The following is a 72,089-nucleotide window of genomic DNA, read 5'->3' as shown; positions in this document are numbered from 1 at the left end:
ATGGTAACTTTCTTAACAATGAAACTTTAATATGCTCTTTGGTGTCACATGTGCTTACGTCAGTCTCATTAAGACTGCAGAACTGGCAGTGTACAAGCTTAACCATTCATCACAGAAGATTTCTGCATAACACATATGCAGAAATTGCTCTGCTGTTCCCTGGTTGCTAAAATTCTAATAGTTAGCTTAATTTCAGTTTATGTGACGAAACAAGCAGTGCAGAGAATCATTGTACCATCTAAACTGCTGTGAAATATCTTTACAATAACCCCAAACATTGTTTGAAGTTGGTGTACAAAACCGAAAGTAAAATAAGCTAAAATTGAACATAAGAACAAGTGGGCATAGAAATAGAACACATAGGCCAGATCTACTGCTGCTTAGACACGCTTTCAATGAGAATGACAGATCTATAACAAACATTTTCTGTGTGAATTTGGACAGGTCGCCTAAAAAGTTACATGTTGCAACTTTAACTGGCATTACAATCCGTCTTGTGGAGGCCAAAAAGCATTAAAACAAAGCCATGCCCCCCAAAGCCACTGAACATCATAAAAATAATGTTTGAATGACACTGAGGGGCATTGTTTTTACAACTAATGCCGGTTTGCCTGAGGCTGGTGCCGTGCAGGTGTTTGTACACATGCATATACACACACACACAACCATTTCGCTACACTCGCATTAACATCTGCTAACCATGTGTATGTGACAAATAAAATTTGATTTGACTCTCATTCAAATAAACACATACAAGAACACACACATACATGTAATAGTGCCAGACATGCACACAAACAATATACAGTTGGCGTTGCTGTTATAATTTTAGTTGTAATTTTTTTGTAATTTTAGTTGTAATTTTTTATTTTATTTAAAAACTAGTTTTATGATTATTATTTTTTTGCATTGTTGTTTGATATTTTCTTCTGTCTTTTTATTTTTTCTCTTTAGTTCAATCTTTTGGTAGTTGGTGCATTGGGGGGGTTTTGGAGGTGGGGAATGGAATTAATTGTATTTTTTATTTGTATTTTTTTCTTGGGGGAACTGTGGGAGGGGTCTCGAATTGTTGAGGGACAGCTATTGGGGAACTGTGGGGGGGGATCTTGGACGGTTCAGGTTCATGGTTTTTGACCTGGTGGGAGGTCTGTCAACGTGCCCTTGAGCAGGGCATTGACCCTGTATGTTTCTGTGTGTGTCGCTCTGAATGGGAGTCTGTTAGATGACTGGTGGGGTGTAGTTGCTGAGCGGCTTCACTGCAAGTAAGTATATTATATTCAGATATTCAATAAAAATAAATAAAAAGCCACGCCCCCAACAAGCCACGCATCCAGTCTACAATATATTTGTATTGTACCTGACACATACCAAAATCACTAACATGCATGTAAATGCATTTAAATGACAACAAATAGATTATCAGTCACGTAATGGCTCTATGTCTATCATGTGCATATCACAAATGAGAAAACAGACTTGACAATAGCATTGCATCCAACATTCAACGGGCAGAACTTAATGTGTACTTGGGTCGTTGCACGAAATGAGTGCCTTTTGAGTCCCGTTGATATGTTTAGTAGAAGTGATGCACCAATATTGCATTTTAAAAGCCTGTTATATGAAATGAAGTGCCCTTTAATATAAACCACATGGGGAATTTAATAAATCAGATTTTCAATATGAATAAAGACTTACTAAATTGCCAAAGTTCAGCATTTCCCTCCGTGCACCCTCTGTGGCTTCTAGTAAAATTTCAAACCACTAAAGAAATAAGTTTTCACCATCATTGTAAATTGATGTTGTTGCTTAACCTGTTGCGATGAGCAATCCCGTATCCGGGATCCTATTTATAGCCTCAAGCTCATTACCATAACGCAACGTTAACTATTCATGAAAATCGCAAATGAAATGAAATAAATATATTAGCTCTCAAGCTTAGCCTTTTGTTAACAACACTGTCATCTCAGATTGTCAAAATATGCTTTTGAGCCATAGCTATACAAGCATTTGTGTAAGAGTATTGATAGCCTAGCATAGCATTAAGCCGAGCATTCAGCATGCAACATTCACAAAAACAAGAAAAGCATTCAAATAAAATCATTTACCTTTGAAGAACTTCAGATGTTTTCAATGAGGAGACTATCAGTTAGATAGCAAATGTTCAGTTTTTCCAAAAAGATTATTTGTGTAGGACAAATCGCTCCGTTTTGTTCATCACCTTTGGCTACGAAAAAAACCTATATCCAGGAGTGTAATTATCGCCGCAAGCTCATTAGCATAACGCAACATTAACTATTCATGAAAATCGCAAATGAAATGAAATAAATATATTAGCTCTCAAGCTTAGCCTTTTGTTAACAACACTGTCATCTCAGATTTTCAAAATATGCTTTTGAACCATAGCTAAACAAGCATTTGTGTAAGAGTATTGATAGCCTAGCATAGCATTTAACCTTAGTATTCAGCATGCAACATTTTCACAAAAACAAGAACAAGAAAAAACCCGAAAATTAAGTCATTACAACGCAAACTTTTTTCCAAATTAACTCCATAATATTGACAGAAACATGGCAAACGTTGTTTAGAATCAATCCTCAAGGTGTTTTTCACATATCTATCGATGATAAATCATTCGTGGCAGTTTGGTTTCTCCTCTGAAGAAATGGAACGCGCATGGACCTGGAGATTACACAATAATTTCGACGGAGGACACCGGGCGGACACCTGGTAAATGTAGTCTCTTATGGTCAATCTTCCAATGATATGTCTACAAATACGTCACAATGCTGCAGACACCTTGGGGAAACGACAGAAAGTGCAGGCTCATTCCTGGCGCATTCACAGCCATATAAGGAGACATTGGAACACAGGGCATTCAAAATCTGGACCATTTCCTGTATGAAATTTCATCTTGGTTTCGCCTGTAGCATTAGTTCTGGGGCACTCACAGATAATATCTTTGCCGTTTTGGAAACTTCAGAGTTTTTTTCTTTCCAAAGCTGTCAATTACATGCATAGTCGAGCATCTTTTCGTGACAAAATATCTTGTTTAAAACGGGAACGGTTTTTATCCAAAAATTAAAAGAGCGCCCCCTATCTCGAAGAAGTTAAATAACGTTATTTCAGAAGATTATTATTTATTTAATGTGGTTAGTGATTAAATTATGTCTGGTCAAGGTCAACCCTGTTACGTAAACTGAAATTTCATTTTCTTATGGTAAAACTACTCCTTTTAAAATATTTATTTCAGAAGAAACATTGACCATCTAATAGTCAAATCATAGTGTAAAAGCAGGTGAGTTGGATCTAAGCACTAGACCTAGACTTGAGCTTTGTACGATGTATAGTTTTTGTTTAAATCAATAAAAATAACATTTAAATAACCCACTAAAAACAGCCTAGTGCCCGATTCTTTTAATTATTTAATTATGTTGAAGAGAGGCACTTACTATAGTAAAAAAATAAAACGTTTTTTAGTAAGTAAAACTGAAGATCTCGTAAGTTAAACTGCAGATCTCATACAGCACTGTGTACACCCTTCACAGAACAGAGCAAACTTGCTCTAACCAGAATAGAAAGAGGAGTGGGAGGCCCCGGTGCACAACTGTGCAAGAGGACAAGTGCATTAGTGTCTAGTTTGAGAAACAGATGCCTCACAAGTCCTCAACTGGCAGTTTCATTAAATAGTACCCACAAAACACCAGTCAGAGTTAACGTCAACAGTGAAGAGGTGACTCCGGGATGCTGGCCTTCTAGGCAGAGTTGCAAAAAGAAAGCCATATCTCAGACTGGCCAATAAAAATAAAAGATTAAGATGTGCAAATAACAAAGACACTGGACAGAGGAACTCTGCCTAGAATGCCAGCATGCGGCTGATTAGAAATGTATAAAAAGGGACAGGATTCAGGGCTATATGCTAACTACGAGCACTACGGGAAAACTAACAGTTCATTTACTCACAGAGTGGTGGCCAATGTTCGTTCGGCTCTTTCCGAGCAGGGTTCGCTCGACCCGAGCAGGGTTCGGCTCTTCTTCCCCCAGTGGTCGTTAGGCAAAGGCTGGTCCGGTATTCAATTGCAAATCGCCGGCTGTCCCTCACCGACCCGGCTACGAGGTAGTGTTGGGTGTAGTCTCTCGCAGTTGCGTTGGGCGTGTCCCGTGTCTGTAGTCGCGAGGGACACAAAACATTAAATTAAAACATTTACTGGCAAACAATTGGAGTCACACTCACGTTCGAAACAAGCACTTTCCTTTAGTAGTGCTATGGAGAGCATTGTGATTTGTGTCTTGTTCCCACAGCAGGCAGACAGGAGCAACAAGGTGTCTGTCGATCAGAGGTCCCCGGTCCAAATGGCATGCTGAAGGTGAGTTCCAGCTCCTTTTATCGATTGTTCTGGGCCGTGTTTAGCAATTTGTTTGTGGAGGGAGAAGGTGATAAGAAATTGGCAAAGCTGTCTCAAATCAATGTCGTACACCCCAATCTGAGGGATCCACAGCACACTGTAACGGCCCTGAATTATTCTGAACCGTCTCAGTGCAGCTCCTTCCAATAGGGCCCTTTCCCTTTAATTCCCAATTAAATAGCCAGCATCAGCTGCGCAAAAGTGGGGTTTTGTGATGGAGACGTGAATGAGGACGTGTTCAACCCTCAGTTCCGTAGCTTCTCTATTCCGTTTGTTTTGTTGCCGTTAAACGTGTGTTTTGTAGCCTAATAGAGTTTACCCAGGATCGGATCCACTCTTTGCGTCCGTGGACTACACCTCTCCGTTCTTCGTGGCCTTTCTCCGCTGGAGATCTATTGGCGGATTGGATTGTCTGACTGACCGACTGACTACCACCTTTTTGTATACGGTATTTCATTTGTTTTGATGTGATGTATACTGTGATTTATGTAGTTAGTTGTAGTTGAGGACTTAGTAAGAGTTGATACGCTTTAAAGTTCTGTGGTAAAATAATTGTTATATTGATTGTATGTTTAATACTGGGTTTACGCTACACGGAATGAACGGACAAACATTGCGTGACAAAAGTCACTTGAGTTCACTGAACTCCTTTACCGGGCTGGACTCTTTTTAGGCCCGAGGTACAGGACATTTCTGGAGGAACCAGAACTCATTGTGATATTATTATATGTGTGTAATCATTGTTGTTGCTAATACAACCCACGCAAAAGAATATAGTTGTTTTTGAAGTTCTTTCCAATGTTTTAAGGGTTTATGAAAAGTTTATTTCCATCCTGACTTTTACATAAGTCCTTTGTAATTGGTGTAGACTTGACGGACCAGATGGGACTCATTCCCACCCAAACTAAAAGGAGAAACCAATGTTTTCTCTGGTAGGCACAACCTACCTGGCACCCCTATAAATAATAACCTCAAGTCAAAACCGTTACATAAAAAATGGCACCCCAGATGGGACAGCTCAACATTGAGAACTAACCAAAGCATTTCTTCCAATCAGAAGCTATGAAGTTACATGATTGGGGTTCAAATGTGTCACTCTTCTCTGCCGTTGCTCCGGTACCACTAACCCTTGATAATCCTTCTGACGATCTCCTTTTACAGGCTGTGAGAAGAGCTCAGCTGGAACAGCCAGAGGAGTTAAGGCTGTTGGAACAGCTGCAGAATAATGCTGATGTATGTACTTCAAAGCTAGGACGCACCGGGCTCCTGAAGCACAAAATATTCCTTACACAGGAAATGCCGATCAAGCAAAAGCCATATCGTTTGTCCCCAGCGAAGCTAATCATCCAAAAGGGACTCATTAATGATATGTTAACACAAGATATAATAGAACGTTCCTCCTCTCCCTGGGCTGCTCCTGTTGTCCTCATCCCAAAAAAGACTGGTGGTCTTAGATTTTGTGTGGACTATAGGAAGACCAACAATGTTTCCCAGACTGATGCCTATCCTCTTCCTACCATCCACGAGATCCTGGAGTCATTGTCTGGCGCTGTTGTGTTCACTACCCTTGACCTCAATAGTGGTTATTGGCAGGTTGAGATTGACCAGGAAAGCAAGGACAAGACTGCTTTTGTCTGTGCTGAGGGCTTGTTTTCCTTTAAGGTGATGCCCTTTGGATTAAAGAATGCCCCTGCCACTTTCCAAAGACTCATGGAGATTGCGTTAGGTGAGCTCAAAGGGAAGATCTGTTTCGTCTACCTGGACGATATAATTATCTACTCTCAGAACAGAGAAAGACACTTTCAAGATCTTCAAGCAGTGTTGGACAAGCTAAGAGAAGCTGGTCTGACCTTGAATATGAAGAAGAGCAACTTCTGCCAAACCTCCCTGAAGGTCCTTGGCCATATTGTGTCTTTTGACGGCATTCATGTGGATCCTGAAAAGACGAAGACTTCCCTGTGCCAACCACACTCAAGGCCCTTCAACGGTTCCTTGGTATGGCTGGATGGTACCATCGGTTTGTGTCGAAATTCTCCCAGGTGGCAGAACCCCTCAACGCGTTGAAGCGAAAAGGAGTGAAATTCCAATGGACGGCAGAGTGCCAGACCTCCTTTGAAACCCTGAAACGACACCTCGTCACACCTCCCATTTTAGGTCATCCCAACTTTGATTGCCCTTTTGTTGTTTACACTGATGCAAGTGATGTTGGACTTGGTAATGTCCTAGTCCAACAGACTGGACTTGGCACTGAAGAAGTGCTAGCGTTCGCCAGTCGGACATTGAATGGAGCAGAACGGAACTACTCCACAACCGAGCAAGAGTGCCTTGCAGTTGTCTGGGCTTTGGAAAAGTGGAGGTACTACCTGGAGGGAAGACACTTCACTGTGGTCACTGACCATTCCTCCCTTGTGTGGGTGTTCAAGACCAACAAACCAAGTATCAGACTCATAAGATGGGCTCTACGGTTGCAAGAGTTCACCTTTGCAGTAGAATACAGGAAAGGAAAATACAACACTGTTCCAGATGCCTTGTCCAGAGTTCCTGCTTGTGATAACGGTGGCCCTCCTCTTACATGTGCTACTATCCTGTCAAGCAGTCGAGACTCGCCCAAAATGGACTTTCCCATCTCTGATGAGGCCATATGGAAAGCCCAACAGGATGATCCAGAAGTACAGGCTTTGTACCAGACTATCCTGGAAGATGGAGAAAAGATGGTCTATCCTACCACAAAGCTGACCATCATGGAAGACAAAGTCTACCGAGTTGTACAACTACCTCACAGAACACTCTACCAAATGTACATACCTGAAACTCTATGCCTTCAACTGCTTCAACATTTCCATGAAGACCCATTAGCTGGTCATTTGGGCAGGTTCAAAACCTACAAGCGGTTGCAAGCGTTACTGTACTGGCCAAATCTGGGCATGGATGTGAAGTCGCACATCCGAAACTGTCAGGTTTGTCAAATGTACAAACCAGAAGGTAGAAAGCCTGCTGGCAAGTTGCAGCAAATGGTGGTTACCCGACCTTGGGAAATGTTAGGAGTGGATTTGATGGGTCCATTTCCTAGAAGCTCCAATCAGAATGTGTACATGCTTGTTTTTGTTGATTATTATTCAAAGTGGGTGGAGCTATTTTCCCTGCGTCAGGCCACAGCAAGGACCGTCTCTAACATCCTTACGAAAGAGATCCTGACTCGCTGGGGAGTGCCTGATTACATCCTGTCTGATCGAGGTTCCCAATTTGTCTCTGATCTCTTTGAGGAGACCTGCCAAAGATGGAACCTGAGACAGAAGTTGACCACGGCCTATCACCCACAGACCAATCTCACTGAGAGAGTAAATCGAACCTTGAAGATGATGATTGCTTCCTATGTAGAGACCCAGCACAAACACTGGGACAAGCACCTTCACGAGTTTCGATTTGCCCTGAATTCTGCTGTGCAAGAGTCCACTGGAGTCACACCTGCAGAGCTGAACCTAAGTCGTCCTCTCCGAGGACCCTTGGATATGGTGCTACAGCCCCAGCAGCTTACTCCAGACGCTGCTTGCTATGACCAGGTAGTCCATCTCCACGACTTGAGAGCTCTTGTCTCAAAGAACACGATCCAGGCTCGACTCAAGCAGAAGAGAAATTATGATAAGAACAGACGAGACATGCAGTTCCAGCTTCGTGATCGGGTGTGGCTTCGCTCTCATCCTTACTCGAAAGCTGAACAATTCTTCTCTGCCAAGCTCGCTCCTAAATGGCAAGGACCATATAGGATTGTGGAGCAGATGGGCCCTTTGAACTACCGAGTGGTGAAAGAGGACACAGGTGAAGATATGCGCGTTGTCCATGTCTCACGCCTTAAGGCCTGTTACCCCTCGGCTGAGGAATTGGAGGCGATTGAGCGCCGCAAGGTCCTGGATATCTTTGAAGAGGAAAGTGAGGAGACTTTTCTTGGATTCCCAGACCCAGAAGTCTCACACCTTAAGGCCTGTGACCCCTCAGCTGAGGAGCGTGAGCTCCAAATAGTCATGAATATTTTTGTAGAGGAAAGCAATGAGGAGACCTTTCTCGGTTTCCCCGACCAAGATGTGCCTTCCAGGGCAATGGTCGGCTTTTTCCAGGGGAGGGGGTGTGTAACGGCCCTGAATTATTCTGAACCGTCTCAGTGCAGCTCCTTCCAATAGGGCGCTTTCCCTTTAATTCCCAATTAAATAGCCAGCATCAGCTGCGCAAAAGTGGGGTTTTGTGATGGAGACGTGAATGAGGACGTGTTCAACCCTCAGTTCCGTAGCTTCTCTATTCCGTTTGTTTTGTTGCCGTTAAACGTGTGTTTTGTAGCCTAATAGAGTTTACCCAGGATCGGATCCACTCTTTGCGTCCGTGGACTACACCTCTCCGTTCTTCGTGGCCTTTCTCCGCTGGAGATCTATTGGCGGATTGGATTGTCTGACTGACCGACTGACTACCACCTTTTTGTATACGGTATTTCATTTGTTTTGATGTGATGTATACTGTGATTTATGTAGTTAGTTGTAGTTGAGGACTTAGTAAGAGTTGATACGCTTTAAAGTTCTGTGGTAAAATAATTGTTATATTGATTGTATGTTTAATACTGGGTTTACGCTACACGGAATGAACGGACAAACATTGCGTGACAAAAGTCACTTGAGTTCACTGAACTCCTTTACTGGGCTGGACTCTTTTTAGGCCCGAGGTACAGGACATTTCTGGAGGAACCAGAACTCATTGTATTATTATATGTGTGTAATCATTGTTGTTGCTAATACAACCCACGCAAAAGAATATAGTTGTTTTTGAAGTTCTTTCCAATGTTTTAAGGGTTTATGAAAAGTTTATTTCCATCCTGACTTTTACATAAGTCCTTTGTATTGGTGTAGACTTGACGGACCAGATGGGACTCATTCCCACCCAAACTAAAAGGAGAAACCAATGTTTTCTCTGGTAGGCACAACCTACCTGGCACCCCTATAAATAATAACCTCAAGTCAAAACCGTTACAACACCATACAAGCAAGCAAATAGTCCATGGAATTCAATTTCACACTTGAGAATGTCAGAAATTCAGTAAAAGGAACTTGTTTTAAACATACAGCACATGTGATTAATAAAAGACACTCATAAAGAGGCATGATATAAAACAATAAGACCTGCTGATATGTAATATAAAATGACAGGCGGTGTCTAGTGTAGTAAGAGTCAGTGTCACTTGTGACATACAGTATGTGTTTACAGAAACAGGTATGGAGTCAGCACATGGAGACTTGCAAGATGCTGTGATGAAGTCCATACTGACAGACGGGCTTGATACGGGGTCTCTAAATGGCACTCAGCATAAACATTTTACGAGACAACTTTTACTTGTAATTTCTTTTTCTATTATTGAAATGAATGTCATCAGTCAATGTGGGGAGAGAGAAGCCTTGTGTATTGTGCACCAGGATCAGTAAACTCCTGTTGTATAAGGGACACCACATAGGTAGGACCACTTTGACATGCTTGCCAAGGTAGCGCCATTAGCACCAAACAAAATGCCCGTAGGCACAGTATCTGCATCGGCTGGGAATGACAATGAAAGGTGAAAGGTCCACATTGTTATATTAGCAGAACACTGCTTCTATGGTGTTATGTTAAGGGTTGTTTATTCTCCATGAACCTGTCACATTTCAAAACACTTAGTTTAGAATATCTACATAATGTAAATTCAGCAATTTCATTCTTCTCACATCACGCTGAAGGCTACTGACCTTTTCAAAGCTTCCTCCGGCATCTGCCTGTAATTATTGAACTCAACCTGCAAGTTCGTTTGTTGTGATTGAGTCGAGGGAAACAGCTGTGGGTAAGTTTCTGACAGATGGTTGTGTAATTGCCACCAGCATTTCTTGAGGAGCAAGCCAAAACACGAGGCCAAATCAGCAGTTCCCCTTTAAATTAAGCCAAGGTTTTGGCTTTGTGGCCCAAAAAAATTATCTCTATTGATCAATACGTAAAGAGTAATTTCAGAAGCCGAATAAAGAACCACTTTGGCCACACTGTAGATTCGATGCCATTGCCATGCAATATATTGTCAGGCATTACATGCATTTTAGTAGATCTGTGATAAAGTGCGTCTCGGTGAGAGGTGTAGGAGTCAGGCGCAGGAGAGCAGGGATTTTTTTGAGAAGCGTGTTTAATGTAGAGATCTGTTGGCCCAGATGAATGTCCAAACAACACGCTGGAAGGAATGCAAACTCGTGTCAGTACACGGAGGAACAACCACAGTTCCGACACTACCTACACATACGTCAATGCGAAAACAATAAACAGTATAGAATACTGAACGCTAATACTATCCGATTAGAAAGGTTAAAAATTTATGGAAAACATCACAGCACAATTGAAAAATATATGGCCCATGAAAACCAAATGATGGTAGTCTATGGTGAGGTGGTCTATGGTGAGGTGGTCTATAGTGAGGTGGTCTATAGTGAGGTGGGATGGCTGAGGGGTGGGATTAAAGTCCTTATGTTTGGAAATGTATTATTGTTATGTGACTGCTTCATGTAAAAGTACCATGTATGTATAATGTGTATGTAAAATGTGTACGTAATATGTATATGTAAAATGTATGTATATGTAGCAGGAAAGCTGTAAAAAAACACAAAATATATTTGTCCTCTGAAGAGGGTGGTGGTGGATGGGTTAATAAAGAAATTAACAAAATGTAAGAAAATAAAAAGGAGGGCGTGCTCATTCTTCTGGTCACTGTGTGTTAAAGTATGGTACCTAGTTTCGTGAAATACCCTATCAATTTGTTACTTATTCTTCTTCCTACTTCTAGGTAAGATGACTAGCACGAACAAGTCGGTGGAGGCTGTTAAGCCGGGTTTGAGTTCATGACCTTGCCCACAGTCATGCGGTTTCACCATGTCTTTGAATGATACTCACGCGTGTTCTCTTGTACAGTGCATTAGGAAAGTATTCAGACTCCTTGCCTTTTCCCACATTTTGTTACATTACAGCCTTATTAAAAAATGGATTTAAAAAGAATCCTTAGCAATTTACACACAATACCCCATAATGATGAGTCAAAAGTTTGGACACACCTACTCATTTGAGGGTTTTCCTTTATTTTTACTATTTTCTAGATGTAGTAACCAAAAAAGTGTTAAACAAATCAAAACATTTTATATTTGAGATTCTTCAAAGTAGCCACCCTTTGCCTTGATGACAGCTTTGTACACTCTTGGCATTTTGACTGGTACTGTACATGTTTTTGAACTACATTTTATGTGACGTATTTTTTTTCCGTATGGGGTAACATGCTCCTACTGTGCCAATCTACAGGGGCTTCCATGTTATTTTTTATATTTTTTTTGGTACACATTCTTGCAGTGGGCTGAAACCAATGGTAACCCATACCCCGGTACCTCACCCGAGGGCTATTTAAACCCCTAATAAAGACCAGCTTGCCCGTCCAATGGGGCCTCTCCTTCACACCTTGGGACAGACTGCATTTTGATTGCACCTCACTCAGTCCTTTAGAAAAATACACAGAGACATCAGATTACGCTCGCGGCTCTCTGGCCTAATAAAGCAAACCAAACAAGAGGCCAAAATGTCAAAAGAAAAGCAAAGACGTCAGGAGCCCGATATGGCCAACTCCTGAAAAAGGACAGGGTTGGAAAATTCTTATGTCTCACGCCATTTACCGGGAAACATGTTGAACACGGTGTCTGTATTTCAAAGCCATAGGATCAAGTACAATGCTTCAATGCAGGGGGTGCTAAGGGGATGGCAAGAGACATTAGTGAAACTCAGACCTGGATTTCATTGCATTTTTCCCCGTCGGCGGTGCACTCTGTGTGGATGAAATCGTAATTAAATGCTAGTATAAGCAATTAGCAGCTTCTTCTTGACTGTAAGCTTCAACGCGTTCTTACCAGAGCTTCTCAATGTAAATGTTCACATAAGATTGAATGTCAGTGCAACAGTAAGGGTCAAGGCAACTAGTTGTACAGCAGTTATATTGTATGTCTTCTGTGTGTCATTTCCCTCCTCTTTGACCTGTCCATTCTTTAATTGAAATAATCCACCCTCACACTCTGGTGCTCTGAATCAACCTGCACAACAGCATTAGACTTGTTCAGCAGTGTAAGACTTGTTCAGCATTTTACTCAAAATCTATTAGGATCTTAATGAAGGGTTTTAGGATGAGCTCTCATGAGTGTAATAACACTGTCATAAACATGGTATAATAATGCAACTGCTGCAAGGTCATGGCAAACAACAACACAGAGGTATGTCGTGTCATGTCAAGTTAAGCTGTGTTATAGCTGTCCACAGTAAGCTTTTCACACGCAGCGTACAGTCACATGTGAAAGGACAGCCAGATTCAGGGTTTTGTCATCAGTTTTCACAACTGCTTATAACATCTCCGAAGGTCAGTCCTAAAAGGTGTAACTTAGGGGAGCTCCAGTGAAGTTTTACCGTAGCCTATTTAGCTTGTCATAGATGTTGTTTCAGTGCTAAACGTCCTCCATGTTACACTCAGGAAATTGCCATCTCTGACAGCGTATCCGCCTCCACTCTCCTCACTTAGTCTCACCTACTTCGCAGAGAGGATTTATTTTTTCTAGGCCTAAGCGGCAAAGACATTGACACTAATTGGCCTTCGGTTTATTGTTTCATCAACTGTAAGTCAGTTGGATAGAATATACAGTGAAATGTGCCATCATTTCGACCTCTCATTAAATTCTTGCCACTACAACATACAGACAGAAGCAAAGTGCTTGACTTACCGCCTTAGTGGAACATGCCACCAATTCGTGATAGCAGAGTTTTTGTTTACGATGTACGAAAATAAACGTAGATGTTGTATAATCATTCTACGTCTTTATTGCTGTGAAAAGGATATGGGATTTTGTCATACATATGAAAATGCGAAAAATGTTAGTACTCGTCTGACGTTAGTACTAGTAGCTAGTAGCCTCGTCAAGGATGCGTCAATGCAATATTGGCACACAAGATTTTGTTAAAGACCAACCTTGAATTTGTAGGTTTAAAATATCCATCTGTTGGCCAGGGTTGACCTATTTTAAGAAATGCCATTTGTTGGTGGATATAAAATCTAAGATTTTTGACAGACTGATGCGGAATTTAGCTCCAGGAAATAATCACTGTTATCTGGTGAGGTTAGTATAGAGCTAACGTGTGACAGGTTATCTGATGGGGCGACCTACAATGTAGAGTTCGATCACGTGCAAGTAAATTTACTATTTTCATTTAAACTGTTTTTAATGCTCACAAGTATGCCCCCCATGGGTTTATACTGTGTTTTTGAGGAGTGACAGAGTCACCACTCATTTGTGTGTGTATATTGGTATACATGTGAGACCCATGTTTTCTTTGCCGGGCATCCAATGGGATGCGGTAAGGGCACGGTGAACAGGATAAATGAACCTACGCCCACTCCGAAGAATTCCTAACCAGGATCGGCGCCTCACAGTGACACCCTTTATTTATGGCTGCTTTCTTTCCCGAGGTTTCTCACAGGAACAGAAGCAGACCAGGAATCCAATGTTTCCTCTCTTGTCTTCATTAATCACTCTTTATTAAGCCACACACCCAACAAAAAAATAAAATTCTAGGGGAAAGGGCTGTCTATTTTCTGAGAGAAAGTGTTTCGCTTTGTCATCAACCAACGTTTTGAACTAGCCATAGTTGATTAATGGATTGATGTAAAATGTTAAGAGACTTGTAATGACAAAGCATATATGATTAATGAACACATTTTCTTCCTAACAAACCGCCAGGCTTGAAGGATGTAGATTTTTCAGTACACACTTTAAGGGTTGCACAGTGTTGATTTCAGAGATGTTTTTACAGGGGAGCTACAAGGGCGTTGAAGGAGTAGTTCCCTTTCAGTCGGTCAACTCAGTACAAAACAGCTATGGGGAGTTTGCTCGATAGCCCTCGAATGAAGAACATTATAATCACGCCTTACAAGGTCAATGAACACCGTGCCACACCGGAAGCCCCACTTTCCACGGATTCATTCCTTCAATACTTCGGATTCATTCCTTCAATACTTCGCTCTTCATCCCGAGTTGAGTAGAACAATTCACACATTTCTTAAGAAACAAACATCGGAACAAACATTGGAATGTGAAATTTACCAGGCTGTACTCCAACTTATGGAGGGCATACAACAATCTTAGCTCTGTAGATTTTGCTGCGAAGAGACATAGTCAGTAGATCATTTAGTCTGGATTTGCCCCTATGTAGCCTGTTTCTGGTCACAGGTTCAGGAATGGTTAAAAAATCACAACATTCACTTTAAATTAACATTACAAATAGTGGTTTTGGGCGATTTGGAAAGCCATAGTCAGTCAATAAATAATATGATAATAATAATACTCGTAGGAAAGGTTTTCATCTTTATCTCACAATCGGTGGATACTATACGATTAGAAAGGTTCAAAATGTATGTAAAACATCACAGCACAACTGAAAAATATATGGCCCATGGAAACCAAATGATGGTGGTCTATGGTGATACTGAGGGGTGGGATTAAAGTCCTTATGTTTGGAAATGTATTATTGTTATGTGACTGCTTCATGTAAAAGTACCATGTGTGTCACGTTCGTCGTAAGAATTATCAGACCAAGGTGCAGCGTGATATGGTTTCCACGTGTTTATTAACTGAAACGCACAAAACAATAAAGAATGAACGAAACGTGAAGTCAATGAAGTGCTAACAGGCAACTAAACATAAACAAGATCCCACCAAAACACAGTTGGGAAATGGCTGCCTAAATATGATCCCCAATAAGAGACAACGATGAACAGCTGCCTCTGATTGGGAACCATACCAGGCCAACATAGAAATAAACAACCTAGATCACCCACCCTAGTCACACCCCAACCTAACCAAAATAGAGAATAAAGGCTCTCTATGGTCAGGGCGTGACAGTACCCCCCCCCAAAGGTGCGGAATCTGGCCGCAAAACCTGACTCTATAGGGAAGGGCATCTAGTGTCGGTTGCGGCTCCGGTGCAGGGCGAAGTACCCACTCAGCTCGCAGATCCACCAGCATCGGGGGCGGCTCTAGTGCGGGACGAAGAACTCGCTCAGCTCGCGGATTCACCAGCATCGGTGGCGGCTCCGGTGCGGGCCGAAGAACCCACTCATCCCGCGGATCCAGCCATGGACCCGGGCTGAACACTGTGCCTGGACTGGACCTCGGTGCCGAGGAAGGCTCCTGCCATGGAGCGGGACTGGACGCCGTGTCTGGACTGGACGCCTTGCCTGGAAGCTCCGGACCGTTGACCCTCGCTGGAGGTTCTGGACCATTGTCCGTCGCTGGAGGTTCCGGGCTGTGGACCGTCATCGGAGGTTCCGGGCTGGACGCCTTGCCTGGCAGCTCCGGACCGTTGACCATCGTAGGAGGTTCCGGACTGTGGACCGTCATAGGAGGTTCCAGACTGTGGACCGTCACACGGTGGCTAGGAAAAACTCCCTAGAAAGGCCAAAACCTAGGAAGAAACCTAGAGAGGAACCGGGCTATGTGGGGTGGCCAGTCCTCTTCTGGCTGTGCCGGGTGGAGATTATAACAGAACATGGCCAAGATGTTCAAATGTTCATAAATGACCAGCATGGTCAAATAATAATAATCACAGGCAGAACAAGTTGAAACTGGAGCAGCAGCACGGCCAGGTGGACTGGGGACAGCAAGGAGTCATCATGCCAGGTAGTCCTGAGGCATGGTCCTAGGGATCAGGTCCTCCGAGAGAGAGAGAGAAAGAGAGAATTAGAGAGAGCATACTTCAATTCACACAGGACACCAGATAGGACAGGAGAAGTACTCCATATATAGCAAACTGACCCTAGCCCCCCAACACATAAACTACTGCAGCATAAATACTGGAGGCTGAGACAGGAAGGGTCAGGAGACACTGTGGCCCCATCCGATGATACCCCCAGACAGGGCCAAACAGGAAGGATATAACCCCACTGACTTTGCCAAAGCACAGCCCCCACACCACTAGAGGGATATCTTCAACCACCAACTTACCATCCTGAGACAAGGCCGAGTATACCCCACAAAGATCTCCGCCACGGCACAACCCAAGGGGGGGCGCCAACCCAGACAGGAAGATCACATCAGTGACTCAACCCACTCATGTGACGCACCCCTCCTAGGGATGGCATGAAAGAGCACCAGTAAGCCACTGTAGTAGGGTTAGAGGCAGAGAATCCCAGTGGAAAGAGGGGAACCGGCCAGGCAAAGACAGCAAGGGCGATTCGTTGCTCAAGAGCCTTTCCGTTCACCTATGGGGCTTTGGTGACAAAACGGATGGCACTGTGATAGACTGCATCCAATTTGTTGAGTAGGGTGTTGGAGGCTATTTTGTAAATGACATCGCCGAGGTCAAGGATCGGTAAAATGGTCAGTTTTACGAGGGTATGTTTGGCAGCATGAATGAAGGATACCTTGTTGCGAAAAAGGAAGCCAATTCTAGATTTAACTTTTGATTGGAGATGTTTTATGGAAGGAGAGTTTACAGTCTAACCAGACACCTAGGTATTTGTAGTTGTCCACATATTCTAAGTCAGAACCATCCAGAGTAGTGATGCTGGACGGGCGGGCAGGTGCAGGCAGCGATCGGTTGAAGAGCATGCATTTAGTTTTACTTGTATTTAAGAGCAGTTGGAGGACACGGAAGGAAAGTTGTATTGCATTGAAGCTAGTCTGGAGGGTTGTTAACACAGTGTCCAAAGAAGGGCCAGAGGTGTACAGAATGGTGTCGTCTGCGCAGATTAGAGGTGGATCAGAGAATCACCGGCAGCAAGAGCTACATCATTGATGTATACAGAGAAAAGAGTCGGCCCGAGAATTGAACCCTGTGGCACCTCCATAGAGAATGCCAGAGGTCCAGACAACAGGCCCTCCGATTTGACACACTGAACTCTGTCGGAGAAGTAGTTGGTGAACCAGGCGAGGCAGTCATTTGCGAAACCAAGGCTGTTGAGTCTGCCGATGTGGTCTGGTGATTGACAGAGTCGAAAACCTTGGCCAGGTCGATGAATACGGCTGCACAGTATTGTCTTTTATCGATGGCGGTTATGATATCGTTTAGGACCCTGAGTGTAGCTGCGGTGCACTCGGAAATCAGATTACATTTCGGAGAAGGTATGGTGGGATTCGAAATGGTCGGTGATCTGTTTGTTAACTTGGCTTTCGAAGACCTTAGAAAGGCAGGGTAGGATAGATATAGGTCTGTGGCAGTTTGGGTCAAGAGTGTCCCCCCTTTGAAGAGGGGGATGACCGCAGTTGTTTTCCAATCTTTGGGGATCTCAGACGACACGAAAGAGAGGTTGAACAGGCTAGTAATAGGGGTGGCAACAATTTCGGCAGATCATTTTAGAAAGAAAGGGTCCAGATTGTCTAGCCTGGCTGATTTGTGGGGGTCCAGATTTTGCAGCTCTTTCAGAACATCAGCTGACTGGATTTGGGAGAAGGAGAAATGAGGAAGACTTGGGCGAGTTGTTGTGGGGGGTGCAATGCTGTTGACCGGGGTAGGGATAGCCAGGTGGAAAGCATGGCCAGAAAAATACTTATTCTAATTCTCAATTATAGTGGATTTATCGGTGTTGACAGAGTTTCCTATCCTCAGTGCAGTGGGCAGCTGGGGGGAGGTGCTCTTATTCTCCATGGATTTTACAATGTCCCAGAACTTTTTTGAGTTTGTGTTGCAGGAAGCTTATTTCTGCTTGAAAAAGCTAGCCTTGGCTTTTCTAACTGCCTGTGTATATTGGTTTCTAACTTCCCTGAAAAATTGCATTTCACGGGGGCTGTTCGATGCTAATGCAGAGCGCCACAGGATGTTTTTGGGTTGGTTAAGTGCAGTCAGGTCTGGAGAGAACCAAGGGCTATCTATATCTGTTCCTGGTTCTACATTTCTTGAATGGGGCATGCTTATTTAAAACTTCTTGCGACTCTCAAACCCGGATCCGGGAGCGTAATCATCGCCTGAAACTAATTAGCATAACGCAGCGGACATAAATATCCCTAGAAAATCTTCCTATTCATGAAAATCACAAATGAAATATATTGAGACACAGCAGCCTTTTGTTAATCACACTGCCATCTCAGATTTTCGAAATATGCTTTACAGCCAACGCTAGACAAGCATTTGTGTAAGTTTATCATAGTTAGCATAGCATTATGCCCTTAGCATTATACATTTTCACGAAAATAAGAAAAGCAATCAAATTAAATCATTTACCTTTGAAGAACTTCGGATGTTTTCACTCAGGAGACTCCCAGTTAGATAGCAAATGTTTATTTTTTCCAAAAAGATTATTTTTGTAGGCGCTCCGTTTGTTCTTCACGTTTGGCTGAGAAATCGACCGGAAATGCAACGCTGTCACGTTCTGACCTTTATTTCCTTTGTTTTGTATTTATTTAGTTGGTCAGGGCGTGAGTTGGGTGGGCAGTCTATGTTTGTTTTTCTATGTTTTGGGGCATTGCTATGTTTCGGCCTAATATGGTTCTCAATCAGAGGCAGGTGTCATTAGTTGTCTCTGATTGAGAATCATACTTAGGTAGCCTGGGTTGCACTGTTTGTTTGTGGGTGATTGTCTATGTTGTAGCTTCATGGTCGTCATTTGTTTATTGTTTTGTATGCAGTGTCAGTACTTTCTTTATTAAAGAGTTACCATGGACACTTACCACGCCGCATATTGGTCCTCTGATCCGTTTCGCCTCTCCTCTTCAGATGAAGAGGAGGAAATCCGTGACAAACGCCAAACTTTTTTCCAAATTAGCTCCATAATATCGACAGAAACATGACAAACGTTTAGAATCAATCCTCAAGGTGTTTTTCACATATCTATTCGATAATATATCCACCGGGACAACTGGTTTCTCATTAGAAGCGATTGGAATAATGGCTACTTCTGTACTTTCTGTGACCACTTGCTCAATGTGGTCCCTTATGGCTATTCTTCAACATAAATGCGTAAAAAGACGTCACAATGCTGTAGACACCTTGGGGAATACGTAGAAAGCGTAAGCTCATTCGTAGCCCATTCACAGCCATATAAGGAGTCATTGGCATGCAGCACTTTCAAAATATGGGGCACTTCCTGATTGGATTTGTATCTGGGTTTCGCCTGTAACATCAGTTCTGTTGCACTCACAGACAATATCTTTGCAGTTTTGGAAACGTTAGAGTGTTTTCTATCCAAAGCTGTCAATTATATGCATAGTCGAGCATCTTGTCGTGACAAAATATCCAGTTTAAAACGGGAACGTTTTTTATCCAAAAATGAAATACCGCCCCCAGAGTTCCAAGAGGTTTTAAGATGGTGAGGAAGGCATTTTTAAAGAATAACCAGGCATCCTCTTCTGATGGGATGAGGTCAATATCCTTCCAGGATACCCAGGTCAGGTCGATTAGAAAGGCATGCTCGCTGAAGTGTTTCAGGGAGCGTTTGATAGTGATGAGTGGAGGTCGTTTGATCACTGACCCATTACGGATGCAGGCAATGAAGCAGTGATTGCTGAGATCTTGGCTGAAAACAGCAGAGGTGTATTTAGAGGGCAAGTTGGTTAGGATGATATCTATGAGGGTGCCCGTATTTACGGCTTTGGGGTTGTACCTGGTAGGTTTATTGATAATTTGTGTGATATTGAGGGCATCAAGCTTAGATTGTAGGATGTTAAGCATGTCACAGTTTAGGTCACCTAACAGCACGAGCTCTGAAGATAGATGGGGGGCAATCAGTTCACATATGGTATCCAGAACACAGCAGGTGGCAACAGTGAGAGACTTGTTTTTGGAGAGGTGGATTTTTAAAAGTAGAAGTTCAAATTGTTTGGGTACAGACCTGGATAGTAGGACAGAACTCTGAAGGCTATCTCTGCAGTAGAATGCAACACCACCCCCTTTGGCCGTTCTATCTTGTCTGAAAATGTTGTAGTTAGGGATGGAGATTTCAGAGTTATTGGTGGTCTTCCTAAGCCAGGATTCAGACATGGCTAAGACATCCGGGTTGGCAGAGTGTGCTAAAGCAGTGAATAAAACAAACTTAGGGAGGAGGCTTCTAATGTTAACATGCATGAAACCAAGGCTTTTACGGTTACAGAAGTCAACAAATGAGAGCACCTGGGGAATAGGAGTGGAGCTAAGCACTGCAGGGCCTGGATTCACCTCTACATCGCCAGAGGAACAGAGGAGGAGTAGGATAAGGGTACGGCTAAAAGCTATGAGAATTGGATGTCTAGGACGTCCGGAACAGAGAGTAAAAGGAGCAGGTTTCTTGGGGCGATAAAATAGATTCAAGGTATAGTGTACAGACAAAGGTATGGTAGGATGTAAATACAGTGGAGGTAAACCTAGGCATTGAGTGATGATGAAAGAGATATTGTCTCTAGAAACATAATTGAAAACAGGTGATGTGTCACGAATACCACCTGAAGGTGGTTCCCCTTCCTGCTCGGGTGGCGCTCCGCGGTCGTCGTCGCCGGTCTATTAGCTGCCACCGATCCCTTTTTCCTTTTCATTTGTTTTTGTCTAATTGTTTTCACCTGTTCCTTGTTGGGGTTTTGAGATGGGTGTTATTTAGTTCGTTTTGCCCGCAAGTGTTTGTGCGGGATTGTTGGTTTGTTACGGGTTTGTTTTGGGTTTTCGCTGTCCAGTGTTTGTAACTAGGTTTTGGGTTTGTTTAGCGCCAGTGGTTTAGGGCATTCACCCATGTTTTGGACCTGTTACGTTTTGAAGGACATTAAAGCTTTTTCCGTCCACTTCTCTCTCTGCATTTGACTCCTCACTCATCACTCACCCGACGTTACATGATGTCATCGCATGTGTGGGTGGTGGAACTGAAGGGCTGGATAAGGTATAATGAGCAGAGCTAGACGCTCTACAGTGAAATAAGGCAATAAACACTAACCAGAACAGCAATGGACAAGGCATATTGACATTAAGGAGAGGCATGCTTAGTCAAGTGATCATAAGGGTCCAGTGAGTAGTGAGGTTGGTTGGGGTCACGTCGATTCAGACAGCTAGCCGAGCCATGGGTAGCATCCTAGCAGAAGATGGAGGTTTGTTTTTAGCCACCTCGTGCGTTTCTATCGGTAGATCAGTGGGGTTCCGTGTGGTAGAGGGGACCAATCCAATTGTCAAAATAGTTATAGTTAGAGTGGCCCAAGAAGATTGTTCGATAGATCTGTTCAGATAGCAGCTGATATGCTCAAGACAGATAACGATTAGTGGGCGGCAGATGGGCGTTCAGGTTACGTCGCGATGGAGGGGCCAGTTGAATAACTCCCTCGGGCAGATAACGTTGGTATTCCAGTCGTGAAGGCCCGAAGGGGCTCCGCATCGGCAGTAAAACGGGAACCGATAGGTGATTGTAGCCCAGGAGTGGCTGATGGAACTGTTTGCTTCGGAATCGACGTTAGCCAATAGTCAATAGAATGCCAAGAGTGTAAAAAGCTGTCATCAAGGCAAAGAATCATTGAAGAATCTAAAATCTAAAATATATTTTGATTTGTTTAACACTTTCTTGTTTACTACATGATTCCATATGTGTTATTTCATAGTGTCAATGTCTTCACTATTTTCTACAATGTAGTAAAGAGTAAAAAATTAAAAATAAACCTTGAATGAGTAGGTGTGTGCAAACATTTGACATGTACTGTATATATGTTTTAAATTGACCATATTCAATTATAATTATAATTACACATATGTTGATGTCAGACGTCCACCTACCCCAATGATATGTTGCTGATGACTGGGATGAATGCAGGAGCACGTTTCAGGAGCAGGACAAGACACCCTCTTTTTGACTGGTGTATGTGATAGGCCTTTCTGGCTGATATAAGAGCATGTATGTGACAGGCCTTTTTGGCTTATATGATTATGATGGTCATAATGCTTCTTGGCAGTTTCATAAAGTGTATTTTCATTGTCCAAGTAAAGTGACACAAGATGGTCATAATTCTTCATGACAGTGTCATAAAGCGTATTTTCTACACGTTATTTAAAATATGATGAAAAATTATGACTGTAAAGAATTCATTACAACAACAACAAAGGATTTAAGAAAAAAACTGTCAAGCGAAAGGAAACTTCTTGGCACATCATTTTTGGGTGGAATAAATGTGGGTTTTGACACTCTTATGTAGGTGTCATGACCAGCCATAAAATAACACAATATACAGTACATCAGAACAGGCGTAAATATATGGTCATTGCAGTATTATGACCAGATGACAGATTATGACAAGTTAATGTCAGCTGTTATGACATACAGTGTTATGACATTGGGTGTCAAGTAAAGTGTTACCATATCTTTCAACTGTGTTAGTGTCATGCATATTTCAAGGATATAAGACAATGAACTTGAATGTTTTCTTATGATGATTATGCAGTTTGATTTCAATTATAACATACTGTGAGTATTTCGACAGTGACAAATGTTTGGTTGTTTTGGTTCTGTACTCCACTTTTGATTTGAAATGATACAATGACTATATGGTTAAAGTGTAGATTGTAATTTTAAATGTGAGGGTATTTATCCATATCAGGTGAACTGTTTCTGAATCGTAAATAATGATTATTATTTCAGGATTATCTGTAATCATGGTACCATTCACATGAAGGTAGAAGTGTTTAGAAACATATTATATTCTTATTTACAATAAAAGTGACTCAAATGACACAATACATTATTTACCATTAATTTCTATTGGGCACAAACTGATCTTAAACAAAAACCAAAACAAACAGAAAATGCATTCAACAAATTTGGAGTCAGATTTACATGAGTCAGGATAAGACCCAGATGCAGACACAGGAGGCAGACAGATCGAATCTCAGATCTTTATTGCAAAACAGGGGGCAGGCAAACGGCAGGTCAAGGGCAGGCAGAGGTCAGTAATCCAAGGCAGCATCAATCAGGGACAGATTGGCAGGCAGGCTCAGGGTCAGGCTCAGGGTCAGGGCAGGCAGAATGGTCAGAACTGGGAGGACTAGAAAACAGAAACTAGAGAAACTGGAAAACGGGAAAACACACTTGTAAGACTTGACACGACAAACTGGCAACAGACCAATAGAAAACGCAGGTATAAGTACACAGGGGATAATGGGGGGAAATGGGAGACACCTTGTGGGGGGTGGAGACAAGCACAAGACAGGAGAAACAGATCAGGGTGTGACACACAAGCTTGATGTAGTCATTGCGTGTTGTGAATATGGGACCAAATACTTGGATGACCAAACCGATATGGATGAAAATACTTTGAAATTAAAGCTGTCAGTCGGCACTTTAACCTCATAGTCACTGTTTCATTACAAATCAAACGTGCTGGAGTACAGAGCCTAAACAACAAAAAGGCAGCTGTCTAAACGTAGCCAGGGACAAGTTAATATAAGTTAGTACTTGTTTTCGTAGCAGTTTGTATGAATTTGAATGGTTACGTACAGTACATGTTAAATTGCTAAGTTTGCTAAGTCTGAGTAAGTTTGAGGGGTGAATGTAGCACATGGGGATGTGTGAAATGTACTCCACAGCCTGAAGTGTCCCCATTTGCACCAGCGAATAGCTAGATTTCCTTGTGGCGCCGACTGGTAAGACACTACAGGAGGGTGGACACGTGTGCTAGCAAGGCAGAGGTCCCGAGTTTGCACCAGGTATAGGCCGAATCGGGAGGAATTGGTACTACCTGTGGTGGTCTGGCAGAATGTCGCTTTCTAGTGATCGTACTCCCTCTCCATATGAAAGTAACTTGCTAACTAAGCTAATTAAACACACAAATGTGCACATCAGCCAAATTATACACAACCAATACGGCCTAGTAGTCTATTTGCAGTGAAATCGTGAGGGGCATTTTCTTTGCCAACTTTTTCAGTCACCAATGAATCAATAAACATGCAGCGGAATGAAGTTGTCTGACAAGTGTACAAAGTCTGTAATAAGTATTTAAAATATAGCTAGCAAATGTAGTTTGCTAGCTATTCTTTAGCTAAATAGCCCAGTACTGTAGACTCCCGACCATCACATTATACAGCGCCATATTTTCTGTTCCATCCTAACGGAAATCCAGAGGGTTTTTCCATTTTTCTTGGAATAGAAACACCATAATATTAATCAAATTAATTAAGCAATATAGTCCCATATACTTTGTTCTTACAAAAAAAGGTTTTAAATTCTCTAGTTCAGCCACTATTGAAGGCTATCAAATGCTTCTCAAAGATGCCCTCTGGTGGTCAAACTAGTACTAACTAGCATTAATGGGAGCAGTGGCTGACAATTAAATAACGTGCCATACAGTTCTGCGGCATCATGCAAGCTGTGCTGCAGTACATTGCAACTTTTAAAGGACAAACCACTGTAATATAATTTAAAAGTATGCAAAGGTATCTATAATAGAATAAATGTGTCATAAACAAATGTAGACACCTCCCAAAAGTGGTGCTGCATCGCAGTGCTAGAGGCATCACTACAGAACCTGGTTTGACCCCAGGCTGTGTTGCAGCCGGCTATGAGAGACCCATGAGGCGGCGCGCAATTGGCCCAGCGTTGTCCTGGTTAGGGGAGGGTTTGGCCGGCCAGGATGTCGTTGTCCAATCGCGCTCTTGCAAGTCATTGTGGCGGGCCGGGCGCATGGACACAGACTTCGGTCACCAGCTGTCAATCAAATCAAATTTTACTTGTCACATGCACCGAATACAACAGGTATTACCGTAAAATTCTTACTTACAGGTCCTTAACCAACAATGCAGTTCAAGAAATGTAGTTAAGAAAATATTTACTCAATAAACTAAAGTAAAAATATATATTTTTTAAAAAGTAACACAAGAAAATTACATAACAATAGCGAGGCTGTATAGAGGGGGTACCGGTACCGAGCTGTATGGTGTTTCCTCCGACACATTGGTGTGGCTGGCTTCCGGGTTAAGCGAGCAGTGTGTCAAGAAACAGTGCTGCTTGGCAGGGACGTGTTTCGAAGGACGCATGGCTCTAGACCTTTGCCTCTCCCGAGTCTGTACGGGAGTTGCAGCGATGGAACAAGACTGTAACTACCAATTTGGGAGATAAAGGGGTAAAAAATAAATACAAATGTAGACATTAATAAATGCATTTCTATAGCTTCCAAAATCTTTTTTTACAATTGAGGAGGAGAACCAAGATAGCTGCGAGGGGGCGTCAATGCAGTGCCCCGTCAGTCTTCCAGGGTTTTTATACATCATTGGATCCTACAGATTTGCCGTGGTTCCGGTGTTTTCTTTGATTTCAAGCTGCTTTCAAACACCAACTTCTATTGTACACTATACTTACAAATATAGTTAGGACTTTGAACATATACTGTAGTTTCACTACCTCATAGCTTATTAGGTAGAGTAGGGAACTATAGAACAATCAGGGACTTGAGGGTGTGAGGTCAAATCCTGTTGAAGGCACAATATTGAGAATTGTTTAAATGTTGTAAACCATACTTTCTGCACTGTTGTTCAAATAATTCATTTTTATTTAGTATAGTATAAGCTTGTCTTATTAAGCATCCTTAAATGCCATAGTCTTTTTTAGAAAAATAGTCAACTTAAAGGCAAAAAAGGGAAGCATGATGTAAGATGCAAACCTGGTATTAAAACAGACTATAGGCTATAGCTGCACCACTGAGTTTTTATTGCTGACCAACAGATGTCACTAACGAAGCTCCGAGTAATTAACTGTTTTTGGCACAATTTGGTGGAAGCTCCAAAGCCTTCAGAAAGCCTTGGTTTCCCATAACTACTGCCTGATAAAGCTAGACAGCTCATAGTAAAGCTAGGATGAATATCAGAGGACAGATAGCTAATGCAATAGTGGCTGTCAGTGCAATGGCTGGTCTGGAGTTAATCTGAAATGTACCATTATATTTCACCAGTGGTGTAAAGTACTTAAATAAAAAATACTTTAAAGTACTACTTAAGTAGTTTTTAGGGGGATCTGTACTTTACTATTTATATGTTTTTCTACTTTTACTTTTCTACATTCCGAAATAAAATAATGTACTTTTTACTCCATACATTTTTCCCTTACACCCAAAACTACTTGTTACACTTTGAATGCTTAGCAGGACAGGAAAATGGTCAAAGTCACACACTTATCAAGAGAACATCCCTGATTATCCCTACTGCCTCTGATCTGGTGGACTCACTAAACACAAATGCTTCATCTATAAATGATGTCTGAGTGTTGGCACACTGGCTATCTGTTAAAAAAATAAAAAATAATAATCAAATAATTGTGCCATCTGGTTTGCTTAATATAAGGAAATTGAAATTATTTGTGCTTTTACTTTTCATACTTAAGTATATTTGAGCAATTACATGTACTTTTGATAGTTAAGTATATTTAAAACTAAATACCTTTTGACTTTTACTCAAGTAACATTAGTATTTTACTGGGTGACTTTCACTTTTACTTGAGTCATTTTCTATTATGGTATCTTTACTTTTACTCAAGAATGTGGGTACCTGTATTTCACATGATAAGCAAACTACTGTCATGCATTTTCACACAAAAAAATCGATGTACACAGATAAAAGAGACAATTACCTTCAAGTAGATCGTTTTGATTTTATTTACCTCATCTTCTCTTGCTTGTGTGGGTAACTACTTCCTGAGAATTGATTGATGGAACAATCCAGCCAATGGTGAGGCGGCCATGGTTTTGGCAGAGGGAACTGAATGGTCAGGAGCTTACGAATTTTGGGGTAAAGTGACAATGACAGAACTCAGAGAATGCACAGATTCAAAATCTGCAAGTGTATTTTTTGATTCACTGCAGATTATTCATACTCGTAAATGGATTTGTAATAATTCAAAAACCAAATTGTAACTTGACATTTGAATACATTCAATAAGACTTGCAAGCATACGTTTGCGACCATTGTTAAATCTTTCACACATGATACAAGCTTGTGAAAATAAATTACACATTTGCGAATTGTACTTGCAACCACGAATCTCAATGTGTGTGACCACAAAATTCTAAATACAAAACTCATGTAGTTCTGTCATCCTTATAATCTCATATGAATAGATGCATTAGTTATTTGCATTAATGAACACAAACATCAGTGTTGAAGTAATGCGTAAAAGTAATGTGTAAACGTTGAGAAACTACTGTGGCAACACAATTCTTCCATCCTTGCACAAAGAGGAAAATAGCAGCAGTTATCCCAATACAAAAAGCATTAATATATGGAGGACCAGACCGGCTATAATTAGATTTGTATTTATTTATTTATTTATTTATTTAACTAAGCAAGTCAGTTAAGAACAAATTCTTATTTACATGACGGCCTACCAAAAGGAAAAAGGCCTCCTTCAGGAAATATATATTAATATAGGACAAAACACACATCACAACAAGAACTTAAAGTAATAAATAAATAAATGCACATATAAATAGATAAATACATGAATAAAGAAATGGACATATAATTAGATAAATAAATAAAAGCACAAGTAAATAAAGAAATGGGTGAATGAATGCACACAAATATATAAATCATTATTTAAATAATGAATCCCACTTTCTTTTATTTGATTAATTAAAATTATTTGTTGATGTATTTATTTATGTATTTCTTCCTCCAATATCATAATGAGGGGGTGTCAAGAAAGCATATGTCGGTGGTATCTAAACACCATTGATTGATCAATGCCACGGCGCGATGCTCGATTGCATTTGTCTGGGCTGCGTTCAGTATGTTGGTGGTATCTAACATGTTCAAAGTTTAAAGGCCATGTTTCACATTAGCATCCCCTAAACAATAATGTGTAGCGCATATAGCTATGTATCAATATGATATGTCACCTTTGGGGTGGAAATTGGTGATAAAAATCTGTTATATGCTGCTGTGCCGCACGCACACCATGAAAACACACAAAAAGAACAAATGGAACATTGTCCTTGCTTGAGGAAAAAACAGTTTTGGAAGCCACCCATTGACTGTCTGCCTGCACCAGGTGGCTGTGTTAGGGGTGGGTTGCTTTTGAAATAAGGCAGCCATCATTTTTAACCTAGAAAAGACCAAGAGACGGGTGTAGGCAAGAAGGAGTTCACACAATTTCCTGTCCTACATCCCATACTCCCCACCTCCCCTTACTAAAAGCATCCCAACTCCCTTTACCAAAGATCGAGCCCTTTTGCCCAGATCAAGGACTTGACATCCCAGCTGCCCAGTGGGACATGATCTCCAATCTCTCCTCACAGCACTTTTAGCCACGACATCGGCCTTCTCATTACCCTCCAGACCCACATGGGTGGGAACCCAGCAAAAGCCACTCCCATCCTCTCCATTCCCATTAACAGCACCATCATCTCCACAAATAAGTCTCCCCTATCTGACCAGCCCGTCTTCACACTACTCAACACTGAAGCCGAATCAGAGCAAATCACCACTCTGAGTGGTTTCACCTCCTCCACCCATCTCAAACCTATAATCATGGCCATCAACTCGGCCACATACACCGACACAATCAGTTAACCCGCTTACATACTCTTACATTGAAATATGGGATATACACCCTTGCCCCCACCCTACCATATCACTGACTGCATCCTTTGAACCATCTGTATATATCCTTAAAAACAAATAAAAAGATAATCTATATATCTCACCACACACTTTCTCAAGTCCTTACCCCATTATTTTCTGCCCTCAATCATGTCTACATCTACACTTGATTTCGGAAACAACCATAGAGGAACTTTCCCCAATGCAATTGCCGGCCCTATCTCTTTCTCCCCAGTCCATATTCTACCACCTTCTGACCGATTGTCCACCCGTGCGTCCTCTGCTTACCCACTTCTCGCTCCCAGCATTACCAAGTTGCCATGACCGTAGGATGTCCTTCTGAACTCAATTTCAACCTCGCCCAGTAAGGCAAGTTTGTCCCACCTTATCCTCAGTGGCAGTCTCCCACTATCCACCTGCAATGCCTCAGGTGGATAGTGTCGTCCTGAAGCCATCCGCACACAATCTCAGGGCCCTTGACTGTATCCTATCCAGGTGCTGAAGTATTGTTTTGGCTGCCGATCCATGTTCAGAAGAAAACACCCATAATCAAAAGATGACCTGATCAATGCCTGGTACATATACAACAGTGTTTCTCTATTCGACCTCCCATCATATCCTACTACTGTCCTCATGAGGTTCAGAACCTTCCTACACTCAATTTCGTTATACTGAACATATCTATTCCACGTAAGCCTCTCATCAAACCACATACCTAAATACTTCAACTCAGACACCCTACCTACAGTGGGGACAACAAGTATTTGATACACTGCCGATTTTGCAGGTTTTCCTACTTACAAAGCATGTAGAGGTCTGTCATTTTTATCATAGGTACACTTCAACTGTGAGAGACGGAATCTAAAACAAAAATCCAGGAAATCACATTGTATGATTTTTAAGTAATTAATTGACATTTTATTGCATGACATAAGTATTTGATCAACTACCAACCAGTAAGAATTCCGGCTCTCACAGACCTGTCAGTTTTTCTTTAAGAATCCCTCCTGTTCTCCACTCATTACCTGTATTAACTGCACCTGTTTGAACTCGTTACCTGTATAAAAGACACCTGTCCACACATTCAATCAAACAGACTCCAACCTTTCCACAATGGCCAAGACCAGGGAGCTGTGTAAGGACATCAGGGATAAAATTGTAGACCTGCACAAGGCTTGGATGGGCTACAGGACAATAGGCAAGCAGCTTTGTGAGAAGGCAACAACTGTTGGCGCAATTATTAGAAAATGGAAGAAGTTCAAGATGACTGTCAATCATCCTCGGTCTGGGGCTCCATGCACGATCTCACCTCGTGGGGCATCAATGATCATGAGGAAGGTGAGGGATCAGCCAAGAACTACACGGCAGGACCTGGTCAATGACCTGAAGAGAGCTGGGACCACAGTCTCCATGCTCCTTTCACTTTTTCCTACGTCTCCTCTTACTCTCACCACACAGATGCTCACATCAATGAACTGCTGCAAACACACCACCTAAGACATTTGCCTTTTCTTTACGTGATACAGCTGTGACATTTCCTTCTACCAACACTAGTATTCCAGCAGTTTTACACTTCCCTATCCTTTTCCAAAACACACCAATTTTGGTCCCTCTACCAGTAGTGGAGCAAAACACCTGCCATGCCTCCCTTTTCGCTGTCTTAATCGTTCTTCTCGCCATCACGAGATTCCTTTCTGTCAAGCCATTCTTAAGTACCCGCAGTGCTATATCCCTTTCCCACACCACTTTTGAGCACTCATCTGTCCACCACAGCACCGCATCCTCCCCCATACCCACTGGAACAGTCACATCTGCATCTGATGTAATTACAGACATTACTGCCTCAGTGCACTCGTCCACAGACCCCCTCCCTTGATAACTTTTGTCCTGCTCGCTCACACAGGTACTTGAACATCTTCCAGTTAGCTTTCCCAAAGCACCACCCCTATGCCTCTACTCTGCACACACACACATATTGACCTTTAATCTAACCGTAAAATGATTCCAGAACCACCTATGTGAAGCTCGCCACAATAAAGATTAGCCACAACAGTGGAAATTGCAGTTCGCCTTAAATGTAAAAGTCCAGCATTGAAATGGATACAAATAGTGGAATCATGCCATATTTGGAATAGATATGTATCTATTTATAAACCCTTCACAGTTTTGTTATGTGGGTGTCACTGAGTAGTCTGATACCTAATTTCATGGACCCAAAATCCATAGGTAAGGCTGTACATTGCAATTATGAATGTTCAATAGACAGTAGGTTGAATGGTGAGCTAATGAGGCTCATTTCACAGTTGTGTCAAAGGACTGCAATAAGAGCTAATATTTTGTGTAAACTCTTCACAGTTTTGTTCTGGACTGATCGGATTTCATGGACCCACAGTTAAGGTTCTGCAATAAGAGCTACAATGCTAATATTGTCATGACTTCTGCCGAAGTCGATGCCTCTCCTTGTTCGGGTGGTGCACGGCGGTCGACGTCACCGGTCTTCTAGCCATCATTGATCTATGTTTCATTTTCCATTGGTTTTGTCTGGTCTTCTAACACACCTGATTCCAATCACATTCATTTTAGTGTTGTGTATTTAACATTTTGTTTCCCCGTTTCCTTGTCAGAGATTATTTATTGTTCTGTTCATGTTTTATTTATTGGTGTGAGATGGGTTCTTGTACCCACATTTATTTTATTATGGACTTTGGTTTTGGAGTTTAAGTTATTCAAATACTCCAATTATACCAAGTTTAATTCTCCTGCGCTTGACTTCCCTGCCACCTACATACACGACGTGACAAATATTTGCGTAAACTCTTCACAGTTGTGAACATTTCATGGACCGAAAATCGATAGGCAAGGCTGTACATGCCCCAATTCTGAAGTCTAATACACCCACAGTGCGATTTCAACTGATAAAAAAAGTCTAACAAATTATTGTCTTTTGATGAATTAAACATGTTATACTTGTTAAGCATCAACTAGTCCAAATATGGCATGATTCCACTATTTGTATGTGTTTGCCTCAGTTTCAATGCACACTTATTTTGAAGGCAAACTGCAAATTATACCATTGGCTGACTTCACATAAGTGGTGCCAAAGCAGTCCAGCAATGCATCGTGACACTGATCACCCAATGGTGTGTTTGATACAACACACAGACATACCACCTGTTGATTTACACCCCCCCATTATCATATTGGAGGAAGAAATACAGAAATAAATATATATATATATACATGAATTAAAGTATGAATAATTAGATAATGCATAGATAAATAATTAAATACATATGTAGAGAAAATTAAATGTTATTCTGTATTTTTGTATTTCCTTGCTTATTTATTTGATGTGTTGAGTGTTGACCTAGAAAGAAGAGAGGGGGAGAAGATGGCAGAAACTGAGGTTTTGTTTGAAACCGCTAGTGAGTTGGGTGAAGCTAATAGTGCATAAAGTGAGAATGGGTGGGGGTTACATTGGTGAAGAAAAAGGGAAACGATAAGTAAAACTGTGGTGGAAAATAGGAATCCACTAGACTCGTTTTTTTGTCAGAGAGTGTTTGGATCAATTCTACTTGGGAAATCCATTTAACGTCTCGAGAAAAATCTAGAATGTGTTGGAGGAAAGTGTGGAGTCGGAGTCACAAGAAGTGGTCTTATTTTTTACATTTTTTGTGTGTTTGTGGAGCAGAAGAAATGTGTAAAGGCTCAAAAAGATATCGGAGTGGAATGTTTCCTGTATGGATTTGCATATCAGGGCTCCTATCAAGGGGGTTATTTATGGGGTGACGCAAGATATAAAGGAAGAAGATATAACTGAAGACATTGATTAAGAGGTTGGTGCACGTTGACTGACCTGTATGGTGGATGGAGAAAAGAAATTCACTTCATCCATGCTACCTACTGTTCTTTGATGAAGAGTCTTTCCTTTCTCATACAAAGTTAGGATTCATGAGATACTCTGTAAGAGCTTTGTACACAAGCCCCTCAGTGTCATACATTTAAAAGATTTGGTCAGATTAAGTGAAATGCTACAACTGTGGAGGTGAACATGCGCCTGAATTCCTGGAGTGCCCTGTTAGAGTGAAGGAGTATGAGGCCGCAAGGGTAAGGAGTGTCCAACGTGTATCCTATCTGGAGGCGGTGAGAAGATTGGAAGGAAAGTGTGGTGGGGAAGAACTGAGGGATAGTGAAATGCTACATGGTGAAAAGGTGGACTATTTATTGCTGGTCATAAACTGTACAACACAAGCAGAGAAGAAGTGCAAGATAATTTGAATCATTGTGAATAGAGCTGAACGTTTTTTTGGCTGTGATTTCACAGCCGAAGCCGTGCAAAAAATCCTGCCTGTGAATGTTCCGCCATTACAGGTGCCTGTGTAGGGACTGGACTGTGATTGAAGAAGTGGAATGTTTTTTTTTAGTTGACATTTTTAATTTAGTCTTTTGTAATGATGTCATTTCTCCCCTTTCCCAAAATGTTTTTTTTAGTTTCTTATTCAATTCCCCATCCAGCTGGTGGCGGTAGTGCATCATTAACATTGGATGCCAACCGCCGTTAAACCCCATCAAAGAAGAAGATAACGTGATGATTTATTTATTTATAATTTAATTTAATTGTAATTTATGGCAGGTTTGGTCCCCCATATAAATAGGCAAACAATGTAATCCAGTTGACTATCTAAAATGTGGTTCTTCTTATGTGTTTTTTATCATCAGGCAGAATGTATGTACGTAACGTTACACTGTTTCAGACCGGGCAGCATTCGTGGTAGGACAGATTCCTTTATCATTAACTTTACTTGTGGGAGGAGTAGGGTCCGTCTCAGGGTTACAAAACGTGAAGATTGAATTGAAAAACACTGATTCCTGCGTCTTAGTTGGAATACTTAAATATTGTAACTTTTGGAGGAGTGATGTATCGGCGACCATTGCAGTCCATCGTAAGGAACATTTATAAATGTGTCAGCATCGAGAGCCACCCTTGGAAAGGTAATTGAAGACTAATGTTAGCTAACTAGTGTAGCTTAACATTAGCTAGCTAATGGCTTTAGCTTAATGTGAAGTCGAAACATTTATTGGTAGCCAAATTAAACAACTCTAGCGAGCAAGTCACACGCACTTTGATTAAGTAAGAATATATAATTGCCTTACTCTATTGAGTGTTCCAAAAACATAAGAAAAACATGATCTAACATTATGATCTAACATTTATCAGCTAACATTGATTCCAACCCAGGTGAATTTAAACATGACCAGACTCACTAATTTATACCGCGTTCAGAAAACTGGTAACTCTTAAGTATTTATACCTGTTGACTTATTCCACATTTTGTGTTACAGCCTGAATTCAAAATGGATTCAATATTTAAAAAATCTCACCCATTTACACACAATACCCCATAATGACACAGTGAAAACATGTTTAGATTTTTTTTGTTGCAATTTTTGAAAATGAAATTACATAAGTATTCACACCCCTGAGTCAATACTTTGTAGAATCACCTTTGGCAGGTATTACATATGTGATTCTTTCTGGGTAAGTCTTTAAGCGCTTTCCACACCAGGATTGTGTAACCACTTTTTAAAAATTATTATTCAAGCTCTGTCAAATTGGTTGTTGATCATTGTTAGATTTACAAGTAGATTTAAGTCAAAACTGTTACTCGGCCACTCAGGAACTTTCAATGTCATCATGGTAAACAACTCCAGTGTATATTTGGCCTTGTGTTTTAGGTTATTGTCCTGCTGATAGGTGAATTCATCTTCCAGTGTCTGGTAGAAAGCAGACTGAACCAGGTTTTCCTATAGGATTTGGCCTGTGCTGAGCTCCATTCAGTTTTTTTTTTTTATCCTGAAAAACTCCCCAGTCTTTATTGATTACAAGCATACCCATAACATAATGCAGCCACAACTATGTTGAAAAATATGGAGAGTGGTACTCAGTCATTTGTTTTATTGGATGTGCCCCAAACATAACACTTTGTATTCAGAACAAAAAGTTATTGCTTTGCCACATTCTTTTGTGCCTTGTTGCAAACAGGATGCATGTTTTAAAATATTTTATTCTGTACAAGCTTCCTTCTATTCACTCTGTTAATTAGGTTAGTATTGTGGAGTAACTACAATGTTGTTCCATCATCAGTTGTTTTCTCCCATCACAGCCATTAAACTCTTAACTGTTTTAAAGTCACCATTGGCTTCATGGTGAAATCCCTGAGCGGTTTCCTTTCTCCTTCAACTGTAGTGACTGGGTGTATTGATACACCATCTCAAATCTAATTAAAAACTTCACAATGCTCAAAGGGATATTCAATGTCTGCTTTTAAAAAAAAAAATTTTTTTAAATCCACTAATAAATCTTCTTTGCAAGGTATTGGAAAACCTCCCTGGTCCTTGTGTTTGAAATTCACTGCTCGACTGAGGGACCTTACAGATAAATGCACAGTGGTTCTTCCTTTAAAAGTTGTCGTACTGCAGCACACCTTGCAGGCTGCTGCAGAATTCTATGACCTGTTATTTATTAAATGTCAGCCATGGTTGCCATTAATGTTAGTGCTAGTTTGACCACCTTTGAGAAGCATTTGACTTTTTAAATATTGGCTGTACTAGAGAATTTAACTTTTTTTTAGAACATAGTATATGGGACTGAGTTTAATTTGTTATGGCTGCAATCCCGATATCGGGATAAGTGTCATCAACAACCGCTGAATAGCATAGCGCTACATACAATAATAATAATAATTATTATAATTATATTACTATAAATATTTATATTCATGAAATCACAAGTGCAATATAGGAAATATAGCCTTTTGTTAATCCACCTGTCGTGTCAGATTTTGAAATTATGCTTTACAGCGAAAGCAATCCAAGCGTTTGTAAGTTTATCGATCGCACGATAAAACATTAAATACACTTAGCATCAGGTAGCTTGGTCACGAAAATCAGAAAAGCAATCAAATTAATCATTTACCTTTCGGATGTTTTCACTCACGAGACTCCCAGTTACACAACAACTGTTCCTTTTGTTCCATGAAGATTATTTTTTAGATCCAAAATACCTCCGTTTGTTTGTTGCGTTATGTTCAGAAATCCACAGGAAAGAGTGGTCATGACAACGCAGACAAATTCCAAATAGTTTCCATAATGTCCACAGAAACATGTCAAATGTTTTTTATAATCAATCCTCATGTTGTTTTAAAATGTATAATCGATAATATATCAATCGCAAATGTCTTTCACAGTAGGAGAGGGAAAAGCAATACCTATCCAAACTCTGTTGCACGAGCAAAACTCATGTGACCACTTGACGCGATGTTATCGTTCTGGCTCAAAATAGAAGCCACTTCCTGATTTGATTTTCCACAGGGTTTCGCCTGCGATATCAGTTTTGTTATACTCACAGACAATATTTTGACCGTTTTGGAAACTTTAGAGTGTTTTCTATCCAATGCTAATAATAATATGCATATATTATCAACTGAGACTGAGGAGCTAGCCATTTACAATGGGCACCAAAGCTACTCAATACTGCCCCTGCAGCAATCAAATTAAGAAATGTAGCTTAATTAATTTGATTAATATTATGGTGTTTCTATTCCAAAAAACAAATCCGTTTTCTGCTAGGAAAATATGGCTCTGTATAACAGGACCGGTCCGGCATTAGGTTACTGTACTAAGAACAAAGTAATCCTAACATTTCCACACCCTAATTATAGGTCAATACCCAAACAGAGATTCAGTGAAAATAAAAATCACATTGATTTATCAATAACCAGTACCCATGCTTGTCCCAGAGCAGTGTGAAACGGTACTGAAATAGTTGACCACATGTCATTTAGTGATATTTATTCCCATAGTAAATTGTTATGGATAACGAAATAAACATCTGCATTACAATTTTAATGTAGGGTTAATAATAATATATTTGTAGGAGTTGATTCATTTTTTTTGGGGGGGGGTGGCAATCTGGTTTTAGACTCTGTAAGATGGACTCACTGATTGTTGAAAATGATGAACGATTGGCAAAGGCAATCAACATGGCTCTAATCACAGTCAGAAGACAGTTGAAGAAACTTGTGTGGACCGGTTGGGAGTAGACCTAGGCTACTAAGGGACTGCGAGTGAAGAGCATAATGATCCTAACATTTCCAAATAAAATTCTGATTGTTTATCAAGACCAGCCGCCATTCTGTCATTCAGTGATATTGATGGCGCAGATGGTGCTGATAGTTGAAATCAACAAATGCATTTTGCTAGAGTATTTTTATAATTATTTTATTAACCTCTCTAGGGTACGTGGGGCGGTAGCTTCCCACCTGACCAACATCCAGTAAAATTGCAGAGCTCCAAATTCAAAAACAGAAATACTGATTATAAAAATTCCGAAAACATACAAGTGTTATACAAAGATTTAAAGATGAACTTCTTGTGAATCCAACCACAGTGTCAGATTACAAAAAGGCTTTATGGCGAAAGCATACCATGCGATTATTTGAGAACATCGCCCAGCAGACAAATCATTACAAACAGTAACCAGCCAAGTAGAAGAGTTACACAAGTCAGAAATAGAGATGAAAAGTAACACTTACCTTTTGATCTTCATATGGTTGCTCTCAGAAGACATTCATTTACTCAATAAATTTTTGTTTTGTTCAACAAAGTCTCTCTTTATATCCAAAAACCTCCGTTATGATCGCGTTTTCTTCAGTAATCCACAGGCTCAAACAGTCACAACAGGCAGACAAAAAAATCCAAATTGTATCCCTAAGGTTCATAGAAACATGTCAAACTATGTTTATATTCAACCCTCAGGTTGTTTTTCAGCCTAAATAATCAATAATATTTCAATCGAACAATAACGTCGTCAATATAAAAGGTAAACAAGAAAGGCACGCTCTCGGGATTGTTGACATCTAGTGGAAGGCATAGGAACTGCAATTTGAGTCAAGTCAATGGATACTGTAATGGCATTGAATAGAAAACTACAACAAACAAAAAAAATCCTACTTCCTGGATGGATTTTTCTCAGGTTTTCAGCCTGCGAAATCAGTTCTGTTATACTGACAGACATTATTTTAACAGTTTGGAAAATGTTGTGTTTTCTATCCAAATCTACCAATTCTATGCATATCCTAGCTTCTGGGCCTGAGTAGCAGGCAGTTTACTTTGGGCACGCTTTTCATCCGGAGATGAAAATAGTGCCCCCTACCCTTGAAGTTAAGGAAAGTATAAATACTGTACAGTAGCCAAGCTATTAGACTATCCTTTGTAAAGGTTGATGAGTCTATTCTCCTGCTAAAAGCCCATCCTAGAAACATTGTTTGCAGAATTCACAGCCTGCTTCGCTTGTTTTCACTCCCTGTTTTTAGAGGGAGAGAAACCAAAAGCCCACTGCATGGCCGGCCAAACCCTAACCTGGACGACGCTGGGCCAAATGAGCGTCGTCTCTTGGGTCTCCCTGTTGCCTTGCACAAAGTATCAAAATACTGAAGTAGTACTTGAACAGGACACTTAAATAATTTAATTTAAATGTTAATTGTATTTTTTGATCCCAGAAACAATGAGAAAATATGGAAAAAATAAATAATGTAATTATATAAACAAGCCTGCGTAATCAACATTATCTGCCAGAGTAGCCACAATCTCCCCAAGTAATACATTTGGGCCAAATAACTCATACCGCAATAGGCCCGAGCCAGATCATCATCATCATCAAGAGATATGCTGGACTATTTGTCAGAGGTGTTTTTGGGACCACATCGTGTCTATTGTCCTTTTACAGCCTTTGTGATTTTTTTCCCTCCAAAACGCCTCCAGGGCCGACAGAGAAGTTCCTTACTTTTACCCTCTTCCACTTGCCTCTTCCATTTATTCCCATAGTAATTTGTTATGGTTTGCATTGCAAATGAGGGCATAAACTGGGTCAAGACGCAAGCAGAGTAAGTAGACCTTTATGAAGTAAAATAAAGGTTAAATAAAAATAAGACCTACAACACTTTAACAGCACATTACTCAATGCTAGTGAGACTCCTTTCGCCTACAGTAGGCCTATGGTATATCTCCAAAAAATATTCTCCATGTGTAGGTCTCCTGAATTAAACCCGATTTGAACTTGTTTAAATAATCTGCTTGTTTTCCTGGCATGGATTGTGACTCTATCTTGTTCCTCACCCTCTTCAACTCCGCCAATGCCACCTGACTCTCCGTCAATAATTACATTTAGATATTAATTTAGAATCCTCTAAGGGGCATTTTTCATTTGGACAAATTAGATCTGTGAAAATATCTAAGGGTTTTTTAAATAATTGAATGCAGGGTTAATAATAATCTCTTTGTTTTGAAAAATAATATTTTGGAGATTTCGTTTCATATAACGGAAAGTGAGCGATTGTAATCTGAATAAAGGGAAAATGGCCATTCTTGAACATGGAGTGAGACATTCTTACTAATTTGTAAATAAAGCCAGTTTGTTATTTAGAATGATTTATTTCTGTTTTTAGAGGGAGAGAAACCAAAAGCCGACCGTGCCTATTTTTTGGAACATTGTCAGTCCACATGTCAAGTGAAATTCCCCCATTGTGTATTTACCCAAGTTCTCTCTTAACTCCAGGACCACTGACAGTTTTTGTTGTTGCCTAATGCAGGACTGTAGTGCCAGAGGAGACTCTGACTGAAAATGCCTCCATTAATTGCCACAGTTTAGAGCACCGATAGATCAGTGTTCGAACTCCCCTTTGTGATGGTGTGGTGCAATGACAGAATGCCACCATCTACCACAAACGGTCGTGGCATAAACTCGTAACTTTTATTAAAGGAAGAACCACTGTAGGTGCGAGGTAGAGAAATGAGGTAGTTATAATTTAAAAATATGTTAATTTGCATGGACTCAGAGTTTGACATGCTTAAGCACATTTTTTCTCGTTCAAATATTTAGGCTTGGCATAACAAGGGGGTTGAATACTTATTGACTCGAGACATTTCAGCTTTTCATTCATTTGGAAAACTGTATGAAAACATAATTCCACTTTGACATTATGGGTAGAGGTCGACCCATTAAACGGAATGGCCGATTAATTAGGGCCGATTTTCAAGTTTTCATAACAATCGGAAATCTGTATTTTTGGGTGCCGATTTGCCTATTTTTATTATTTATTTTTTATACCTTTTTATTTAACTAGGCGAGTCAGTTAAGAACACATTCTTATTTTCAATGACGGCCTAGGAACGGTGGGTTAACTGCCTTATTCAGGGGCAGAACGACAGATTTTCACCTTGTCAGCTCGGGGGATTCAATCTTGCAAACTTAGTTAACTAGTCCAATGCAATACCGACCTGCCTCTCTCTCATTGCACTCCACAAGGAGACTGCCTGTTACACGAATGCAGTAAGCCAAGGTAAGTTGCTAGCTAGCATTAAACTTATCTTATAAAAAACAATCAATCATAATCACTAGTTAACTACACATTGTTAATGATATTACGAGATATTATCTAGCGTGTCCTGCGTTGCATATAATCTGACTGAGCATACAAGTATCTAAGTATCTGACTGAGCGGTGGTAGGCAGAAGCAGGCGCATAAACATTAGTTCAAACAGCACTTTTGTGCGTTTTGCCAGCAGCTCTTCGTTGTGTGTCAAGCATCGTTGCGCTGTTTATGAGTTCAAGCCTATCAACTCCCGAGATGAGGCCCGTCTAACCGAAGTAAAATGGCTAGCTAGTTAGCGTGCGCTAATTGTCGTTGTTGCTGGTTCGAGCCCAGGGAGGAGCGAGGAGAGGGACGGAAGCTATACTGTTACACTGGTAATACTAAAGTGCCTATTAGAACATTCATTAGTCAAAGGTTAATGAAATATAAATGGTATAGAGGGAAATAGTCCTATAATAACTACAACCTAAAACTTCTTACCTGGAAATATTGAAGATGTTATGTTAAAAGGAACCACCAGCTTTCATATGTTCTCATGTTCTGAGCAAGGAACTGAAACGTTAGCTTTCTTACATAGCACATATTGCACTTTTACTTTCTTCTCCAACACTTTGTTTTTGCATTATTTAAACCAAATTGAACATGTTTCATTATTTACTTGAGGCTAAATTGATTTTATTGATGTATTATATTAAGTTAAAATAAGTGTTCATTCAGTATTGTTGTAGTTGTCATTATTACAAATAAATAAAGCTCGGCCGATTAATCGGTATCGGCGTTGATAAATCATAATCGGTCGACCTCTAGTGTCCTCCAATGAACACCATTCTTGTTTAGTGTTTTACGTATCGTAGAGTCATCAACAAATGTTAGCGTGTTCCAGAGATTTCTGTAAGTATTTAGCTGACACTCTAGGATTCTTCATAACCTCATTGTGCATTCTGTACTGTGCTCTTGCAGTCATCTTTGCAGGATGGCCACTCCTAGGGAAAATGGCAACAGTTCTGAACTTTCTCCATTTATAGACAATTTGTCTTGTTGTGGATGGATGAACATCAAGGCTTTTAGAGATACTTTTGTAACCCTTTCCCGCTTTATGCAAGTCAGCAATTCTTCATCTTAGGTCTTCTGAGATCTCTTTTGTTCGAGGGATGGTTCATCAGGCAATGCTTCTTGTGAATAAGCAAACTGAAATTTTGTACTTAAAAAAAAAAAAAATTTAATAGAGCAAGGCAGCTCTAACCAACATCTCCAATCTTGTCTCATTGACTGGACTCCAGGTTAGCTGATTCCTGATTCCCAATTAGCTTTTGGGGATGTCATTAGCCTAGGGGTTCACATACTTTTCCAAACTAAACTGAATGTTTAAATTATGTATTCAATCAATATAGACAAAAAAAATACAATTTCTGTGTTAGTAGTTTAAGCACACTGTTGGTCTATTGTTGTGACTTAGATGAAGATCAGATCGAATTTGATGACCAATTTATGCAGAATGAGGCCCGTCTAACCGAAGTGAAATGGCTATCTAGTTAGCGCGCGCTAACTGGCGTTGTTGCTGGTTCGAAAAAGGGTTCACATACTTTCATTCCTTCTAATGAGTTCATCACCAGAGAGAGGTAGCCTATATTCCAGCCAGGTGCCAATCCATACAATTACAGACAGGTGTTTGTTAAACATTGCTCTGTAAGCAATTGATGTAATAAGTAATCGACAGGCTAGTAATCTATGACTGAGTTGTTGTGCTAGTCTTCGAGTACATTTCCATAGCATTGAGAACAATGTTAATGTGGACCTTACCAGTCCCATGGATGGAGGGAAGGGCTGCTAAGGACTAATGTTGTGTCATGCAGCATATTTTATAAACACGACCGAAACTCCCAGAGCCACTTCGCTTCAACACCACTGCCCAAATATTCCTAAAGGGACTCTTTCATTGGCACACTGAAAAATTTGTGTGACACTTTACAGGCCAATTAGGCTGCTTCTTAATTTATTTTTCTTAATATTTTCACTGCATCGGGGCTTTACAGCCTTCTTCAATGTGTAGGTACACGTTTATTTTAATTCAAAACAGCATTTGTAGGGAATAACCGATGAGCAGCAGGTACATCTAATCAGGGTTACTACTCATCTGCCAATCAGGGATGTGGCTTTTCTGGTCTACCTGTGTACATGTTAGTCACAAAGAAATACAGAATTATAGGGTATGGGAGCGGGTATGAAGTGCAATTCATGAATCAATTAACTTAGGTGTCTGCTCACTTGGATACATTATATCAATTAATGAGATAGCTTACCACAAAGGACATCATGCTCAGCAGTTCATAAATATGTGGGGATAACTCATAAACGATATGGACAGTGTTCTTGTATACCAGTCTAAATTTAGCTTATAGGAAGGAGGTGATGTCAAATTATTTGTTTAAACAGTGTGGAGATACAATTCTGTATTTATATAGCCTCATGGCTTTAGTTACCACATGCCTTGGTATTTGATCCAGAACAGGGAAAGAAAGGTATGCATGAGCTCATCAGAGTTGGGTGATGAATTGCGCTGCCACGGCCCTCTTCATCAAACATGCCCACCACTCCTCTGACTTCCTGTCAAAGCCACTTTCCTGCCACTAATTCTGTTGACATTGGGAAGCAGGGGATGACATAAGCTCCAGGCCTGGACTCAATCAAAGCTAAACATTCAGGAAGCTAAACATTGCATGAAAATGGTGTCATGTTGGGGGGGAAGCACACGAATGCAGATTCCTACTCACACTGGTTTAGGTTATTTGGATCCAAGAAATTGTAAGTGAAAATGTAGAACGGCGTTCCCCAACTGGCGCGTGAATTTTAATTGGCCCCCAAAGATTCAAGCAAAAAAAAAAACATATATGGAATCGTGTAGTAACTAAAGTTTTAAACAAATATATTTTGTATTTGAGATTCTTCAAAGTAGCCACCCTTTGCTTTGACTGCTTTGCACACTTGGCATTCTCTCAACCAGCTTCACCTGGAATGCTTTTCCAATAGTCTTGAAGGAGTTGGCTGCTGAGCATTTGTTGGCTGCTTTTCCTTCATCCAGTGGTCCAACTCATCCCAAACCATCTCATGTGGGTTGAGGTTGGGTGATTGTGTAGGCCAGAGTTGGGTGATCATCTGATGCATCACTCAATTTTTTTCAATTCAAGGGCTTTATTGCCATGGGAAACATGTGTTAACATTGCCAAAGCAAGTGAGGTAGATAATATATAAAGTGAAATAAACAATAAAAATTAACAGTAGACATCACACATACAGAAGTTTCAAAACAATAAAGACATTACAAATGTCATTATATATATATATATATATATATATATAATATATAGTGTTTTAACAATGTACAAATGGTAAAGGACACAAGATAAAGTAAATAAGCATAGATATGGGTTGTATTTACAATGGTGCGTGTTCTTCACTGGTTGCCCTTTTCTCGTGGCAACAGGTCACAAATCTTGCTGCTTTGATGGCACACTGTGGAATTTCACCCAGTAGATATGGGAGTTTTTCAAAATTGGATTTGTTTTCGAGTTCTTTGTGGATCTGTGTAATCTGAGGGAAATATGTCTCTTTAATATGGTCATACATTGGGCAGGAGGTTAGGAAGTGCAGCTCAGTTTCCACCTCATTTTGTGGGCATTGAGCACATAGCCTGTCTTCTCTTGAGAGCCATGTCTGCCTACGGCGGCCTTTCTCAATAGCAAGGCTATGCTCGCTGAGTCTGTACATAGTCAAAGCTTTCCTTAATTTTGGGTCAGTCACTGGTCAGGTATTCTGCCGCTGTGTACTCTCTGTGTAGGGCCAAATAGCATTCTAGTTTGCTCTGTTTTTTTGTTAACTACTTGACACATTGGAAAGAATTATCTTTTTGTTTTCTCATGATTTGGTTGGGTCTAATTGTGCTGCTGTCCTGGGACTCTGTAGGGTGTGTTTGTGAACAGAGCCCCAGGACCAGCTTGCTTAGGGGACTCTTCTCCAGGTTCATCTCTCTGTAGGTGATGGCTTTGTTGTGGAAGGTTTGGGAATCGCTTCCTTTTAGGTGGTTATAGAATTTAACAGCTCTTTTCTGGATTTTGATAATTAGTGGGTATCGGCCTAATTCTGCTCTGCATGCATTATTTGGTGTTCTACGTTGTACACGGAGGATATTTTTGCAGAATTCTGCGTGCAGAGTCTCAATTTGGTGTTTGTCCCATTTTGTGAAGTCTTGGTTGGTGAGCGGACCCCAGACCTCACAACCATAAAGGGCAATGGGCTCTATGACTGATTCAAGTATTTTTAGCCAGATCCTAATTGGTATGTTGAAATTTATGTTCCTTTTGATGGCATAGAATGCCCTTCTTGCCTTGTCTCTCAGATCGTTCACAGCTTTGTGGAAGTTACCTGTGGCGCTGATGTTTAGGCCAAGGTATGTATAGTTTTTTGTGTGCTCTAGGGCAACAGTGTCTAGATGGAATTTGTATTTGTGGTCCTGGTGACTGGACCTTTTTGGAACACCATTATTTTGGTCTTACTGAGATTTACTGTCAGGGCCCAGGTCTGACAGAATCTGTGCATAAGATCTAGGTGCTGCTGTAGGCCCTCCTTGGTTGGTGACAGAAGTACCAGATCATCAGCAAACAGCAGACATTTGACTTCGGATTCTAGTAGGGTGAGGCCGGGTGCTGCAGACTTCTCTAGTGCCCGCGCCAGTTCGTTGATATATATGTTGAAGAGGGTGGGGCTTAAGCTGCATCCCTGTCTAACCCCACGACCCTGTGTGAAGAAATTTGTGTGTTTTTTGCCAATTTTAACCGCACACTTGTTGTTTGTGTACATGGATTTTATGATGTCGTATGTTTTACCCCCAACACCACTTTCCATCAGTTTGTATAGCAGACCCTCATGCCAAATTGAGTCGAAGGTTTTTTTGAAATCAACAAAGCATGAGAAGACTTTGCCTTTGTTTTGGTTTGTTTGGTTGTCAATTAGGGTGTGCAGGGTGAATACATGGTCTGTTGTACGGTAATTTGGTAAAAAGCCAATTTGACATTTGCTCAGTACATTGTTTTCATTGAGGAAATGTACGAGTCTGCTGTTAATGATAATGCAGAGGATTTTCCCAAGGTTACTGTTGACGCATATTCCACAGTAGTTATTGGGGTCAAATTTGTCTCCACTTTTGTGGATTGGGGTGATCAGTCCTTGGTTCCAAATACTGGGGAATATGCCAGAGCTAAGGATGATGTTAAAGAGTTTTAGTATAGCCAATTGGAATTTGTCTGTATATTTGATCATTTCATTGAGGATACCATCAACACCACAGGCCTTTTTGGGTTGGAGGGTTTTTATTTTGTCCTGTAACTCATTCTCCTTGGTCAAATAGCCCTTACACAGCCTGGAGGTGTGTTGGGTCATTATCCTCTTGAAAAGCAAATGATGGCCCAAACCAGATGGGATGGCGTATCGTTGCAGAATGCTGTGTAGGCCATGCTGGTTAAGTATGCATTGAATTCTAAATAATTCATGACAGTGTCACCAGCAAAGCACCATCACACCACCACCTCCATGCTTTACAGTGGGAACTACACATGCGGAGGTCATCCATTCACCTACTCTGCGGCTCACAAAGACACGGCGGTTGGAACCAAAAATCACTCATCAGACCAAAGGACAGATTTCCACTGGTCTAATATCCATTGCTTGGGTCAAGAAACGAGCAACTCTTCTTCTTGGTGTCCTTTGGTAGTGGTTTCTTTGAAGAAATTCGACCATGGAAGCCTGATTGGGAGGCTGTATCACATCCGGCCGTGCTTGGGAGTCCCATAGGGCGGCGCACAATTGGCCCGGCGTTGTCCGGGTTTTGCCGGGGTAGGCCGTCATTGTAAATAAGAATTTGTTCTTAACTGACTTGCCTAGTTAAATAAAGGTGTAAAATGTACGTACATACATACATACTTTTTTGCCCCACTATGTATGTATTTAGTCAGCCACCAATTGTGCAAGTTTTCCCACTTAAAAAGATGAGAGGCCTGTAATTTTCATTATAGGTACACTTCAACTATGACAGACAAAATGAGAAAAAAAATCCAGAAAATCACATTGTAGGATTTTTAATGAATTTATTTGCAAATTATGGTGGAAAATAAGTATTTGGTCACCTACAAACAAGCAAGATTTCTGGCTCTCACATACCTGTAACTTCTTCTTTAAGCTTTATGCAACATCTTTTTAAGTTCAGGCTCATTATGCAAACTGGGAAACCATGCATCCTGAGGCTGCATTTACTGCAGCTGTGAACTTTGAGGAAATTTGAGGAAAAAGCGAACTAAATTCTATTAGCAAATTGACTGTAGTCCTCGTGCTGGAAAAACACTCGACAATTGTTATTCTAACTTCAGGGATGCATACAAGGCCCTCCCCTGCCCTCCTTTCGCCAAATCTGACCACGACTCCATTTTGATCCTCCCTTCCTATAGGCAGAAACTCAAACAGGAAGTACCCGTGCTTTCAACACTGGTCTGACCAATCAGAATCCACGCTTCAAGATGGTTTTGACTGGGATATGTTCCGCGTAGCTTCAGTGATTAATATCGATGTACACTACCGTTTGAAATTTTTGGGGTCACTTAGAAATGTCTTGTTGTTTTCCATGAAAGCATACATGTAATGAGTTGCAAAATCAATAGGAAATATAGTTAAGACATTGACAAGGTTATAAATAATTATTTTAAATTGAAATAATAATTGCGTCCTTAACTTTTTTCGTCAAAGAATCCTCCATTTGCAGCAATTACAGCCATGCAGACCTTTGGCATTCTAGTTATCAATTTCTGAGATAATCTGAAGAGATCTCACCCCATGCTTCCTTAAGCACCTCTCACAAGTTGGATTGGCTTGATGGGCCCCTCTTACATACCATACGGTCAAGCTGCTCCCACAACAGCTCAATAGGGTTGATATCCGGTGACTGTGCTGGCCACTCCATTATAGACAGAATACCAGCTGACTGCTTCTTCCCTAAATAGTTATTGTATAGTTTGGAGCTGTGCTTTGGGTCATTGTCCTGTTGTTGGAGGAAATTGGCTCCAATTAAGCACCATCCACAGGCTATGGCATGGTGTTGCAAAATGGAGTGATAACCTTCCTTTTTCAAGATCCCTTTCACCTTGTACAAATCTCCCACTTTACCACCACCAAAGCACCCCTTGAGGGAAACATGTTTCAGTCTTAAGAGATTTGAGACTGGGACTGAGGTTGTCATTCAGCAGGACAACAACCCTAAGCATACTGCTGAAGCAACACCCGAGTGGTTTAAGGGGAAACATTGAAATGTCTTTGAATGGCCTAGTCAAAGATCAGACCTCAATAAAATTGCGTCCCTTCTCTGGCATTCATAACATGCAGAGTCAGGGTATATGCAACAGTTTGGGCCACCTGGCTCGTTGCAAACTAATTTGCCAGAATTCTATATAATTATCACATAACATTGAAGGTTGTGCAATGTAACAGCAATATTTAGACTTTGGGTTGCCACCGGTTCTATAAAATACGGAACGGTTACGTATTTCACTGAAAGAATAAACGTTTTGTTTTTGAAATTATAGTTTCCGGATTGGGATAGGGGGCACAATGGGAAGTTTGGATGAAAAGCGGGCCCAGAGTAAATTGCATGTTACTCAGGCCCAGAAGCTAGGATATGCATATAATTGGTAGATTTGGATAGAAAACACTGTAAAGTTCCCAAAAGTTAAAATAATTAAAATGTTAAAATAATATCTGTGAGTATAACAGAACTCATTTGGCAGGCGGCAACCTGAGAAAAATCCAACCAGGAAGTGGGAAATCTGAGGTTTGTAGCTTAAGTGATTGCCTATCCAATATCCTGTGTCTATGGGGTCAGATGGCACTTCCCAAGGCTTCCACAGTAGATGTCAACAGTCTTTAGAAGTTGTTTCAGGCTTGCTTGCTAGGCGCTGACCTAACATAATCACATGGTGTGCTTTCGCCGTAAAGCCTTTTTGAAATCGGACACTGGCTGGATTAACAAGAAGTTTATCTTTAAAATGGTGTATAAAACTTGTATGTTTGAGGAATTTTAATTATGAGATTTGTTTGAATTTGGCGCCCTGCAATTTCACTGTCTGTTGGCGAGGTGGGACGCTCATATCCCGAACGATCCCAGAGAGGTTATTAAGAGGCTCCTCTGTCCTCCACCCGTTACCTGTATTAATGGCACCTGTTTGAACTTGTTATCAGTATAAAAAAGACACCTGTCCACAACCTCAAACAGTCACACTCCAAACTCCACTATGGCCAAGACCAAAGAGCTGTCAAAGGACACCAGAAACAAAATTGTAGACCTGCATCAGGCTGGGAAGACTGAATCTGCCATAGGTAAGCAGCTTGGTTTGAATAAATCAACTGTGGGAGCAATTTATTAGGAAATGGAAGACATACAAGACCACTGATAATCTCCCTCGATCTGGGGCTCCACGCAAGATTTCACCCCGTGGGGTCAAAATGATCACAAGAACGGTGAGCAAAAATCCCAGAACCACACGGGGGGACCTAGTGAATGACCTGCAGAGAGCTGGGACCAAAGTAACAAAGCCTACCATCAGTAACACACTATGCCGCCAGGGACTCAAATCCTGCAGTGCCAGACGTGTCCCCCTGCTTAAGCCAGTACATGTCCAGGCCCGTCTGAAGTTTGCTAGAGAGCATTTGGATGATCTAGAAGAAGATTGGGAGAATGTCATAACCAAAATATAACTTTTTGGTAAAAACTCAACTTGTTGTGTTTGGAGGACAAAGAATGCTGAGTTGCATCCAAAGAACACCATACCTACCGTGAAGCATGGGGGTGGAAACATCATGCTTTGGGGCTGTTTTTCTGCAAAGGGACCAGGACGACTGATCCGTGTAAAGGAAAGAATGAATGGGGCCATGTATCGTGAGATTTTGAGTGAAAACCTCCTTCCATCAGCAAGGGCATTGAAGATGAACCGTAGCTGGGTCTTTCAGCATGACTATGATCCCATTCACACTGCCCGAGCAACGAAGGAGTGGCTTCGTAAGAAGCATTTCAAGGTCCTGGAGTGGCCTAGGCAGTGTCCAGATCTCAACCTCATAGAAAATCTTTGGAGGGAGTTGAAAGTCCGTGTTGCCCAGCAACAGCCCCAAAACATCACTGCTCTAGAGGAGATCTGCATGGAGGAATGGGCCAAAATACCAGAAACAGTGTGTGAAAACCTTGTGAAGACTTACAGAAAACGTTTGACCTCTGTCATTGCCAACAAAGGGTATATAACCTCTAGTGACTCCCCATGAGTTTTTCCACCATAATTTGCAAATAAATTCAAAAATCCTACAATTTTTTTTTCTCATTTTGTCTGTCATAGTTGAAGTGTACCTATGATGAAACTGACAGGCCTCTCATCTTTTTAAGTGGGAGAACTTGCACAATTGGTGGCTGACTAAATACTTTTTTGCCCAACTGTAACTAGGCAAGACGGGTAAAAACAAATTATTAATTACAATGGCGGCCTACCACGGCCAAACCCGGATCACGCTGGGCCAATTGTGTGCCGCTCTATGGCACTCCCAATCACGGTCGGATGTGGTACAGCCTGTATTCGAACCAGGGACTTTAGTAATGCCTCTGGCACTGAGATGCAGTGCCTTAGAAAGGTCAAAAACAAATATATTTGTTGCGAGTTGGAAAGTTTTTTTTTTTTTTTTTTCACACCTAGCTCGTCTATTAGAAAATTATTTCATAAAGGTTGAATATAGTCTATTGTTCAGCCAGTAGCCTATCCTAGAAACATTGTTTCTAGAATTCACATCCTGCCATAGTACACTTGTGAAAAATAAAATGCCTCCAGCTGTCAACGCATATCTAAGGGGCTTTTATATCATTAATATGTGGGCTTAATAGTAAAAATAATACTTTTCCCCCTTTCCACTTGTTACTCCCATCTCGTTCCTCACCTTTTTCCACGTCATTCTCCGCCTGAGTGGCTCGCTTTTGGGCGTGTTGGCAGGATATGGCAGCATCTTCGGTTGTGCGTTAAGAAGTCTACTTAGCAAGTTTGTATGAAGTCTAGTTATTCACAGACAAATATTAAATTGCTCTAAACCGCTCTGGTACAAACAAACACTTTGCTGCCCTGTTTTCAATCGTCCACATGGCTGGGAGAACCCATTCAGGTAAGTAAATACATTTTGAAAATGTAAAAAAATAAATATATTATTAGTTACAGTAACTAGCTACAGTGCATTTTAACTCAAATGAGCTGCTAACGTAGTTAGCTAGTTTACATACGGCATAAATGGCTAGCTAAGGTAATTACATTTGACCAGCTACCTAACTCCATTTTAGCTAGCTATCTTGATATATTTAACACGGTAAAATACATCTGTAGGTAGCTAGCTAACAGCCATGGAGAACGGTGAAAGGATAGCAGTCCCAGCTGTCAAAGTGGGAGAGCATGCTATTCTGGATAGAGCAGGTACAGTCCTGCTCTAGAGCAGGTACAGTGTAGTTCCAGTCCTTAGAAGTGAGGATACAGAACATCATATTCAGTGCTGTCTAATTTGCGTATAATGAAGTCTATTTCTTGTTTGTTTTTTTTGTCCTCTGATAGAGAGACCTGTGAAAGCCTGTTTGCAGATGAAGAGTTGTCCCAATGAAGAGCAGCGGTTCTCAGTCCTGGTCCTGGGGACTCAAAGGGGTGCACGTTTTTGCCTTAGCACTACACAGCTGAATCAAGTGATCAAGTCATTATCAAGCTTCAAGTGGTATTTATGTATTCATTTGTGATGCTATCCTTGATATGATCCTGCTATTGTCACATGCTAGTCATGTATCTATCCAATGTTATCATAATTTGTTATAAGGAATATTATACTTTAGTAATTCACAATGATCTGGTAATGTAAAAGTCTAATGACATTATTTTCTATTGTTTGTCCTCATGTGCCTGTTTTTCAGCATAAAGTACTCTGTAGCCACGTAGTGTGGACACCAGGTGAGACTACACACACACAGATTCCTGTTGAACACTGTCTGTTTAACTACCTTATTTTCTCCTTCACTTCATCCCTCTCCCCCTTCTCCCTAAATCCTCTAGGTTATATCAGCTGTGTTGGTGACACTCTCCCGCATCTGAACTGGCTGACGACACAGAGGGCACAGCGTGATCATAGGTGAGAGGTCACTTGGTTAGATCAACAGGAAGTATTATTAAAGAGATGCTTTACATTGAAATACAGATAGAGATGTAGTAGTCCCAGAGTTAATGATCCAAGGTCAGCTTTGCATTTCACCTCCTGATGGTTATCATGACCCTGTTAGAAAAAAAAAACAAGGCTTAATCATGCTCTCTCTCTGTCCGTCTCTCGCCTGCAGGTATGTTTTAATGTGAGAGAGGAAGCCAGTCCCGTCATCGCCACCTCACCCGCTCTTAAGATAACCTTCGGACAGACTGGGGGCCCAAGACTGGTTAGGAGACACCGCTAGAGACACTGTAATTGTGATGAACTGAGAGAATATTAGTGTAGCACTGTAATTCATTAATTATCTGCGGTCTTCCCTGCTCCTCTGTTCTTATCTCTTTGCCTTTGTCTTCTACACCTCTCTCCCCACCTCTTTGTTCCTCTTTTTTTATAGTGCACAGCATATGTGTATTGAAGTACAGATTGAACTTGTATTTATAATGCAAGTATTATGTATTTATAACACCTGGATAAGGAACTTTCAATAAAGAGTTTCACATTCTCCACTGGTTGAAATTAAGTATCTCATTCAAATACTATCCTGTGTTCTCAGATTAATGTAGATGAAGGGAGTTAGATATGCATAGGAAGTGCAGTGTACAGTTTTTTTTTCTGTGTATATATATATAATGAATTACAAATCAGCCTTTACTTAAATCATGTTTCTAGTCTATTGCGTAGTTACAATGTGTAATCATTGATGTTCCAGGAGCAGGAGTGGTAAATACTGTTGAAGTGTATAATTGTAATACATATATGCATACACAGCATCATTCAAAGAATGGAACCGCACCTTTATTTGCCAAGGGTGAGTACATGATCAGTGAATAAATTCAATGTACAGGCTACAATGTGTGGTAAAAAACTACATGTATATAGGACTTGCATCCTTGGCATAATACATTTATTATATTCTACTCAATCCATAGGCTTCATTAATGCCATTCAGACTTGAAGTTGGTACAACATCTATGATAGCTGAGGTTCATAGGTTCTGAACTAATATTCTTACCAAACGTTTTAGGGTCCATACATAGATTGGCTACATACTGTAGCTAACTACACATCCATAGGCATAGTTATTTTTATCCTCCACTACACAATAAGCACGTAAATAGTTAGATAGCTACGTTACTTCAGCTGCAAAAGTGCAGTGTACAGTTTTTTTTCCTGTGTGTATATATAATGAATTACAAATCAGCCTTTACTTCAGGCAAATATAAGCAAGGCAAGCTTACACAATTGTACGTTCAATTTGCAGTAAATGCTTTACCTAAGCTAGATTCTTTACATCCACTGTTTCACAAGACGACAGCCTGGTTTTCTCAGGAGTCCCTAAAACATTAAACACAAATTACAATTTCATACTCATGTCATAACACTAGCTAGCTAGCTGGCTAATATTAGCTAGTCAGCTAACTTGCTAAATAGCGATTTTCATGAATTAACTTTATGACAAAAATATGCACAGTTGTCTCTACATTCACAGATTCCTCTCAATTGTAAATTTTTTACTTGACTCATTATAATTACTTACATTTTCTTCCACCGTAATGTTTTGTCAGTCATCTTTGCTGAAGAAAGGCACCAGCAACGGGTGGCTCATTATCAAATTTGTCATTGAAACCACTCAATATGATTGGTCATATAATAACCTTGGGACCCAAATGCGTAATGAGTGCTCTAACTCCCCCTTGTGGTGGTCTGGAGCAATGAAGCTGTGACGCTGGGTACCTCCAAGTCCTGCGGTGAAAGCTCACAACACTGTAGAAAGCTCACAACACTGTAGATAAGATGACAAGTTATAACTTGATACAAACATGTGACTCGAACTTAAATAAATCATGACATAAGTAGAGGATTTCAACTTCCCAGGTATGGATGTGTATCTCAAGTTGGGATTTGGCCCTTCAGGGCCAGAGTCTGTCCGTCCCTGTCAGGTATAGTGTTAACTCTCTTTGTTTTCTCCTCTGTAGGATGTGTCTGGTGCGGATGAGGCAGCGAGGCCATGAGGGGAAGTACATGTGCCGCTACATCGTCCACTCAATGTGGGAGGATGTGGAGCAAAGGAGCAAGATCATGGGAGTATGTCCCTTAAACTCCCTCATGTCTTTAGCGGTCTAAAATCTGGTTCCGTATCTATCAAGCGACTGAAAGTAGCAGTGCTACTCTAGGATCAGGTCCCCTCTGCCCATGTAATCTTATTCATAATGACCTAAAAGGCTAAACTGATCCTATAATCTGACAGCTAATAATGGCTCCACTTAGCCTTCTGAATGGCAAGATGGAGTTTCCACCATTTTGCTTGCTCAATACTCATGCAGTAATTTCAGATCAAGGCTACATTACATATTGGATATCTCCATTGAATCAGTGTGCCGAAAAGGTACCAATGAAAGGGTCAGAGGGTTGGGCGGTATCCAGATTTTCATATCGTCATACCATCCTTCTTTCATCCCGGGATTTACAGTATTACCGGCTTAGTACACATGGTGCGCCAAAAAACAAAAAGGCCATTGGGCGTCTATTACCAGAATGCTAACAAAATTAGCACAAGTAATAGTGAAGTTCCATGGAGACTGCTAACGAGTGCAAACGAAATAAACTTGCAAAGACGGGCAATACAGCTCATAAAGTTATACATACACTGCATGACCAAAAGTATGTGGACACTTGCTCTTCGAACATCTCATTCCATAATCAATCAAATCAATCAATCATAGCTGGAACCATGAAAAACAGCCAGAGACCATTATTCCTTCTCCACCAAACTTTACAGTTGGCACTGTGCATTGGGGCAGGTAGCGTTTTCCTGGCATCCGCCAAACCCAGATTTGTCCGTTGGACTGCCAGATAAGCGAGTTTTATCACTCCAGAGAACACATTTCAACTGCTCCAGATTCCAATGGAGGTGAGCTTTACACCACTCCATCCAACGCTTGGCATTGCGCACAGTGATCTTAGGCTTGTGTGCGTGCGGCTGCTCGGCCATGGAAACCCATTTCATGAAGCTCCCGACAAACCGTTATTGTGCTGACGTTGCTTCCAGAGGTACTGACGGTGCCACGTTGGAAGTCACAAGGACGGACTCTACGCCCTTCAGCACTTGGCAGTCCCATTCTGTGAGCTTGTGTGGCCTACCACTTCACAACTGAGCCGTTGTTGCTCCTAGACGTTTCATCTTCACAATAACAGCAGTTACAGTTATTCGGAGCAGCTCTAGCAGAGCAGAAATTTGACAAACTGACTTGTTGGAAAGGTGGTATTTTATGACAGTGCCACTTTGGAAGTCTCTGAGCTCTTCAATAAGGCCATTCTACAGACAATATTTGTCTATAGAGATTGCATGGCTGTGTTTTTGATTTTATACACCAGTCAGCAACGGGTGTGGCTGAAATGGCCAAATCCACTAATTTGAAGTGCTGTCCCCATAATTTTGTACACACAGTACATTCGGAAAGTATTCAGACCCCTTGACTTGTTCGACATTTTGTTACCTTAGATTTTTACACACAATCTACACACAATAACCCATAATGACAAAGCAAAAACAGGTTTTTAGACATTTTTTTAAATATCACATTCAGACACTTTACTCAGTACTTTTTTGAATCATCTTTGGCAGTGATTACAGCCTCGAGTCTTATTGGGTATGACGCTACAAGCTTGGCACACCTGTATTTGGGGAGTTTCTCCCATTCTTCTCTGCTGAGCCTCTGAAGCTCTCAGGTTGGCTGCACAGATATTTTCAGGTCTTTCCAGAGATGTTTGATCGGGTTCAAGTCCAGGTGCTGGCTGGGCCACTCAAGGACATTCAGAGACTTGTCCCGAAGCCACTCCTGCGTTATCATGGCTGTGAGCTTAGGGTTGTTGTCCTGTTGGAAGGTGAACCTTCACCCCAGTCTGAGGGCCTGAGCGTTCTGGAGCAGGTTTTCATCATTCAGGCCAAAAAGTTAAATCTTGCAGCTTGGACAGATTTCTCAAACACGGCAGAAAGCTAACACTATATGATGCCCCTTATTAATTCAGCCACTTACTTAGAAAACTAGCAAGTTAAACTTCTGCATTAACGCAGAATTATTTGTTTTTCACGCAGGTAAAATGCTAAATTAACTTTACGCAAGACATTAGAAAAGGTTACTCACATATAGAAATATGATGGCCATGCATAGTTTTTGCATAAAATACCTTGCTTTTTCATTGTAAGCTCATTTACTTGTGTGGCTGCCAGCCAAATAGCGTTGCACTTCTGTTGTCATCTGATGAAAATGAAGCTTTTCTCCGCTGAATGTGTTGCATTAATGTATTTTCTGTGAATAAAACTAGTTGCACTCCCCTGATCACTCTATTGAAGAAAAACACTGACTTTCGGTATAAAACGCAACACCTGTCAATACACAGCTGGACCGCTTTCTCCCATTGTGCTATTTATAAACAAACATGACTGGCTCAACTGTTCTGGGGAACTACGGTAAGCTTCATAATGTGAAATATTGTGACTAGTGAAATGAAGAATGCTTTGTCCTAACTGCAGTTGACTGCAGGTATTTACTTAGAGTAGCTACAAATTATGTATAGATTTTTTAAACTTCAAAGAAATAGTTTTGACGGTATTGAAAAACCATCCCATGGTTATTTCCAAAAGGCGGTAAATTAGTTAATAGACATAACAAAGTGTTCCAAACTTCTCTGCCAATAACAGCTAGTTAGTAGTACTTATTTTTCTCAAAAAGGTAGTGGTCAAAATTGTTAACACCCCTGTTTTCAATACCTCACCTTTGCGAGGATAACGGCATTGGAACATAATTTTTTGTTGTTGTTTGAGAACACATTGGGAGGGATCTTCGACCATTCCTCCATACATAATTCTTCCAGATTCTTGATATCCTTTGTCTGGGGTTATGGACTGCCCTCTTCCATTGAAAACCTGTGGTTTGAATGGGTTTCAAGTCCGGCGACTGAGATGGTCAACAGCATCATGAACTTTACCCAGTACCATGACATTTTAGCCAAAAACCTGGTTGCCTCTGCCAGGAGGCTGAAACTTTAGTAGGCTATTAGACCCCATCATAGTGCTGAGACTGCATTTGTGAAGGTGGTAAATGACCTTTTAATGGCATCTGGCCAAGGCTCTGCATCTGTCCTCGTGCTCCAAGACCTTAGTGCTGCTTTTGACACTATCGATCGCTGCATTCTTATGAAGAGATTAGAAACCCTAATTGGTCTACAGGGACAGGTTATTGCTTGGTTTATATCTTCTCTGTCGGAAATATGTCAGTTTGTCTCTGGATGGTTTGTCCTCTGACAAAGCAATTGTATTTTTCGGCATTCCTCAAGGTTCCATTTTAGCACCACTATTGTTTTCACTATATATTCTACCTCTTGGTGATGTCATTCGGAAACACAATGTCAACTTTCATTGCTATGTGGACAACACACAGCTGTACATTTTGATGAAACATGGTGAATCCCCAAAATTGCCTACCCTGGAAGCATTGCATGCATATCATCGCATTTGCACAGAGCAGAATAGTAGAGGCATTTACAGAAGTTACACACATGGGGATATTTTTTTGTAGCCTAGGGTTCAGTTTTTGGGAGGGCTTTTTATAAATTCTACATACACATGACTGGAGACTTTGGCAGAATCGTTTTTAATACTGCTCAAATGATCGAAATGACAGGCTGCTTTAACACTGACAAACTGAGAATCTGAGCTCAATAAAAACAACCTTGTCTTGAATCCATCAATTGTCTCGGTGTGTGGAGACTCGTATTGTAGGCTACAATATGAAGTGGAAATCATTGTCCTAAAAATGCTTTCCAATTTCACTGACTCACACAGTGATGTGCATTTCACTCGCCGGTGATGGCCAATGATGTGCATTTCACTCGCCGGTGATGGCCAATGATGTGCATTTCACTCGCCGGTGATGGCCAATGATGTGCATTTCACTCACCAGTGATGGCCAATGCGGTTGTGCCAAAAGCGGATCTTTCTCTTGTTTTACTTTGTAAAACATTATTTGGAAGTTTATCAAATATTTTGGATCCTAAGGTAGACAGATTAGTATTATCTTTTCAGCAGGGTTTTCCCACGATTGTATTTTACATATTGTGAAAAAACTGTTTTGTCTGCATGCTCTTCACTGACAGATTTGCCATGCATTCTAGACTATAGGCTATGCCTTGTTATTGGGCTACACACCATTGACAGCTTGGCTATTGTTCTAAAGAAGCTATTTCACTTCACCTATGTGGCTAAATTATAGGCCTTCTCATGATGTGGTAGGCTATTCTGAATTATTTCATTTCTGTCCTGAACAGAGAGCAGTTATTCTATAACTTTGGCAAATATATTTACATTTATCAGGGGTGCTGCAACTCCTCCTCCAGAACCCTTCAAGTGGCTATGATTCTATAAGTAAATCAATGGTAAAATGCAATGCTGGAGAGATGAGAGTTGCTGGCTCATTTATATCAGAGCAGAGAGAGGGTGAGAGGCCATATAAAGTCAATATCATTCTAGTTCTGTGAGATACAGGTGTGCTTCTCACATGGCAATGTTGCCCTAAAAAAAATATCTGCTTTTTCACATTAAGTTTTTTTGGAGGGACAGCGGAATTAACAAATAGGCCACAATTATAATTATCGAATGAACTTTGATCGTTTTATTAGAATGTTTAATTTGCAAAAAGTGGAAATTAGTTTTCATGCCATGAGGTTCCAGACCTGGCCAAATAGGTTCTGGAACGAAACAGACCAAAATGGAGAGTTCCGGCAGGATCCGGCTCAAATTAAGCACTGGGTAACACCTCTCCTTTTATAAGCTCCATCCTGAAACATGAAGCAGCTCTGTGCGACCTGTGTATAGGCCTACACTATTGTACATGGAAGTTCCATACCACGCCAGGAACACCTTAAGTCAAAGATCTCCGTGCTCCATGCTTTTGTCACCCAAACAGGCCTGGTTAAAACCTGTTTTCCGTGGAGGATGTAAACGCGTGACCTCATTCTCGACGCCGGTGGGGGAATGAGAACTCAAACGGTAAAGATTGATGATGACTGCAGGAGCTGGGCCCTCGCTGGAAGCTCAGTCCTTTGACTTCTCCCAGAGCTTAACCACTCCTGAGCCCTGGCTCCAATCTGGCCTCATTTTCCTGGTCTTCCACCCAACCGTGCTGAGGGCACCACCGGCGCAAGCCTATATAACTCCAGAGGAGAGGGTTCCTAGAATGAAGGGACCCCTTGTTAACACTGTGGGGAACATGTCACTGAGCAAATGGTTTTGCCGATGCATATTCTGTTCTTTACCTGTAGAATGGAGCTACACACTAGTGCAAGGCTGACACACACAGGCTGTTTTGTAGAAGCAGAGCTTCTTTTTGTTTTGGATTCAGACTTAGGGATGAGCCTACTGCAATTGTTTGTAATCATCCACACTATGGTATATTACAGCCTCTCACTGCTAGAGCCCCCAAATCCATGCAGTTGTTTCAGATCTAATGTTACTAAAACAAAGGAAAAACGCTAGCCAGGCTCTCCTCCATATGTGAAGCACCATACGTATAGCACAGCAAAGCTAGTTTCAGGTAGGCCTTGTCTTTGGGAGGCTGGAGTTGGGGTGTTTATATCTGAGCAATAACAAAGTGAGATATGACACTCATTTCAAGCGAAAGGGCACCGGCAGGGCCTTCCCCTGCGCTCTCTGGGGTGATTAGTGAAGCGTATTAAATATCTTGCTTGAAGGGGCTGCGTCAGCCAAAACGGTTGTAGAAAAACGCTGCCAGATGTGGGTGATTATGCGCAGGTCCCCAATTATGCACAGGTGCATGACCTCATGCCATGCTGATAGCCAACACAGACATGAGTGGAAGCCTTTAAACTGATTTTGAATAAAAAAAGATAATTTCCCAAAAAATTCTCCAAAAGACCAGGGCCCGTATCCAGTAAGTGTCTCAGAGTAGGAAATTGGTTATAAGTGCTGAGAATAGACATTTTACTCCTCTTCTGGGTAAAAATGAAAGCTATGCAGTATGAGTCCTCTAGTTATTTAGTCCCACCTAGTTGACAGATATTTAGCAGACCCCATGAGCTGTCCTAACCAGCTAAGAGTAACCAGCAGGTGACTTCATAATATAAAAATGCAGTGGTTATTAAAATAATGTTTTGATATTTCTATATGATCAATCCATGCAATGCTAGCTCTTGTGCTTTTGACAGTGATGAGGCCTGTTTCACATGATATGCCTAAATACTTATAACTACGAGGATAATAAATAATCAAGTTTTTCATTAAATTATTTAGTTACCTACATCATGTTAAAAACTTCTTGCGGATCAGTGGGACGCAAGCGTCGACAACTTCCGGTGAAATTGCAGAGCGCAAAATTCAAATTACAGAAATAGTCATATTTAACGTTCATGAAAATACAAGTGTCGTACATTAGTTAAAAGCTTAACTTCTTGTTAATCGAGCCGCTGTGTCAGATTTAAAAAATGCTTTACGGTGAAAGCACACCAAGCGATTATCTGAGGACAGCGCCACGCACACAAAAGCATTAAAAACATTTTCCAACCAGGCAGATGAAAGTCAGAAATAGCGATAAAATAAATCATTTACTTTTGAAGATCTTCTTCTGTTGGCACTCCAAAAGGTCCCAGCTATATCACAAATGGTCGTTTTGTTCAATAAAGTCCTTATTTATATCCCCCAAAACTCAGTTTATCTGGCGCGCTTCATTCAATAATCCACCGGTTTCCCTCCTTCAAAATGCATACAAAATGAATCCAAAACGTTACCAATAAACTTCTCCAAACAAGTCAAACAATGTTAATAATCAAACCTCAGGTACCCTAATACATAAATAAACTATAAAAAATTAAATCGGAGAATTGTCATTACCGGAGATAAACAACAAAGTACGCACATTCGCCAATACACATAACAAACACTACAGCCAAAATGGGAGCCACTTAGAAAAACTACAAATTCTAGCTCATTTTTCCAAAAACGAGCCTGAAACTCTTTCTAAAGACTGTTGACTTCTAGTGGAAGCCCTAGGAACTGCAATCTGGGAGGCTTTCCTTTCATATTAAAAATGACAGCCATTGGAATCAATGGTGGGCTGAATATCTTTTTTTCTGGATGGTTTGTCCTTGGGTTTTCGCCTGCCATATATCAGTTCTGTTATACTCCGACATTATTTTAACAGTTTTAGAAACTTTATAGTGTTTTCTATCCAAATCTACCAATTATATGCATATCCTAGCTTCTGGGCCTGAGTAACAGGCAGTTTACTTTGGGCACGCTTTTCATTCAGTCCAAATACTTCCCCCTCGCCCAAAGAGGTTCATTCAAGTTATCCCTTTGGAGTGCAACATCACGTTGTTAAACAAGATGCCTATATTGGGCATGCCTATAAGTTGGGCAATTTAAGGCATCTGAGTTTCGATTATAATGATAGATCTTTTAAACGTTGTATGCAACATTATCGGCAAGTGACTTCATGCCTACTGTGCTGCCAAAGTGATTTAGAGTTGTTGACGTGTGTGTAGATATAACAGTAATATTGTCAAATCCACATTTAACAACCATCAGAATTGGTTAAAGAAAAGGTTTATGCATACCGTTTCTGACACCCAGGTGGCAACATCTCAGTTTGGAAGTCGCCCCACCAGCTTAACCTCGACAAAACGGAGCTGCTCTTCCTCCCGGGGAAGGTCTCCAATACCTCTCCATCATGGTTGACTACTTAATGGTGTCACCCTTCCAGAGTGCAAAACACCTTGGCGTGACCCTGGACAACACCCTGTCGTTCTCTGCAAACATCAAGCAGCTCCTGCAGATTCACGTTCTACAACATCCGTAGAGTACGACCTTTCCTCACACTAAACCAGCCACAGCAATGCATTTCTATCCCCCCAAAATATTATGGCATTTGTTTGTGACATTTTAGTCACTCAAAAGGCTATTTTACATGGGAATCAGAATTACTGTTCGGGACCTTTTTTAAGATGAATGCACTAATTGTAAGTTGCTCTGGGGGGTGTTGCTGCACAGCTATTTTCAGGTCTCTCGGGAGATGTTCGATCAGGTTTAAGTCCAGACTCCAGGATCGCTGGGCCACTTAGGGTCGTTGTCCTGTTGGAAGGTGAACCTTCGCCCCAGTCGGAGTTCCTGAGCGCTCTGGAGCAGGTTGTCATCAAGGATCTCTCTGTACTTTGCTCTGTTCATCCTTGCCTCAATCCTGACTAGTCTCCCAGTCCTTGCCTCTGAAAAACATCCCAACAGCATGATGCTGCCACCACCATGCTTCACCGTAGGGATGGTACCAGGTTTCTTCCAGATGTGACGCTTGGCATTCAGGCCAAAGAGTTTGTTTCATCAGACCAGATAATCCTTTTTCTCATGGTCTGAGAGTGTTTGGGTGCCTTTTGGCAAACTCCAAGCGGGCTGTCATGTGCCTTTTTACTGAGGAGTGGCTTCCATCTGGCCACTCAACCATAAAGACCTGATTGGTGGAGTGCTGCAGAGATGGTTGTCCTTCTGGAAGGTCCTCCCTTCTCCACAGAGGAACTCTGTGAGTTCTGTCAGAGTGACCATTGGGTTCTTGGTCACCTCCCTGACCAAGGCCCTTCTCCCCGATTGCTCGGTTTGGCCGGACGGCCAGCTCTAGTAAGAGTCTTGGTTGTTCCAAACCTCTTCCATTTAAGAATGATGGAGGCCACTGTGTTCTTGGCTACCTCCAATGCTGCATAAATATTTTGGTACCCTTCCCCAGATTTGTGCCTCGACACAATCCTATCTCGGAGCTCTGACATGCACTGTCAACTGTGGTGGGACCTTATATCGACAGGTGTGTGTGCCTTTCCAAATCATGTCCAATCATTTGAATTTACCAGAAGGTGGACTCTACTCAAGTTGTAGAAACATCTCAAAGGATGATCAATGGAAACAGGATGCACCTACGCTCACTTTCGAGTCTCATAGCAAAGGGTCTGAATACTTATGTAAATAAGGTATTTCTGTTTTTTATATGTAATACATTTCCAAATGTTTCTAAAAACCTGTTTTTGCTTTGTCGTTATGGGGTATTGTGTGTAGATCGATTTAATTTTTTTTTAAATCCATTTTGGCTGTAACGTAACAAAATGTGGAAAAAGTCAAATGGTCTAAGTACTTTCTGAAGGCACTGTATTTATCTCAGGAGGGGAAATGTGTGTGTGCGCTCAATGTGGAAAATGTGAGAAAGAAAATGATTAACTCAAGTTCTGGGAAAATAGTGTTGTAACCAACTCGGGTCCTTGCTCTCTCCTTCTCCCATCCTCTCTTTCGCCCTTCTAGATTGATGCCATTCACCGGAAGGAAAGCATGAGGGCTATGACAGAGACTTTCTACGCTGCTATTTTTGGATATGATGAGGTAAGACCCAGCTATAACCATTATGCTTATCTTTGCCTCGACTATGCCAGGTAGTGTAAAAAACAACACACACTGGACAAGATGACTGAGAAAAGAAGGGCCCCAGAGCCCGGGTAAAGAGCTAGCATGTCGTGGTTCTGTCCTAGGCCTGGCTGACGGAACTGTCCATCGAGAACCAGTGTCTCTTGTTCATTCTGGTCCAGTCCTTAGTGCTATTAGACGAGGCAGTGATTCATGATTCACCTCTGTGTTGCTTTTGAAGGGAATCTTGTCGGGCGATGGGGTGCTGGCGGCCGCCCTGTGGAGGAACATGTTCAAACGTCAGTGCGAGGACCCCAGGCAGCTGGAGCTCATGTTGGAGTATGTCCGCAAACAGGTGAGAGAGGAAGACAACACTCCATATCACCAAATAAAGAAAAATGTTTCTGGCCACAAAGTTTTCAGCGTGCACCTAAAAAGAGTCAGCCCTGACTTATCATGTGAGGAAAGACCTGAGGGACATTTCTCAATTTTGTTGTAGCTCTGAACTAGCTCACTTGATTCATCTAGTCAAAGGCCTTTATGGTTAGTTGACACGTTAAGTCAGGTGTGCTACAGTGGTTCCTCCTTTAAAAGCTTTCACCGCGGGACTTAGAGGTACCCAGCGTCACGGCTTCATTGCTCCAGACCACCACACCGAGGAGTTAAAGCACTCATTACGCATTTGGGTCCCAAGGTTATTATATGACCAATCATATTGAGTGGTTCCAATGACGAATATGACATGAGCCACCCGTCCCTGGTGACTTTCTTCAGCAAAGATGGCTGACAAAACATTACGGGGGAAGCAAATGTAAGTAATTATTACATCATAACAAGTCAAGATAAAAATGTACAATGGAGAGGAATATGTTAATTAATGTAGAGACAAACGATTGTGTATATTTTTTTGTCATAAAGTTAATTAATGAAAATCGCGACTTAACATTAGCCAGCCAGCTATTTATTTATCTTTTATTTAACTAGGCATGTCAGTTAAGAACAAATTCTTATTGACAATGACGGGCTAGGAACAGTGTGTTAACTGCCTTGTTTAAGGGGCAGAATGACAGATTTTTACCTTGTCAGCTCGGGGATTCGATCTAGCAACCTTTCTGTTACTGGCCCAACACTTTTAACCACTAGGCTACCTGCCGCCCCCTAGCTTGCTGGCATTATGACATGAGTATGACATTGTAATTCATGTTGTTCAATGTTTTAGGGACTCCTGAGAAAACCAGCAAACCAGGCTGTCGTCTTGTGAAACAGTGGATGTAAAGAATCTAGCTAGCTAAAGCATATACTGCAAATTGAATGTACAATTGTGTAAGCTTGCCATGCAATGCAGCTGAAGTAACATAGCTAGCTATTTACTTGCTTATTGTGTAGTGGAGGATAAAAATAACTGTATGCCTATGGATGTGTAGCTAGCTACAGTATGTAGCCGATTTGTGTATGGACTCTCAAATGTTAGATTCTGAACTAATATTCATACCAATCTATGAACCTCAGCTATTACAGTTGTTGTATCAACTTCAAGTCTAAATGGCATTAATGAAGCCTATGGATTGAGTAGAATATAATAACTTTATTGCGTCAAGGACGCAAGTCCTGTATACATGTACTGTAGTTATTACCACGCATGAGTTCCCCACATTGTTGCCGGTACATTGAATATATTCACTGATCATGTACTCTTCCTAGCAAATAAAGGTGCGGTTCAGGTATGAATCTCTGAGAGACATAATTTTTCTGTCATATCCAATACCAGGTGTATCAAACCCCATTCTTTGAATTAGGCTATGTCTGCATGTATGTATTACAATTATACACTTCAACAGTGTTTACCGCTCCTGGGACTTCAATGATTACACATTTTAACAATGCAATAGACTAGAAGCATGATTTAAGTAGGCTGATATTATTAGATATTAAATATATTATATTTAATTCATATATGCAGAAAAAAACCTATGCATATCTAACTCCATCTGCATTAATCTGAGGACACAGGATAGTATTTCAATGAGATACTTAATTTCAACCAGTGGAGAATCTGAAACTCTTTATTGAAAGAAGTTCATTATCCAGGTGTTATAAATACATAATACATGCATTATAATTATGATAATTGTAATATATTATAAATACAAGTTCAATCTGTACTTCAATGCACATATGGTGTGCATTATAAAACGAGGAAGAAAGACGAGGTGGGGAGAGAGGTGTAGAAGACAGAAAGGGAAAGAGATAAGAACAAAGGCAGACAGCCTATGATTAATGAATTTACAGTGCTACCCTAATATTCTCTCAGTTCATCACAATATACATTATACATATACAGTGTCTCTAGCCAGCCTTGGGCCCGCAGTTGGCCCAAAGGTCATCTTAAGAGCGGGTGAGGTGGCGATGACGGGACTGGCTTCCTCTCTCACATCAAAACATACCTGCAGACGAGAGGCAGATGGATAGAGAGAGAGCATGATTTTGCCTTGTTTTTTTGGTCAGTCATCATAATCATCAGGAGGTGAAATGCAAAGCTGACCTTGGATCATTAGCTCTGGGACTACTACATCTCTATCTGTATTTCAATGTAAAGCATCTCTTTAATAATACTTCCTGTTGATCCAACCAAGTGACCTCTCACCTATGATCACGCTGTGCCCTCTGTGTCAGCCAGTTCAGATGCGGGAGAGGTTCACCAACACAGCTGATATAACCTAGAGGATTTAGGGAGAAGAGGGAGAGGGATGAAGTGAAGGAGAGCGACTGTTATTGTGTCTCACCTGGTGTCCACATTATGTTGCTACAGAGTAGTTTATGCTGAAAAACAGACACATACTTGAAGCTTGTAAAACAAAAGGTAACCGTTACACTGTCATGAAATATGATTATATACTGTATCGACTTTGAAACAAATAGCACATGGCCTGCTTATGAGTTGCCATGAAAGAAAGTTCAATTAATTCAAGTGAAAAAGTTGAATTATGTAAAAGTATGTAAAAGTTGGATGGAAGAATGCCCAGTGCTGCTTACCTGAAATGCCATCATCACATAGTCCTTCTTCGTAGGTGTCCGCTATGCCTTCCTTTGTGTCTGAAAACATTTGCTTTCAGAACAATTATTTTTGATTGAAAATATAAAGTTTTGCTCTCTATGAAAAGACACAAATGTACCTCCATAGCATATAACAATTTGCCTGTGAATAACCACACCTTCATACAAACTTGATACTGTATGCATAATTCTTGACGCACAACCGAAGGTGCTGCCATAACCCTGCCAGCACGCCCACTAGCGAGCATCTCAGGCGCAGAATGATGACGCGTGGAAGAGGGCGAGGAACGAGGGGCTAATAGCTGAACAATAGACTATTCAACCTTTACTAAAGAATAGTCTAATAGCCGAGCTAGGTGTGAAAAAAAACTATCACGACCAATGTAATAAAGTAATGACTTTTCAAATAAGTTACCTTACATGTTATGTTGGCTGACAATTTGTTAGCTATGCTGTCCTTACGAACCACATAGCATATCATTAGAGCAGTATGTTAGCTTAGCTAACTACAGTTGAAGTCGGAAGTTTACATGCATCTTAGCCAAATGGATTTAAATTCAGTTTTTCACAATTCCTGACATTTAATCCTTGTAAAAAATCTCTGTCTTAGATCAGTTAGGATCACCACTTAATTTTAAGAATGTGAAATGTCAGAATAATAGTAGAAATTTATTTATTTCAGCTTTTATTTCTTTCATCACATTCCCAGTGGGTCAGAGGTTTAGTTTACACTCAAATTAGTATTTGGTAGCATTGCATTTAAATTATTTAACTTGTTGTCCTTAAGCCATTTTTCCACAACTTTGGAAGTATGCTTGGTGTCATTGTCCATTTGACCCATTTGCGACTAAGCTTTAACTTCCTGACTGATGTCTTGAGATGTTGCTTCAATATATTTTGTGAAGTGCACAAGTCCCTCCTGCAGCAAAGCACCCCCACAACATGATGCTTCCACCCCCACAACATGATGCTGCCACCCCCATGCTTCACGGTTGGGATGGTGTTCTTCGGCTTGCAAGCCTCCCCCTTTTTCCTCCAAACATAACGATGGTCATTATGGCCAAACAGTTATATTTTTGTTTCATCAGACCAGAGGACATTTCTCCAAAAAGTACGATCTTTGTCCCCAATGCAGTTGCAAAACCGTAGTCTGGCTTTTTTATGTCGATTTTGGAGCAGTGGCTTTTTCCTTGCTGCGCGGCCTTTCAGGTCAATTTAGGACTCGTTTTACTGTGGATATAGATACGTTTGTACCTGTTTCCTCCAGCATCTTCACAAGGTCCTTTGCTGTTGTTCTGGGACTGATTTGTACTTTTTGCACCAAAGTACGTTCATCTCTAGGAGACAGAACGCGTCTCCTTCCTGAGCGGTATGACGGCTGCGTGGTTCCATGCTGTTAATACTTATGTACTATTGTTTGTACAGATGAATTTGGTACTTGGCTGATTTCTTTTGATTTTCCCATGAAGTCAAGCGAAGACGCACCGAGTTTGAAGGTAGGCCTTGAAATACATCCACAGGTATACCTCCAATTGACTCAAATTATGTAATTTAGTCTATCAGAAGCTTCTACAGCTATGACATAATTTTCTGGAATTTTCCAAGCGGTTTAAAGGCCCAGTCAACTTAGTGTATCTTCTGACCCACTGGAATTGTGATACAGTGAATTATAAGTGAAATAATCTTTATGTAAACAATTGTTGGAAAACTTACTTGTGTCATGCACACAGATGTCCTAACCGACTTGCCAAAACTATAGTTTGTTAACAAGAAATGTGTGGGGTGGTTGAAAAACGAGTTTTAATGACTCCAACCTAAGTGTATATAAACTTCTGACTTCAACTGTAACGTTAGTAGTTATACATCAAACTTGCCCGTATATTAACTAGAGGCAATATGGAAGACTATCAAACGCTTCTCAAAACTAGCACTGCATTAACAGAAAAAATGGCTGACAAATCAATAACGTGCCACAGAATGCTACAGCAGCCGGCAAGGTGTGCCGCAGTATGACGCAACTTTTAAAGGAGTAGTTCTGGAATAGTTCATATACATGGATTGACTGTGGGTCCCTGAGGATGTGCCTAGTGAAATAAAGGTTCAATAAAATATATACAAAATAAAGGAGTTGCAAATCTGCTCTAAGGTGTCCTCTCAAATAGGTCAGTCCAGGGTCATTTTTGTTGTGAACAATTTTCTTCAAATTCGACCCTCGAGCACCTAGTTCTTTTAGTTACACACTTAAGATTTTTAGAACCAGAATAGCTGAGCGGTGTAATGCAAGCTTTGAACCAAATTATGTTAATGTCAGCAGCCCAAAAGGTTGAAACGACTATACTTAAACATTGCGATCTTGTGTGTCCTTACAGCCTTAATAGTCTCATACAGTCTCTTGGTTAGGTGCTGGAGAATGGTGTTTTGGACTGGTTTAGTTGGTTTGTCTCTGTTATTAGAGTGATATTTGGAGAGTAGCTAGTCACCCAGTCCCACCCTCCTCTCCCTTCCCGCCCCCCTGGGCTCTGCCACAGCTACCAGTGAAGCCCCCTCTATATATTTTCCTGCCCTCTGTGATTGAAAACACGCCTGCTTGGAGAAACACATATGGTCCACATGTTCTCTAAGAATGCCATCCTCACTGCTTGCTCTCATCTATAGCCTCCTACAAACCAAAAGGCAGCACACATTGGGGAAACGAGCTACAATGCTTCAGTCTGCTAGTCAGGTCCTTGATCCTTCCCTGTTCCCCGACACACAGTATCTTGCATCAAGCTTGGGCAATAGCTTTTAATAGCTTTTAACCTCTCTTGGGTGGGGGGCAGTATTTTCACGTCCGGATTAAAAGCCTGCCCAAAGTAAACTGCCTGTTAATCAGGCCCAGAAGCTAGGATATGCATATAATTGGTAGATTTGGTTAGAAAACACTCTAAAGTTTCTAAAACGGTAACAATTATGTCTGTGAGTATAACAGAACTGATATGGCAGGCGAAACCCTGAGGATAAACCATCCCAAAAATAGAACATTTCAGCCTTCCGCTCTTTTCAATGGCTGTCATTTTTATTATAAGGTGACATCCAGATTGCAGTTCCTAGGGCTTCCACTAGATGTCAACAGTCTTTAGAAAGAGTTTTAGGCTGATTTTTGGAAAAATGACCCAGAAATTGTAGTTTTTCTAGGTGGCTCCCATTTTGGCTGTAGTGTTTCCAAGTGCGTGGAAGAGAACGCGTTCTTTGGTATTTTTCTCCGGTAAAGACAATAACGATTCTCTGTCTTAAATTGTATCGTTTATTTACGTATTAGGGTACCTAAGGTTTGATTATAAACGTTGTTTGACTTGTTTGGAAAAGTTTATTAGTACATTTTGGGATTAATTTTGTATGCATTTTCATGGAGTGAAACTGGGTGGATTATTGACTGAAGAGCGCCAGCTAAACTGAGTTATGGATATAAAGAAACCCATTATCGAACAAAAGGACCATTTGTGATGTAACTGGGACCTTTTGGAGTGCCAACAGAAGAAGATCATCAAAGATACGGCATTTTTTATATCGCTATTTCTGATTTTCGTGTCGCACCTGCCTGGTTGAAATATGTTTTTCATGTTTGTATGCGGGGCGCTGTCCTCAGATAATCACATGGTTTGCTTTAGCCATAAATCCTTTTCGAAATCTGACACAGTGGCTGGATTAACAAGAAGTTGAGCTTTATTTTGATGTATTACACTTTTTTTAAATTAAATTTAAATATTTATAATTCTGTAGTTTGAATTTCGCACTCTGCAATTTCACCGGATGTTGGCCAGGTGGGACGCTACTGCCCACAAGAAGTTAAAGGTGTCGGATTTACTGTCAAACTCAATCAAGTGTTTTACCGTTTTCTCGACCCAAGCCAGTGCTGCAACAGTGGAACTGTGACGTTAGTACAAAAACAAATGAAAGTGGCTTTGGCTTTGTTGTGTGTTACTGGTGTGTATGTAGTCCAAGGCCTGTCCCACTCTCCTGCCTGCTTCCATTAAAGGTGTCCTCCATCACTGCACGCTGAGACATGGCCCTGCCACAGGTTCCAGCCAGCTGCAAGCGCACATTACAAGCTTCGCCAAGAATTTATGAGACAAGGGGGGACTTTTCAAGAGAAAAACAAACAAACGGGATACTGTTTCTGAGCTCGCAGGGATTGCAAGAGCATAGTCGAGCTCTTGGAAGGAGGCGGGGGTCAAGGGGGCCAGAACTGTTTCATCACAGGTGCAGCACATAAAACCTGGCCGTGCCTGATGACACACTACAGGAGAGGAAATTGCAAGCCCCTGCGATGAAGTCACGTACAGTGGTCACGCGCTGCTCTGGCACCGTCACGCCATTATTACTCACACTAATTACTTTCATCATGCTCCTTCCATGAGCTCAGGCCACTGGTTTAATTAAGACACCGGGTCGAGGTGTACACGCCTTGCCATACTAAGAAATAAATCCATCTCTATGCAGCCTCCCAAACTGTAGCGTGACCATGATCACTGCACTGTCCCCAGTGTAAGCTATAATAACTGCACTCTGGTGGCTAACTCTGGAATAGAGCTCTTGTTGGGCTTTTGAACAGCTTTTGAACAACACAAAATACCACGTTTAGTAGGTTGCTTTTGTCAATGTTCTACTTATCATTGACTATTCAGTACATAGTGGTAGCCTAGTGGTCCGAGCATTGGGCCAGTAACCTAAAGGTTGCTGGATCGATTCCCCGGTTGCTGGATCGATTTTTACCTTTTTACAAGGTAAAAATATGTTGTTCTGACCCTGAGCAAGGCAGTTAACACACTGTTCCCCAGGTGCTGAAGACTTGCATGTTGATTATGGCAGCCCCCCGCACCTCTCTGATTCAGAGGGGTTGGGTTGAATGTGGAAGACTCATGTCAGTTGAAGGCATTCAGTTGTACAACTGACTGGGTATGCCCCTTCACATAAGAAAAATATTTGCAGTTTGCTTCCTCTGTAATAGATGTCCTTGAACCAGTCTTAATGGTACTTTCTTTATGTGTCTGCTTGTTCCACACAGATGCAGTTCATCGATACTCTGGACGGGGAGGACCTGTTACTGACGGGGGAGGTAAAGTGGCGTCCCCTCCTGGAGGAGAATGCACAGAGCATCCTAAAGGTCCCCAGCTCCACCTACAACGATGCTGGGCTCTGAGATGCCCATCCCTACCACCCTGCTACGCCTTGTTATCTACCTATATTCCTCTGTGTCTGAACACACTGTACTATAGGCAGGATAACCAATCAGGGACTCTCACACTTGATCTACACACACACACCCTCTTTCTCTCTTCACTCCCAACAACATATGTAAAATGTAAATAACATGAGTAAGTCTACCTCTGATAAGCTTCCCAGTAAAGGATTAAAAACAATCAAGCAACCCAGAAAAGTGCTACAAAATAGCCTATATTAACATATGTAGCCTAATAAACAAGGTCCATGAAGTCAATAACTTGCTTGTAACAGATTACATTCATATTCTGACTATCTCTGAAACTCACTTAGATAATAGCTTTGATACAGTGTTAGCAATACATGGTTATAGCATCTACCGAAAAGACAGAAATGCCAACGGAGGCGGTGTTACGGTCTACAGTCGTGGCCAAAAGTTTTGAGAATGACACAAATAGTTTGCTGCTTCAGTGTCTTTAGTGTCACACCCTGACCTTAGATATCTCTGTTTTCTATATATGTTGGTAAGGTCAGGGTGTGACTAGGGTGGGTACTCTAGTGTTGTATGTCTAGGGTTTTGTATGTCTAGGGTTTTGTATGTCTCGGGTTGTTGTAGGTCTAGGGGTTTTGTATTTCTATGTTGGCCTGATATGGTTCCCAATCAGAGACAGCTGTTGATTG

The 72,089-nt window shown here is 41.1% G+C and overlaps 1 protein-coding gene and 1 long non-coding RNA gene across 3 annotated transcripts; one reads left to right on the top strand and one right to left on the bottom strand.

Moving 5' to 3' along the window:
* Positions 1 to 24,751: 24,751 nt before the first annotated feature.
* On the bottom strand, positions 24,752 to 27,063 carry LOC121840777. Its single transcript, XR_006079912.1, has 3 exons — positions 27,013 to 27,063; positions 25,317 to 25,490; positions 24,752 to 25,098 (listed from the first exon to the last, which is right to left on the bottom strand). It is a non-coding gene; the product is annotated as an uncharacterized LOC121840777 (long non-coding RNA).
* Positions 27,064 to 33,760: 6,697 nt separating this feature from the next.
* LOC112266524 (ubiquinol-cytochrome-c reductase complex assembly factor 1) lies at positions 33,761 to 71,598 on the top strand. Of its 2 annotated transcripts, none has more exons than XM_024444085.2 (5): positions 33,761 to 33,974; positions 53,686 to 53,794; positions 63,057 to 63,134; positions 63,397 to 63,510; positions 71,254 to 71,598. In XM_024444085.2, exons 1-5 carry the CDS (start codon positions 33,943 to 33,945, stop codon positions 71,386 to 71,388), a joined length of 468 nt encoding a protein of 155 aa, XP_024299853.1. In that variant the 5' UTR covers positions 33,761 to 33,942; the 3' UTR covers positions 71,389 to 71,598. The 2 variants fall into 2 exon arrangements, with proteins under 2 accessions (XP_024299853.1, XP_042157301.1); XM_042301367.1 differs by lacking the exon at positions 71,254 to 71,598 and adding an exon at positions 64,375 to 64,435.
* Positions 71,599 to 72,089: the final 491 nt, after the last annotated feature.

This window comes from Oncorhynchus tshawytscha, linkage group LG02 (assembly GCF_018296145.1).
Source record: "Oncorhynchus tshawytscha isolate Ot180627B linkage group LG02, Otsh_v2.0, whole genome shotgun sequence".
NCBI lineage: Eukaryota > Metazoa > Chordata > Actinopteri > Salmoniformes > Salmonidae > Oncorhynchus > Oncorhynchus tshawytscha.
The sequence above is the reverse complement of the archived record's forward strand: the minus strand, read 5'-3'. Positions and strand labels throughout refer to the sequence as shown.

Coding starts and splice junctions, on each gene's coding strand:
- LOC112266524 (XM_024444085.2), top strand. CDS start 33,943: ATGTGTCAGCATCGAGAGCCACCCTTGGAAAG. Junction 53,795..63,056: donor AAAGGAGCAAGATCATGGGA/GTATGTCCCTTA, acceptor TCGCCCTTCTAG/ATTGATGCCATTCACCGGAA. Junction 63,135..63,396: donor CTATTTTTGGATATGATGAG/GTAAGACCCAGC, acceptor TTGCTTTTGAAG/GGAATCTTGTCGGGCGATGG.